This window comes from Ranitomeya imitator, chromosome 2 (genome assembly GCF_032444005.1).
Source record: "Ranitomeya imitator isolate aRanImi1 chromosome 2, aRanImi1.pri, whole genome shotgun sequence".
NCBI lineage: Eukaryota > Metazoa > Chordata > Amphibia > Anura > Dendrobatidae > Ranitomeya > Ranitomeya imitator.
Genome location: NC_091283.1, coordinates 366147170 through 366219258, shown reverse-complemented (window position 1 = coordinate 366219258; position 72089 = coordinate 366147170). Strand labels below are relative to the sequence as shown.

Below are 72089 nucleotides of genomic sequence, written 5' to 3'. Positions count from 1 at the left end.
GAATCTATCCAGGTACTCTCGAAAGATGTCATGCATAAAGGACTGAAACACAGATGGAGCATTAGAAAGCCCGAATGGCATAACCAGTTACTCAAAATGGCCCTCGGGCGTATTAAATGCTGTTTTCCATTCATCGCCCTGTTGAATTCGCACAACATTATACGCCCCTCGAAGATCTATCTTGGTGAACCAACTAGCCCCCTTAATCCGACCAAACAAATCAGACAGCAGCGGCAAAGGATACTGAAATTTGACTGTGATCTTATTAAGAAGGCGGTAATCAATACAAGGTCTCAAAGAACCATCCTTCTTGGCCACAAAAAAGAACCCTGCTCCCAATGGTGACGACGACGGGCGAATATGACCCTTCTCCAAGGATTCCTTTATATAACTCCGCATAGCGGCGTGCTCTGGCACAGATAAATTAAACAGACGGCCCTTAGGAAACTTACTACCAGGAATCAAATTAATAGCACAATCGCAATCCCTATGAGGAGGTAGGGCACCGGATTTGGGCTCTTCAAATACATCCCGGTAATCTGATAAAAACTTAGGGACTTCAGAAGGAGTGGAAGGCGAAATTGACAACAATGGAACATCACCATGTACCCCCTGACAACCCCAGCCGGACACAGACATAGATTTCCAATCTAACACTGGATTATGGACCTGTAGCCATGGCAATCCCAAAACGACCACATCATGCAGATTATGCAACACCAAAAAACGAATATCCTCCTGATGTGCAGGAGCCATGCACATGGTCAATTGAGTCCAGTACTGAGGCTTATTCTTGGCCAAAGGCGTAGCATCAATTCCTCTCAATGGAATAGGATACTGCAAGGGCTCCAAGAAACAACCACAGCGCCTGGCAAACTCCAAGTCCATCAAATTCAGGGCAGCGCCTGAATCCACAAATGCCATAACAGAATAGGACGACAGAGAGCAAATCAGAGTAACGGACAAAAGAAATTTAGACTGTACAGTACCAATGGTGGCAGACCTAGCGAACCGCTTAGTGCGCTTAGGACAATCGGAGATAGCATGAGTGGATTCACCACAGTAAAAACACAGCCCATTCCGACGTCTGTGTTCTTGCCGTTCAGCTCTGGTCAAAGTCCTATCACACTGCATAGGCTCAGGCCTATGATCAGAGAATACCGTCAGATGGTGCACAGCTTTGCACTCACGCAAGCGCCGATCGATCTGAATGGCCAAGGACATAGACTCATTCAGACCAGCAGGCGTGGGAAATCCCACCATTACATCCTTAAGGGCTTCAGAAAGACCCTTTCTGAAAATTGCCGCCAGGGCACACTCATTCCACTGAGTAAGCACAGACCACTTTCTAAACTTCTGACAGTACACCTCCGCTTCATCCTGACCCTGACACAAAGCCAGCAAGATTTTCTCTGCCTGATCCACTGAATTTGGTTCATCATAAAGTAATCCAAGCGCCAGAAAAAACGCATCAACATCACGCAATGCAGGATCTCCTGGCGCAAGGGAAAATGCCCAGTCTTGAGGGTCATCACGTAACAAAGAAATAATGATTTTTACTTGTTGAACGGGGTCACCAGAGGAGCGGGGTTTCAAAGCTAGAAACAGTTTACAATTATTCTTGAAATTCAGAAACTCAGATCTATCCCCAGAAAATAAATCCGGATAGGAATTCTAGGCTCTAACATAGGATTCTGAACCACAAAATCTTGAATGTTTTGTACCCTTGCAGTGAGATGATCCACACAAGAGGACAGACCTTGAATGTCCATAACTACACCTGTGTCCTGAACCACCCAAAGGTTTAGGGGAAAAGAAAGACAAAACACAGTGCAAAGAAAAAAAAATGGTCTCAGAACTTCTCTTATCCCTCTATTGAGATGCATTAATACTTTGGGCCAGCTGTACTGTTATGACCTGGTGGTTAGGAGCACCCGACACGACCTGATAGTTAAACTCACACAGGACAAGCTCTGGGATGTGGGAGCTCTGCTGACCGCAGGCCCTAATCCTATCACAACAACTAGAAATAGCCGTGGAGCGTTCCTGACTCTCCCTAGACGCCTCTTCACAGCCTAAGAGCTAGCTAGCCCTAGAGATAGAAAATAAAGCCTACCTTGCCTCAGAGAAATTCCCCAAAGGAAAAGGCAGCCCCCCACATATATTGACTGTGAGTAAAGATGAAAGTCACAAACGCAGAAATGAAACAGGTTTCAGCAAAGGGAGGCCAGACTTACTAAACAGACAGAGGATAGGAAAGGTATCTTTGCGGTCAGCACAAAAAACTACAAAAGACCACGCAGAGTGTGCAAAAAGACCTCCGCACCGACTAACGGTGCGGAGATGCCACTCTGCATCCCAGAGCTTCCAGCTAGCAAGACAAAATCATGATAACCAGCTGGACAAGGAAACAATGAACAAATAATAACTATCAGGAACTTAGCTTCTGCTGGAGAAGACAGGTCACCAGAAAGATCCAAGAGCGAACTGAACCAATGCAGGAACATTGACAGCTGGCATGGAGTAACGATCTGAGTGGAGTTAAATAGAGCAGCCAACCAAAGGATAAACCACGTCACCTGTGTAAGGAACCTCAGAAGCAGCAGCTTCACTCACAGCCACCAGAGGGAGTCCATGGACAGAACTCGCCGAAGTACCATCCACGACCACAGGAGGGAGCTTGACAACAGAATTCACAACAGTCGACCAGGAGTAGAAAAACGAGAGGAGTTGCCACCTTTATTAAAAATAGCTTTCCATTTCAGCTCGTTGGCTCATGCTCTGACCCTGAAGGCAGGTTCGTTATCATTCTTGGAACATCACGAGGTCTGAATATTTGTATTGTTAATAGCTATCTCCCTGCAGCCTCCCAGATGCCGGCCTTTCAATTAATTCTATCAAAGCTCACCCCACTTGCATACGATCACCTCATCTGGTGCGGTAACTTTAACTTCACCATCAATTCTAAGTGGGATAGCAGCGTACAGAAGCGCCCAGATATAGCAAACGCTGATGGGAAAAAAATCCTACACTTAATGAAGAAAAATTGTTTGGTAGATGTGTGGAGGGAGCTAAACGGTCCCGTAAAAGGCTACACATACTTTTCCCCTGCACACCGATCTTATTCAAGAATAGATCTACATTTAGCCGCAGCAAATACACTCCCCTCGGCCCTGTTCTCCCGTCACATCCCATCATCGTGGTCTGACCACGAAGTGGTCCTCTCTGCATTTAAATTCAATGTCACCACCTCTAAATTATTTAAATGGAGACTGAATGAATCCCTACTCACCGACCCTTCTGTCCTTTCTAAAATTAAAGATGAATTGGGATTGTATTTCCAGGCTAACGCTACTGACGACGCTTCCCCTGGATTTGTTTGGATGGCACACAAAAAATTTATTACCGGCTCAATAATTAAAATTGCCTCCAATAAAAAAAAGCAAAGATCCGAACTCCAAACACGCCTGGAAAATAAACTTATAAAACTCGCTAACCAGACTTCCACTTCCCTCTACCTAATCAAACAGATTAGAGACACTAAATTACAACTAAATGTTATTCTCACAAATAAAACAGAGAGGGCGTTAACATGGACTAAATCAACCTTCTATAGGTATGCCAATAAGCCGACTTGTATGCTGGTGCATAAACTCAGATGTAAAGATCTCCCAAATAATGTTACCTCTATTAAAGACTCCAGGGGTCGAATCTCAGCCCACCCGGACGTTGTCTTTGACACGTGCCGAGACTACTATCAGAAACTATATTCTGCCCCGCAACCTTCCCCACCACAACTCTTATCTTCCTGGACGAACTGACAATCCACAAAATCCCCAACCCTGCTGTTGATCAACTCCAATCACCTATTTCTACAGATGAAATATCTACAATAATTAAAAATCTCAAAAAAAATAAAGCTCCCGGACCCGATGGCCTCACGGCACTCTGCTACAAGAAGTTTGTAGACAACCTTACACCCCATATTAAAAACTACTGCAATGCTCTACTAAACGGCTCCCAGATACCACCTGAGTTCTACTAAGCCCATGTGATAGTGATCCCAAAACCAAAAAGAGACCACCTGTATCCTAAAAATTACAGACCCATATCATTGCTAAATGCTGATCTAAAATATTTTACATCTATTATCACCGCCAGACTCAACAAACTCTTACCCACTCTCATTCACCATGACCAAGTTGGGTTCATACCTAAAAGGCAGGGTCCTGACAATATCAGAAGAAATTTAAACATCATACACTCAGTAAACTATCATAAACAACCACTATTACTATTAGCCTTAGACATAGAGAAGGCCTTCGACTCGGTCTCGTGGACTTATCTATTCGAAGTTCTATCTAGATTTGGCATCCCCCATAACCTTGTCTGTTGCCTACAATTATTATACGACAGACCTACAGCCTATCTGAAACTTCCGTCCACTCGACCTACCCCCATTATTGTACAAAGAGGGACGAGGCAGGGCTGTCCACTCTCACCAGCTCTATTTGCCATGGCCATGGAGCCATTGGCTGAAGCTATTCGACTTAACCTAAACATACTCGGACCTGCCGGACTTGACACACAATATAAGGCTAGTCTATTTGCTGATGATTTACTACTGACTCTATCCAGCCCACTTACTACTCTCCTAAATTTGTTCTCAGTCCTCCGTAAATTTGAGTCTGTCTCCGGCCTCAAAATCAATGTCGATAAATCCGAAGCTCTATTCCTTAATACCCCAAAGGATATGCAAACAAATATAGTCTCCCAGTTTAAATTTACTCAAAACGAGCATTTTTAACCTATCTTGGAGTCAACCTCACTTCCCATAAATCGACTCTATTTAAATGGAACTACCTCCTACTAATAAGAGGTCTTCGAGCTGACCTGGCTAGATGGTCCTCCATGACGTTATCTTGGTTGGGCAGGTTACACGTAATTAAGATGGTCTCCCTGCCCAGATTCCTATACTTGTTTCGCTCCCTTCCCATACCATTACCCTATAGGACTTTTCATGAAATCCATTCTATGATTTCAAAGTTTATTTGGCAAGAAAAAAAACCAGAATTCGACAAAAAACTATGTTCATATACAGAAAACTGGGGGGGCTCTCCTTACCCAACTTCACACTATACTAGAAGTCCGCTCAATTAGTCCAATTGACTAGTGCTTGCACTACTACCTACAAACCTAGATGGGTTGGCCTGGAATCATCCCTCCTGAACCCATTTTCCTTATCCAGTCTCATGTGGTCCACACAGAAACTCCCGAAAGTCCTACACATTACAGCGCCATTTACAGCTCACTTCCTAATCCTCTGGAGGAAGGAAAGATTCAAGTTTAACCTTCAGTCCAAGTCATCTCCACTACTCCCCCTCTTCCATAACCCCATGTTCACACCTGGGCTTGACCCCCACCCATATGCTTGGTGGGTAACTAATGGAATAACCACCCTAAAGCAACTCTGCACGCCCTTCAATATAATTTTAACCAGACAGGAATTCCTGCAAAAATATGAACCACCCGCTAAGGAGACACTGTGTATTTGCCAGGTATTTAATTTTGCGGAACGGATTCTACAACATAAGATCCCATTCCGTGCGACCAGTTTCGAGCAGAGATGCCTAGATGATCCCCTGGGTAGGGGAACTATTTCCCTGTTATTCGTCTTTAAACATTTCACATGGAGTCGACAAATTAAAATACATGAAGCAGTGGGAGGAGGATCTGGGTATTGACTTGTCTTTAGAGAATAGGCGGCGATGTTGCGACACAGTCTCCAGGAGCAGCCATCAGACCTCCCTGGTGGAGACATCCATTAAAATCCTCCATAGAACGGTATCAAGTCCCAAGTAGACTTCACGCCATATACCCAAACATAACAGATAAATGCTTCAGATGATGCGGCTCTGTAGGAGACATGAAGCACATTTGGTGGGAGTGCCCAGTTGTTTCGGCTCTATGGCAAGAAGTTAAATTTACAACAGAACAAATGTATGGCAAAGCAATACAACTTGAGCCGGCTGCCTTCCTTCTGGGAGCCAAATACCCAGGCTTCTCTAACAGGTTTCACAAATTGATAGGCCAACTGTGTATGGCCGCTAAACTTCACATTGCTGCCAACTGGAAGTCACCTTCACCTTCTATGCAGTCAGTTAGAAATAAGATGAATGCAATTCTTATATATGAACGTATACAAGCAACAAGAAATGACTTGTGGGATACTTTTTACCAAGTCTGGACCTAAACACGAACCTAAACCTCAGCAGTGCGGATGTGTGTTTTCTCTACTATTGGACTTTGTATTTTGACTCAGTCAGACTTTAACCTTATCTATATAAAGCCACCAGTAAACAACAACCCGAGAAAGATTCTGATAATTAAAGGAGTGGGTTTTGTATCTGTTGGGGCGTGGAGGGGGGAGGGGACCCATAAAACAGAATAAATCATCGCCTCGACCTGCGACTACGTCGCTGATTGCTGTAGAGCATTGTATAGAATCTCTTTTCCTGCCCCATTTCTCCTCATGTATGTGTCCCTTTGTACTTGTCTTGTCATATTCAGATTTGTGAAGTTGTGTTTATGTATGTATATTCTCTTTTATCTAAGTTTATTGCACTCCCTTGTGCGGGAGCCTGTTGTAAATTGCTATGTTAATGAAAATAAAATTCATTGAAACTAAAATTACGCTGGAGCCCACGCAATATTTTTTTTTCTCTTTAAAATTAATAGTTGCTGTCTAGTTACAGCCTATGTACGTTTGTTCTGTTAATGCTATTACATGGGCTGGTGACAATGCGTGCATAGGTTTGTGTTTTTGTGTTAACTTAGTAAGCGAGAGTGAGAGCGTGAGCATAAGAGAGTGTAAGAGCATGCGTGTGAGCGTCAGCATATGAGTGTGAGTGTCGGTGTGTGAGTGTCAGTGTGTGAGCGTGATACAGCGAGCAGCACCAACTAAAAGAGTCCGTGCTGCCTGCCATCTTCAGTGACCGTCTACTTGTCCGTATAACTTTGCAGTCACCAACAAAATGGCTCTGCACTGTGTTCCTAAATGTCATAATCTCTTATCCCTTAGAAAACACCCAGAAGGGGAGGAGAGGAGTGACATCACACCCATGTCAGCAGATTCAGCCCATATTTACTGCAGTGCAGTAATGTGAGCTAGTTGAACACTAGGTTTTTGTGTCAAATTTCAGTAGCTGCTCCCTTGGTGTTTAAAAGTGGAAACACCAAAACTTTTAAAATTTATTTTTCATGTTTTACTAAATTATAAACAAATGATAATATTTTTAAAGAAAATTTAAACATTAATTATTTACATTTTTTCAATCCCTTTAAGCGATTTCTTGATTGAGAACCGGTGTGGCAGTAATCAGGCCTGGGTGTGGTTAGGGAAATTGAACTCCGCTTCCCGAAGATGATATAATATACAGTGGGGCAAAAAAGTATTTAGTCAGTCAGCAATAGTGCAAGTTCAACCACTTAAAAAGATGAGAGGCGTCTGTAATTTACATCATAGGTAGACCTCAACTATGGGAGACAAACTGAGAAAAAAAAATCCAGAAAATCACATTGTCTGTTTTTTATCATTTTTTTTTGCATTTTATGGTGGAAAATAAGTATTTGGTCAGAAACAAACAATCAAGATTTCTGGCTCTCACAGACCTGTAACTTCTTCTTTAAGAGTCTCCTCTTTCCTCCACTCGTTACCTGTAGTAATGGCACCTGTTTAAACTTGTTATCAGTATAAAAAGACACCTGTGCACACCCTCAAACAGTCTGACTCCAAACTCCACTATGGTGAAGACCAAAGAGCTGTCAAAGGACACCAGAAACAAAATTGTAGCCCTGCACCAGGCTGGGAAGACTGAATCTGCAATAGCCAACCAGCTTGGAGTGAAGAAATCAACAGTGGGAGCAATAATTAGAAAATGGAAGACATACAAGACCACTGATAATCTCCCTCGATCTGGGGCTCCACGCAAAATCCCACCCCGTGGGGTCAGAATGATCACAAGAACGGTGAGCAAAAATCCCAGAACCACGCGGGGGGACCTAGTGAATGAACTGCAGAGAGCTGGGACCAATGTAACAAGGCCTACCATAAGTAATACACTACGCCACCATGGACTCAGATCCTGCAGTTCCAGACATGTCCCACTGCTTAAGCCAGTACATGTCCGGGCCCGTCTGAAGTTTGCTAGAGAGCATTTGGATGATCCAGAGGAGTTTTGGGAGAATGTCCTATGGTCTGATGAAACCAAACTGGAACTGTTTGGTAGAAACACAACTTGTCGTGTTTGGAGGAAAAAGAATACTGAGTTGCATCCATCAAACACCATACCTACTGTAAAGCATGGTGGTGGAAACATCATGCTTTGGGGCTGTTTCTCTGCAAAGGGGCCAGGACGACTGATCCGGGTACATGAAAGAATGAATGGGGCCATGTATCGTGAGATTTTGAGTGCAAACCTCCTTCCATCAGCAAGGGCATTGAAGATGAAACGTGGCTGGGTCTTTCAACATGACAATGATCCAAAGCACAACGCCAGGGCAACGAAGGAGTGGCTTCGTAAGAAGCATTTCAAGGTCCTGGAGTGGCCTAGCCAGTCTCCAGATCTCAACCCTATAGAAAACCTTTGGAGGGAGTTGAAAGTCCGTGTTGCCAAGCGAAAAGCCAAAAACATCACTGCTCTAGAGGAGATCTGCAGGGAGGAATGGGCCAACATACCAACAACAGTGTGTGGCAACCTTGTGAAGACTTACAGAAAACGTTTGACCTCTGTCATTGCCAACAAAGGATATATTACAAAGTATTGAGATGAAATTTTGTTTCTGACCAAATACTTATTTTCCACCATAATATGCAAATAAAACGTTAAGAAAACAGACAATGTGATTTTCTGGATTTTTTTTTCTCAGTTTGTCTCCCATAGTTGAGGTCTACCTATGATGTAAATTACAGACGCCTCTCATCTTTTTAAGTGGTGGAACTTGCACTATTGCTGACTGACTAAATACTTTTTTGCCCCACTGTATATATTTTAAGATTGAGGTTGGGCAATCCCTTTTTCGCACAGGGCCCTGTAGGTTTGGATTTCTTTTTCCTTCAATAATAAATACCTTCATTTAGAAACTGCATTTTGTGTTTACTTGCTTTATAATTGGCTAATATTTAAATTTGGTGATCTGAAACATTCAAGTGTGACAAACATGCAAAAGAATAAAAATCTTGAAGGGGGCAAACACTGTTTCACACAACTGTATTAGGCCGGCGTCACACTAGAGAGTTTTACGGACATATGAGAGGCGCAAAAACAACGCATTTCACACGGACCAATGATTCTCTATGGGGCAGCTCCTATCTGGCGTGTATTTCGCAGCCATATTTTATGGGCGTAGAAAATCGCAGCATGCAGCGTTTGTCAGCGTACTGAGCAAAAAATCCGCTAATGAAAGTCTATGGGGGCGAGAAAAATACTGATTGCACACAGAACATCAGTGTGACTTGCGAAAAATACGCAAGAGTATTGCAGGTGACAGGAAATGTGCCAAGCCCTCAATCAGGAAGCTTAGGCATGCTAATTAGCTGAAAAAGCAAGCCAGACATCCCGGAAGTCTGCCGCACGCCTCCACGGAGTCCTAACCAGCATGGCATCATCATTAACGTGGATATGCTCCTGATTCTGGTCCAAGAGAGGCCAGATATCTGGGACCAACGGGATGCCAATTACTCAAACCGGGCCAAAAAAGAGGCTGCTTGGAAGAGCATTTGTGGGATCCTTTTCCCTGATTATGAGCAGCGGCCACGTGAGGGCCAGAGGCAACTATGTAAGTACACTCATGTTTCTCAATCTTGTAAACTGCAGTAATTACAATATATTCACACTATTATTATTTTAAGTATTCTTATTATTTATGTATATAGCACCATAAATTTCATGGTGCTGGACATGAGAGGGGTTACATACAGAGTTATAGATGTCGCTTACAGTAAGCAAATTTACAATGACAGACTGGTTCAGAGGGGAGAGGACCCTGTCCTTGTGTACTTGCATTCTATGGGGTTCCCCTTATATCGTATTGTGCTATTTGTGTTTTTAATTTTATTACTGAAGATATTTAGTAAGAAATGCAGCTTACTATGGCACATTAAAATATGTTAAATCACTGACACCTTGTCTTACCACTGTGCACAATGGCATTATACATTATTTTCTTCTCTGTCATTGAAGTGGAAGATGTTATGAGATGATGGCACAGCATAAGGGACCAATACAGGAGGGAAAGGCAGCAGCGGGCCAGGAGTGGGTCAGCAGCGCCTTCCAAAAAAAAGGAAATACATCTATTTTGATTGTCTCTCCTTTTTGGATCTGAGACCGTAAGTGCAAACCTCACAACACATTACACATATGTTTGCAATGGTCATATATTAAATTTTATTATAATATTCTCTCTCTTTCCTAACAGAACACAGTCCTCACTGAGAGGGAGACCGGTGTAACAGGCCAGATTAACCCCCCTCCCCCCCCGGCCAGAATATACCCGGGGTTAAAGTGGCCTAGACCAGATTATACCCCGGGTATATTCTGGCGTAGCCCAAACTATACCCTGGGGTATAAATTGGACTAGTACAGTTTATACCCCTCTGGGCCAGAATATACCCCGGGTATATTCTGGCCTAGCCCAAACTATCCCCCGGGGTACAAATTGGACTAGTCCAGATTGTACCCCTCCAGGTCAGAATATACCCCAGCTCCTGTAGATCAGATTTTTTAGCCTTTTGAGAACCATTGAGTGATATAATCAATAACGGAGCCCCAGGCAGCGCACAGGCGCCCCAGGCAGCGCCCCGGGCCCCAGGCAGCGCACCGGGCCCCAGGCAGCGCACGGGGCCCCAGGCAGTGCACGGGGCCCCAGGCAGCGCACAGGGGCCCCAGGCAGCGCACCGTGCCCCAGGCAGCCCACAGGGGCCCCTGGCAGAACACAGGGCCCCAGGCAGCGCACAGGGGCCCCAGGCAGCACAAAGGGCCCCAGGCAGCACAGAGAGGCCCCAGGCAGAGCACAGGGGCCACAGGAAGAGCACAGGACCCCAGGCAGCGCACAGGGACCCCAGGCAGCCCACAGAGACCCCAGGCAGCCCATAGGGCCCCAGGCATCACACAGGGCTCCAGGCAGCCCACAGGAGCCCCAGGCAGCACACAGGGGGTCCCAGATAGCGCACAGGGGGCAGAGACAGTGAGCAAGGGGGTAAGAGCGCGCAAGGGGGGAAAATAGAGCGCATTTCCCCTGTGCGCTATCTGGGACCCACTGTACGCTGTCTGGGACCCCCTGTGCGATGTCTGGGGCCCTGCTCTTGAGTATAGCACTCAATCCTGTAAGGCTAGTTTCACATTTGCGTACAGCCGTGCACATGCGTACGCTCTCAGTGAAGCCTTGAACACTGCTGTGCCCCACTGGTTAAGCTCCGCCCATGTTCTTTTGACAGTGCTGCAACCCGCAACAAAGGCAACAAGTTGGATTTTCTTGCGTTCACCGAATCGTCAAAATAACGCATGCGGACGCAAACGCAAACATCCGCAGGGCCTGGGTACCCAATGATAAAGATAGGGTACGCAGGCTGCATGCGTACCTGGGCGGAGCTTAACTGGCGGGTGCGGCAGTGGGTTGGGCTTCACTAGAGCGTACACAGCCGTGCGCAAATGTGAAACTAGCCTAAGATGTCTGGGGCCCCTGTGCGATGTCTGGGGCCCCGTTGAGTACATCACTCAATGGTTCTCATAAGCGTGAAAAATCTGATCTGCAGCAGCAGGGGTATATTCTGGCCCAGAGGAGTATAATCTGGCCTAGGTATAATATACCCATGGTCTATACTCCTCTAGGGCAGAATATTAGTGTGTCTTTTCATGCAGTCTGCAGCAGATTTCCCTCTTCCATGTGACACGGAGAAATCTGCTGTGCTTCTGCACAAAAAAATTCACATCGTTAGGATGCGTATTTTGATGCAGATTGACTACTGATTTTTTCCCTGTTGAAAATCAGCAGCAAATCTAGTGCAAGGGAACGGGTGGACTAGACTTATAGCATGTGTTGGAGGCATTACATTGAACTGACAGTAGATGGTGCAGTTCCATCAGTGCATAGTTAATGTTACGTGTTGTAACTTGTTATGTATGTTTCTCCCTGCTCTCTATGATATGCACCTTAAGCTCTCCAGTGTGAGTTCCTATTCTATCCTGATAAGGTATATAAAGTGAACTTGGAACACCTCTAACAAAAAAAAGTTTTCCAATTTTGACAACAATGGAAGACCAACTATATGATCAGCTTTTGAGATTCTACACTGCAACAGAACAAGTCCCAGTTTAGACAAACATCTAAGCCATGTCGAGCAAAGAAAGAAAGGGATAACTTACTATAGAAAAAAGGAGGTTCTCACTAAAAGCCGACTGCCAAATATCCTGAAGGCCTGTCACGACAACCCAACTTCTGGTGGCCATTTTGGCAGAGATAAAACATTTGCCAAAATTTCTGACAGTTATTACTGGAAAGGAATGAAGAATGATGGTTACCAACATGTCAAAGCCTGTCAAAAATGTTTTGTCACATGTCCCAAAATCAGCAAAGAAGCTCCACCACTCAACAGTATACCAGTGCCTGGAAAGTATGGAGCTTAGTTGGGATTGATATGATCGGTCCTCTTCAGGAAACATCAAACGGCAAAAAATATATAGTTGCTGTTACTGATCATTTCTCGAAGTGGACTGAAGCAACACCTGTTCCAGACAAGAATGCCATGTCAGTTGCAACATTTTTGTACACCATTATTTGCCGCTTAGGCTGTATGGACACTCTGATTAGCGACCAGGGAAGAGAGTTTGTGAACTCGATCATCTACATCCTGATGGATCATTTTAAAACAGATCACCGCATTTCATCTGCCTACCACCCACAACAAAATGGCCAGCGGGAGCGTGACAATTGAACACTCAAAGAATCTATTTGCAGGCTTGTCAATGACCAAGGAACCAACTGGGATCAGTTCATCCCTGGTGTTTTGTTTGCCTACCACACATCTGTGCATGCCTCAACCAAGTGCACTCCATTTGAGGTCATCTAAGGACGAAAGGCTAAGCTTCCTATTGACCTCAATCCATCAGCAAATGACACTGTGGATGTCATGTCTCTATCAGATGATGCCAACCCTGATGTGCTAAATACACTCACAACCATTCATAACAGGATCCTCTCAACTGTAAGTACCAACATCTATTCTGCTCAGGAACACCAAAAGTGTGCCTTTGTTCGCCGACACAAGAGCAACAAAGAAATAACTGCTGGCAGCATTGTTTATATCAAGAATCATTGTCGTATTCATCGCATGGGTTCAAAGATGGCACCACGCTGGGTTGGACCCTACTTAGTTGTGGAATCCTAAACCAAGGGACGAGTAAAACTTAAGAACAATAAGACTGGCAATATACTAAGCAACACCTAGCATGCCAGCAACCTTAACCCCTTAGCGACCGCCGATACGCCTTTTAACGGCGGCCGCTAAGGGTACTTAAACCACAGCGCCGTTAATTAACGGCGCTGTGGAAAAAGTAAATAGCGCCCCCCAGAGTCGGATTTTCTCCGGGGTCTCGGCTGCCGGGGGTAGCCGAGACCCCAGAGAACATGATTCGGGGGGTTTTTTACCCACCCCGCATTTGCGATCGCCGGTAATTAACCGTTTACCGGCGATCGCAAAAAAAACAAAAACGCAATCTCTTTTTAATTTCTCTGTCCTCCGATGTGATCGCACATCGGAGGACAGAGAAAAGGGGTCCCAGGTAGCCCCCCCCAATACTTACCTATCTCCCCCGGTGCTCCTCGTGGGTCCCGGTGGGCGCCGCCATCTTCAAAATGGCGGGCGCATGCGCAGTGCGCACGCCGGCCGGCCCCGTGAGAGTCTTTGGGGTCTCGGCTGCCGGGGGTAATTAACTGTTTACCGGCGACCGCAAAAAAAAAAAGTAAAGTGTAATTCTCTGTCCTCTTATGTGATCGCACATTAGAGGACAGAGAAATAGGGGGATTCGGGGACCCTATCATACTCTAAATTTAGGGTTAGGGTTGGGGCTAAATTTAGGGTTAGGCTTCTTTCACACTTACGGCGGTACGGAGCCATCGCAATGCGTCGGCCCGACATACCGACGCACGTTGTGAAAATTGTGCACAACGTGGGCAGCGGCTGTAGTTTTTCAATGCATCCGCTGCCCAATCTATGTCCTGGGGAGGAGGGGGCGGAGTTACGGCCACGCATGTGCGGTCAGAAATGGCGGATGCGACGTACAAAAAAACGTTTCATTGAACTTTTTTTGTGCCGACGGTCCGCCAAAACACAACTGATCCAGTGAACGACGGACGCGACGTGTGGCCATCCGTCACGATCCGTCGGCAATACAAGTCTATGGGCAAAAAACGCATCCTGCGGGCACATGTGCAGGATCCGTTTCTTGTCCAAAATGACGGATTGCGACGGATGCCAAACGATGCAAGTGTGAAAGTAGCCTTAGGGCTAGGGTTAGGGTTGGGGCTAAAGTTAGGGCTAGGGTTGGGGCTAAAGTTAGGGTTAGAGTTGGGATTAGGGTTAGGGTTTGGGTTAGGATTGGCATTAGGGTTACGCTTGGGATTAGGGTTAGGTTTGGGATTAGGGTTAAGGTTAGGGTTGTGATTAGGGGTGTATTGGGATTAGGGTTAGGTTTGAGGTTAGGGTTGAGATTAGGATTAGGGGTGTGTTGGATTTAGGGTTTTGATTAGGGTTATGGTTAGGGTTGACATTAGGGTTGTTTTGGGGTAAGGGTTGTGATTATGGTTAGGGTTAGTGATTAGGATTATGGATCAGGTTGGCTTTAGGGTTAGGGGTGTGTTGGGTTAGGGTTGGAGCTAGAATTGGGGGGTTTCCACTGTTTAGGTACATCAGGGGGTCTCCAAACACGACAGCCAATTTTGCGCTCAAAAAGTCAAATGGTGCTCCCTCCCTTCTGAGCTCTGCCGTGCGCCCAAACAGTGGGTTACCCCCACATATGGGGCATCAGCGTACTCGGGATAAATTGGACAACAACTTCTGGGGTCCAATTTCTCTTGTTACCCTTGTGAAAATAAAAACTTGGGGGCTACAAAATCTTTTTTGTGGAAAAATATATATATATTTTTTTTATGACTCTGCATTATAAACTTCTGTGAAGCACTTGGGCATTCAAAGTTCTCACCACACATCTAGATAAGTTCCTTGGGGGGTCTAGTTTCCTAAATGGGTCACTTGTGGAGGGTTTCTACTGGTTAGGTACATCAGGGGCTCTGCAAACGCAACATAATGCCCGCAGACCATTCTATCAAAGTCTGCATTCCAAAACGGCGCTCCTTCCTTCCGAGCTCTGCCGTGCGCCCAAACAGTGGTTTACCCCCACATATGGGGTACCAGCATACTCAGGACAAATTGGACAACAACTTTTGGGGTCCAATTTCTCTTGTTACCCTTGTGAAAATAAAAACTTGGGGGCTAAAAAATCTTTTTTGTGGAAAAAAAAAAATATTTTTTATTTTCACGACTCTGCATTATAAACTTCTGTGAAGCACTTGGGCATTCAAAGTTCTCACCACACATCTAGATAAGTTCCATGGGGGGTCTAGTTTCCAAAATGGGGTCACTTGTGGGGGATTTCTACTGTTTAGGCACATCAGGGGCTCTCCAAACACGACATGGCGTCCGATCTCAATTCCAGCCAATTCTACATTGAAAAATTAAAACGGCGCTCCTTCACTTCCAAGCTCTGCGGTGCGCCCAAACAGTGGTTTACCCTCACATATGGGGTATCAACGTATTCAGGAGAAATCGCACAACAACTTTTGTGGTCTAATTTTTCCTGTTACCCTTGTGAAAATAAGAATTTGTGGGCGAAAAGATCATTTTTGTGTAAACAAAAGCGATTTTTTATTTTCACGGCTCTACGTTATAAACTTCTGTGAAGCACTTGGGGGTTCAAAGTGCTCACCACACATCTAGATAAGTTCCTTAAGGGGTCTAGTTTCCAAAATGGTGTCACTTGTGGGGAGTTTCCACTGTTTAGTGGGGCTCTCTAAACGTGATATGGCGTCCGATCTCAATTCCAGCCAATTCTGCATTGAAAAAGTCAAACGGCGCTCCTTCACTTCTAAGTTCTGCGGTGCGCCCAAAAAGTGGTTTACCCCCACATATGGGGTATTGGCGTATTCAGGAGAAATTGCATAACAACATTTATGGTTGCATTTCTGTTTTTACACTTGTGAAAATAAAAAAAATGGTTCTGAATTAAGATGTTTGCAAAAAAAAGTTAAATGTTCATTTTTTCCTTCCACATTGTTTCAGTTCCTGTGAAGCACGTAAAGGGTTAATGAACTTCTTGAATGTGGTTTTGAGAACCTTGAGGGGTGTAGTTTTTAGAATGTTGTCACACTTCATTATTTTCTATCATATAGACCCCTCAAAATGACTTGAAATGTGATGTGGTCCCTAAAAAAAATGGTGTTGTAAAAATGAGAAATTGCTGGTCAACTTTTAACCCTTATAACTCCCTAACAAAAAAAAAATTTGTTTACAAAATTGTGCTGATGTAAAGTAGACATGTGGGAAATTTTATTTATTAACTATTTTTCGTGACATATCTCTCTGATTTAAGGGCATAAAAATACAAAGTTTGAAAATTGCAAAATTTTAAAAATTTTCACCATATTTCCGTTTTTTTCATAAATAATCGCAAGTAATATCGAAGAAATGTTACCATTAACATGAAGTACAATATGTCACGAAAAAACAATCTCAGAATCAGCAGGATCCGTTGAAGCGTTCCAGAGTTATAACCTCATAAAGTGACAGTGGTCAGAATTGCAAAAATTGGCTCGGTCATTAAGTACCAAATTGGCTCTTTCACTAAGGGGTTAAGATTTACCAGGATGAAGAGACTTCTCTACCACCCCAGTCCCCTGATGACTGTCCCAGTGACTCTGCCACACAGAAACACCAGCAAACCAAGACTTTAAACCCACTATCAAGTTCAGGAAAACATCAATACCCCCCCCAGGACGTCCTAGTATATCTGGTAGGGGGAATTATGTGGAGAACGTCAGTCGGTGGATTGATTCTGTCCTGCAGCCGTTGGTCTGTAATTTACCATCATATCTAAAGGACACTAGTGAGTTCCTCCGGAAAACTGATGGACTGTCCATTGAACCCGATTCACAATTTGTGACAATTGATGTTGAATCGTTACACACGAACATCAAGCATAAGGATGGCCTCCGGGCTGTTCGTTACTTTTTTTATTATTTTTATTATTATACATTTTTATAGCGCCATTTATTCCATGGCGCTTTACATGTGAATACGGGGCAAATATAGACAAATACATTAAACATGAGCAGATAACAAGGCACACGAGTACATAAGGAGGGAGGACCCTGCCTGCGAGGGCTCACAGTCTGCAGGGGGTGGGTGAGGATACACTAGGAGAGGGAAGAGCTGGCTGTGCGGCTGTACTTCTTGGACATGTCTACCTTTTCCGAAGGTATGAAGACCTTTATAGTGGAACTCCTAGAATTCTCATTAACGCATAATTTTTTCACTTTTAAGGGGTCCTTTTTCCTACAGCTCCAGGGAACAGCCATGGGAGCGGCCTTCACGCCGTCCTATGCTAACCTGTTCCTTGGGCTGTGGGAAAGGGACCTCTGTTGTGAATTCTGTGGCTGAATTCACTCCTGTGGTCACAAGTGGTACTGCAGCTTCTGAGCTTCCTCCCTCAGGTGTTCTGGTGAGCTCGTTAACTGCTTCATTACTTAACTCCGCCTGATGCTGCTATCCTTGCTCCTTGTCAATGTTTCAGTGTTGGATCTGAGCTTCTCTTGATTGTTCCTGTGACCTGCTGCTCTGTATAGCTAAGTGCTTTTTGCTTTTTTGTTGCTTTTTTTCTGTCCAGCTTGTCTTTTGTTTTGCTGGAAGCTCTGAGACGCAAAGGGTGTACCGCCGTGCCGTTAGTTCGGCACGGTGGGTTTTTTTTGCCCCCTTTGCGTGGTTTTGCTTTAGGGTTTTTTGTAGACTGCAAAGTTCGCTTTACTGTCCTCGCTCTGTCCTAGAATATCGGGCCCCACTTTGCTGAATCTATTTCATCCCTACGTTTTGTCTTTTCATCTTACTCACAGTCATTATATGTGGGGGGCTGCCTTTTCCTTTGGGGAATTTCTCTGGGGCAAGTCAGGCCTATTTTTCTATCTTCAGGCTAGCTAGTTTCTTAGGCTGTGCCGAGTTGCCTAGGTAGTTGTTAGGCGCAATCCACAGCCGCTTTTAGTTGTGTTTAGGATAGGATCAGGTGTGCAGTCTACAGAGTTTCCACGTCTCAGAGCTCGTTCTTGTATTTTTGGGTATTTGTCAGATCACTGTGTGCGCTCTGATCGCTAAGCACACTGTGTTTCTGGATTGCCTTCATAACACCTGTCATTAGCATACATAACAGACCTCTTTCTGTCAGATCAGCAGGCATCGATGGACCACTTCTCAATATGGACGCGGTACATCAACAATATTTTTCTGATCTGGCAGGGTTCTGATGAATTAAACATCTTTCTGGCATATCTAAACGGTAATGATCTCAATATTCGTTTAACTCATACATCCAATTTTGACTCTGTTGATTTTTTGGATGTAACTATTAAAAGAGGCCCCACCGGAGAAACACACTCAGATGTCTATAGGAAGCCTACTTCTACGAACCTGTTGCTACATGCTTCCTCCTCTCATCCACAGCACATGATTAAGTCAGTCCCCGTTGGACAATTTCTTTGCCTCCGCCGAATCTGCTCTTCTAATGCAGATTTTGAGAGACAAGCGGAAGATTTAAAAACTTGGTTCCTCGAGCGGGGGTACAGTCGCCGGACTTTGAAAAGGGCCTACAATAGGGCCAGGCATTCTTCCCGTAATAGCCTATTATATAGACATTCTGATAACACTAATTACTCTGATAACAAAAGTAGGTTTATCACCAACGATAATTCTCATTCCTCATTGATGAGATCTGCTCTTCAAAGGTCCTGGCATATTTTACAAGCTGACTCTACTCTGGCTAAAGGCCCCTTCACATTTAGCGACGCTGCAGCGATACCGACAACGATCCGAATCGCTGCAGCGTCGCTGTTTGGTCGCTGGAGAGCTGTCACACAGACCGCTCTCCAGCGACCAACGATGCCGGTAACCAGGGTAAACATCGGGTAACTAAGCGCAGGGCCGCACTTAGTAACCCGATGTTTACCCTGGTTACCATGCTAAAAGTAAAAAAAAACAAACACCACATACTTACCTACAGCCGTCTGTCCTCCAGCGCTGCGCTCTGCTTCTCTGCTCTCCTCCTGTACTGTCTGTGAGCCGGAAAGCAGAGCGGTGACGTCACCGCTCTGCTTTCCTGCTCACAGCCAGTACAGGAGGAGAGCAGAGCGCAGCGCTGGAGGACAGACAGCTGTAGGTAAGTATGTGGTGTTTGTTTTTTTTTACTTTTAGCATGGTAACCAGGGTAAACATCGGGTTACTAAGTGCGGCCCTGCGCTTAGTTACCCGATGTTTACCCTGGTTACCAGTGAAGACATCGCTGGATCGGTGTCACACACGCCGATCCAGCGATGTCTCCAGGGAGTCCAGCGACGAAATAAAGTTCTGGACTTTATTCAGCGACCAACGATCTCCCAGCAGGGGCCTGATCGTTGGTCGCTGTCACACATAACGATTTCATTAACGATATCGTTGCTACGTCACAAATAGCAACGATATCGTTAACAATATCGTTATGTGTGAAGGTACCTTAAGTTTCTACCTAACAGACCGGCAATAACGTTTAGGAGATCTAAAAATCTTCAAGCTCTCCTCACTAATAGTCATTATGAGGAGGAACCTAGGATCACATTCTTAAATCAGGCTAGCCAAAGGAGTGGATGCATTCCGTGTGGCCACTGCATGGCATGCTGCAATATTGATAGAAGTTACACATTTGTAAATTCCAGTGGGTCCAAATCCTACAAAATCAAGAAATTTATCACATGTATAATGAGATATGTGATTTATTATGCGGTATGCCCTTGCGGCCTTATTTATATGGGACTCACTACACGTCAATTCAAAATACGTGTACGTGAACACGTACTTGGTATACAGGCCGCAGTTGGCCACACGGATGTTTCCACTCTTAAAACTATACCCCGTCATTTTAAGGAGTTTCACCAATGTAACAGTGATCTCCTGAGGGTGCGGGGTATAGACACTCTGGATATCAACATTAGAGGTGGTAATCCCTGGATCCCTGGATCAACGCCCTATCAAGGAATCTAGTGTATATACCCTGTAACATTATACTTTTCCAGAAAGGTATCCAGTCCCCTCTTAAATTTAAGTAATGAATCACTCATTACAACATCATACGGCAGAGAGTTCCATAGTCTCACTGCTCTTACAGTAAAGAATCCGTGTCTGTTATTATGCTTAAACCTTTTTTCCTCCAAACGCAGAGGATGCCCCCTTGTCCCTGTTTCAGGTCTATGATTAAAAAGATCATCAGAAAGGTCTTTGTACTTTCCCCTCATATATTTATACATTAGAATAAGATCACCCCTTAGTCTTCGTTTTTCCAAACTAAATAGCCCCAAGTGTAATAACCTATCTTGGTATTGCAGACCCCCCAGTCCTCTAATAACCTTGGTCGCTCTTCTCTGCACCCGCTCTAGTTCAGCTATGTCTTTCTTATACACCGGAGACCAGCCAGAACTGTGCACAGTATTCTAAGTGTGGTCGAACTAGTGACTTGTATAGAGGTAAAATTATGTTCTTCTCATGAGCATCTATGCCTCTTTTAATGCATCCCATTATTTTATTTGCCTTTGTAGCAGCTGCCTGACACTGGCCACTGAATATGAGTTTGTCATCCACCCATACACCCAGGTCTTTTTCATTGACGGTTTTGCCCAGAGTTTTAGAATTAAGCACATAATTATACATCTTATTACTTCTACCCAAGTGCATGACCTTACATTTATCCCCATTAAAGCTCATTTGCCATTTATCAGCCCAAGCTTCTAGTTTACATAAATCATCCTGTAATATAAAATTGTCCTCCTCTGTATTAATTACCCTGCAGAGTTTAGTGTAATCTGCAAATATTGAAATTCTACTCTGAATGCCCCCTACAAGGTCATTAATAAATATGTTAAAAAGAAGAGGGCCCAATACTGACCCCTGTGGTACCCCACTGCTAACCGCTACCCAGTCCGAGTGCTCCATTAATAACCACCCTTTGTTTCCTATCCCTGAGCCAGCTCTCAACCCACTTGCACATATTTTCCCCTATCCCCATTATTCTCATTTTATGTATCAACCTTTTGTGTGGCACCGTATCAAAAGCTTTTGAAAAGTCCATATACACTACATCCACTGGGTTCCCTTGGTCCAATCCGGAACTTACCTCTTCATAGAAACTGATCAAATTAGTCTGACATGAACGGTCCCTAGTAAACCTGTGCTGATACTGGGTCATAAGGTTATTCCTCTTCAGATACTCCAGTATAGCATCCCTTAGAATGCCCTCCAGGATTTTACCCACAGTAGAGGTTAAGCTTACTGGCCGATAATTTCCGAGTTCAGTTTTTGTCCCCTTTTTGAATATTGGCACCACATTTGCTATACGCCAGTCCTGTGGTACAGACCCTGTTAGTATGGAGTATCTAAAGATTAAAAATGATGGTCTATCAATGACTGTACTTAATTCCTGCAGTACTCGGGGGTGTATCCCATCCGGGCCCGGAGATTTGTCAATTTTAGTGATTTTTAGACGCCGCCGCACTTCCTGCTGGGTTAAGCCGGTGACATTTAATTGGGAATTTTTATCACTAGTCATTTTGTCTGCCATGGGATTTTCTTGTGTAAATACTGATGAAAAAAGTCATTTAGCATATTGGCTTTTTCCTCATCCTCATCCACCATTTCACCCAGACTATTTTTAAGGGGGCCAACACTATCATTTTTTAGTTTCTTACTATTTATGTAGTTAAAGAATATTTTAGGATTATTTTTACTCTCTCTGGCAATGAGTCTCTCTGTCTCAATCTTTGCTGCCTTGATTTGCTTTTTACAGAATTTATTTAATTTTTTGTATTTATTTAATGCCTCCTCACTACCTACTTCCTTTAATTCTCTAAATGCTTTCTTTTTGTCCCTTATTGCGCCCCTTACAGCTCTATTTAGCCATATTGGTTTCCTCCTATTTCTAGTATGTTTATTCCCATACAGTATATACTGTGCACAGGTCCTATCCAGGATGCTTATAAACGTCTCCCATTTTCTTTGTGTATTTTTATGTCTCAGGATATCGTCCCAGTTAATTGCACCAAGATCCTCTCTCATCCGTTGGAAATTTGCCCTCCTGAAATTTAGTGTCCTTTTAAGCCCTCTACTACAAATCTTATTAAAGGATACATGAAAACTTATTATTTTGTGATCACTATTCCCCAAGTGACTCCCAACCCTTATATTTGATATGCGGTCTGGCCTGTTGGTTAATATTAGGTCTAGCAGTGCCCCCCTTCTTGTTGGGTCCTGAACCAGTTGTGAAAGGTAATTGTCTCTCATAGTTGTCAAAAACCGATTACCTTTGCTGGAACTGCAGGTTTCTGTTCCCCAATCTATTTCAGGGTAGTTGAAGTCCCCCATAATAATGACTTCTCCTTGAGTCGCAGCTTCATCTATTTGCTTTACGAGGATATTCTCCATTGCTTCCATTATTTTTGGAGATTTATAACAAACCCCTATCAGTAATTTATTATTTTTTCCCCTCCCCTTATCTCCACCCACAGGGATTCTACATTTTCATTAAATTCACCTATATTATCACGCAGGATGGGTTTTAAGGACGATTTTACATACAGACACACCCCTCCCCCTCGCTTATCTGTACAGTCATTTCTGAACAGGCTATAGCCCTGCAAGTTAACAGCCCAGTCATGGCTCTCATCCAGCCACGTTTCAGATATCCCCACCATGTCATAATTATGCTCCAACAACATTAGTTCTAATTCGTCCATTTTGTTGGCGAGGCTTCTGGCATTAGTATACATGCACTTGATGTTCCTCTCTGTACCTCTATTCTTTCTTAAATTATTAACTGTTCTAACCCCACCCCCCATGACACCGCCACCCCCAACTTCCTTATTTGTGCCCAGGTCTCTGTCTGCACTATCTTCCCCTGATATAAAATGAATACCCTCCCCCCCAATTCCTAGTTTAAACAGTCCTCCAACCTTCTAGCCATTTTCTCCCCCAACACAGCTGCACCCTCCCCATTGAGGTGCAGCCCGTCCCTAGCGTAGAGCCTGTAGCCAACTGAGAAGTCGGCCCAGTTCTGCAGGAACCCAAACCCCTCCTTCCTACACCAATTCTTGAGCCACTTATTAACCTCCCTAATCTCCCGTTGCCTCTCTGGCGTGGCACGTGGTACAGGCAGTATTTCGGAAAATACCACGTTGGAGGTCCTTGCTTTCAGCTTGCGGCCTAAATCCCTTAAATCATCTTTAAGGACCTTCCACCTACCTCTAACTTTGTCATTTGTGCCAATGTGCACCATGACTGCTGGGTCCTCACCAGCCCCTCCCAATAATCTGTCCACCCTATCAGCGATGTGTCGGACTCGAGCGCCAGGTAGGCAGCACACCATTCGACGATCCCTGTCTTTGTGACAGATTGCCCTATCTGTTCCCCTAATAATTGAGTCTCCCACTACCAGCACCTGTCTGGCCTGCCCTGCTCTCCTATTTCCCTCCTTACTGGAGCAGTCACTCCTCCGGCTTTCAGAGGACATGCCTGGCTGCAGCAGTGCTACCCCTGTACTGTCACCCCCCTCATCTGCCAACTTAGCAAACTTATTGGGGCGTTCCAGATCAGGACTAGCCTCCCTAGCACTCTTCCCTCTACCCCGCTTCCTAACTGTCACCCAGCTTGCTACTTCACCATCCTGCAGCTCCATCCTACCATCCCCCCCTCATCTGTCCCATTGAGCGTCTGCTCCGTGAGCAGAAGACTCCTCTCCATATTGTCAATGGATCTCAGTGTTGCCAGCTGCACATTTAGAGTCAGAATCTGGGTTTCCAAATGGACAACGTGCTCACATCTCGCACAGCAGTATGCACCCTCGACCGGCTGCTCAAGGACTGCAGACATGTGGCAAGATGTGCACTGGATGGCATTAACAAGAGTGGAGCACATTTCCTAATGGGGATTGCACCAGACAGAAAAGTTAAATATAAAAAATAAATACAAAGTATTAATAAGAAACAGACAGCAATTCAGTAATTCCTCCCCTGGAAACTCCCTGAATCCAAAGTCACTGAATCACAAGTCACACTTACCGCCGTCCACACTTACACTCAGGCCACACTCCGCTCGCTCACACTCGCTATGCTGAAGATTTATAGATTTTTTTTTTCTTTCTTTCTCTAGTTCCCTTAACAGCAATCCACCTTGCTGTTCAAATGCACTTCCAAAAAGGACTGGCGCCCCAAACAGCTGCCCCTTATAAACCCTTAATTATGAGCCCCCACCCTTAGTTAACCCCTTATGAATATAGCTACTCCCAATTCAGCAACTCACACCAATTCACACAGGTATCTGTTAAAGGCTTTCCAAATACCTCTTCACTGAATCACAAGTCACACTTACCGCCGTCCACACTTACGCTCAGGCCACACTCCGCTCGCTCAAACTCGCTATGCTGAAGATTTATAGATTTTTTTTTCTTTCTCTATTTCCCTTAACAGCAATCAACCTTGCTGTTCAAATGCACTTCCAAAAAAGGGTCTCAATGAAAGCCTTTCCTTCTCCCCATTCCTGTGATATATTTGTATAATTTGATATACCTTGTGGTAACCTACTTGCTGCTGTGAAAATGTATACTGGTTGTTTTATTATTTTAACTTCTCATATATTCTCAATTTTGTTAGGTGTTGATGTTTGGCATTTTGTTTGCTGGGCTCTATCTTACAATATCTATCTACTGTGGTGGAATACCGGTTGCCATTCGGGATGAAAGTCTTAGATGCCAAGATATGAACACAGGGAATGTTCTTATCCACATTTGGATTACCCATTCTATAATAATTAATGGTATGTGTCTTCATGGTTTATTTCTGCTTAGTATTCGGTATGCATCTATGCTGCAACTGTTATAAGTACTATTTTTGTTCCTATATGTAGCTTGATAATATTGGCATCCCCCTTATGTACATTTGTCCTTATTTTCTGCGGTAATAGATCAAATTAGGCCATGTCCTGTTTACCTCGAGCTCTATGCGTGAATTTTTAGCTTATTTTTCGCTATAACATCTGTGACTCTGCTGCGGTCAGTACGCATGCGCGCCTCGTCCCCGCTGTGCCTGCCGGCCTCCTGTATCTTTGTGTCTTCAGGCATCGCGTCACATGGAGTATACGTGCTTCCTGATGCCTGTGGCCTAAAGATGCGGGCGCCGGCCGACGTCGACGTTGCCAAGGTGACGGATGTTTCACTTCTGGTCCGTGGCAGGATCACTTCCGGGATGCGTTGTTATAAAAAGCACGGCTTTCTGGTATAATACATGCCCCCTGACGAAGGTGCCATCTGAAACGCGCGTTGGGGCAGTCAGGCGGATCCCCTGGGCCACCACTGAAACATCCCTTACAGGTAATAGTGCATATCTTATTTTAATACAGCATTCACTTTAGCACTTTTACCTTCTCAGCTGGAGTGAGGATTATTTGGTCCCTACTTATTTGATCTCCTTGCTGTGATTATACTTGCTACATGCCGGACTAATTTACTTTCCTTGCATGTTTTGTATATCTTCCGGTATGTATTCATTAATAAAATTTACAATTTTACTATGAATTTTGGACTTTTTTGATCGTGAGGCTCTCTTAGCTTTTGTTCTGCAAGTTCAGGAAGGAAGTATCTTACCACCACTCTTGACCTTACGTTTAATAGGGTTGTGTACTTTGGAGGCACAAGAGATCTTGGACAACCACGGCGTACATATAAAACCAAAGGTGATGGGAACTGCTATTTTCATGCCATCAGCTATTTCCTGAAAGGAACAGAGGACAAATACTCCCTTCTCAGAGCTAAAGTCATCCACCACATGAAAACTGACTTGTCCAAACAACTACAGGGCTACTGTAATCAAGATGTGAATGAATCTGAGCAACTGATGCTGAATTCATGGCCACAATAAATCTTTTGAGTTGTGACATCGTCATCCACACCAAATTTGGTGACACCATGGATTGGTTGACATATCCCGCAAGCTTCAATCTGCAGTCAAAAAAAAGAACATGCACTTTATCTTGAAAACAATCATGATCATTTTAATGTTGTTATCAGTGTTTACTAATTTTAATGTTGTTATCAGTGATTACCTTTGAACGTTTATATTGTAGTGTCCTGTCACCAGCCATGTGTACGATTATCAGCCGAAAGCCTCTCTGGAACCAATAATCGCCCCATGTAAAAGTACCTTTATAAGTTGAAGTTTCAGAATGTTATAACTTTTATTATATCCTGAACAGTTTTTTTTATGAACAGTCAAGGTTTTCAGGTTGAAGTAAAAAAAAGTCTGTGTGTTTAGAGTTCTAAACAATAAAATGTTGAAAAATGATGTAATTCTTGAGTATATCACTCAATGGTGCTCATAAACGTGAAAAATCTGATCTTTAATATGCTTTAATCTTTAACATACTCAAGAACGGGGCCAGACATCACACAGGGGGTCCCAAACAGCGCACATGGGATCTCAGAGAGCGCACAGGGGGCAGAGACAGCACACAGGGGCCATGCATGCTGTTTCTTCCCCCCTTGCACAGTGTCACTTCCCCCTCCCTTGTACACTCTCTCTGCCCCCTGTGCTCTGCCTGGGGCCCCATGTGCTGCCTGGGGCCCCTGTGCGCTCCCTGGAGTCCATGTGCTGCCTGGGGCCCTGTGCGCTCCCTGGGGCTCCTATGCTCTGCCTGGGGCCCTGTGTGCTGCCTGTGGCCCTGCGCGCTGCCTGGGGCTTCATGTGCTGCTTGGGGCCCCGTATGCTGCCTGGGACCCTGTGCACTGCCTGGGGCCCCTGTGCTCTGCCTGGGGCCCTTTGTCCTGCCTGTGGCCCCGTGTGCTGCCTGGGGCCCCTGTACGCTGTCTGGGTCCCCTGTGTGCTGCCTGGAACCTCGTGTGCTGCATGGGTCCCTGTGCGCTGCCTGGGGCCCCTGTGTGCTGCATGGGGCCCTGTGTTTTGTCTGGGGCCCTGTGCACTGCCTGGGGCCCTGTACGTTGCCTGGGGCCCTTGTGCGCTGCCTTGGGCCCCTTTGCACTGCCTGGAGCCATGTGTGCTGCCTGGGGCCCCTGTGCGCTGCCTGGGGCCCGTGTGCTGCCTGGGGTCCCGTTATTAAGAATGTCACTCAATGGTTCTCAAAAGCCTGAAAAATCTGATCTACAGTAGCTGGGGTATATTCTGACCTGGAGGGGTATAAACTGGACTAGTCCAATTTGTACCCTGGGTGTTGTGAATTCCGCTCTTGGGCTCCCTCCAGTGGTTGTAAGTGGCACTTTTGTGAGTTCTGCTCTTGGGCTCCCTCCGGTGGTTTTAAGTGGAATGGCTGCTCCTTGAATTTAGCAGTCAGCAGCTGCTTCCACTAATTGTCTTTCTGCTCAGCTATTTAGCCTGGCTCTTCCCTTCAGCTTGTGCCACTTGTCAATGGTTCCTGGTTGGATTCACATCTCTGCTTGGATTTCCCTGATATCCTGACCAGTTCAGCAAAGATAAGTCCTTGCTTTGCTCTTCTCTGTCCACATGTTGTGGACTTCATTGTTCGGTACATTCTATGTTTTTGTCCAGCTTGTCAGTATGGATTAATTCAGTTAAGCTGGAAGCTCTGGGAAGCAGATTTACGATTTACCCTCCACACCTTTAGTCAGGTGTGGAGATTTTTGTAAACTCTGTGGTGGATTTTTCTAGTTTTTAATACTGACCGCACAGTATTCCGTCCTGTTCTTTCTATCTATCTAGACTGGCCTCCTTTGCTACATCCTGGTTTCATTCTACGTATGTCTTTTCCCTCTCCACTCACAGTCATTATTTGTGGGGGGCTATCTATTCTTTGGGGATTTTCTCTGAGGCAAGATAGCTTTCCTGTTTCTATCTTTAGGGGTAGTTAATTCTCAGGCTATGACGAGGTGTCTAGGGAGTGACAGGAACATCCCACGGCTGCTTCTAGTGTGGTGTTGAGCTTAGAAACTGCGGTCAGTACAGGTACCACCTCCTTCAGAGCTTGTCCCATGTTGCTCCTAAACCACCAGTTCATAACACCTGGGGTATAGTTTGGGCTAGGCCAGAATATACCCGGGGTATAATCTGGCCCAGAGGGGTATAAACTGGACTAGTCCAATTTATACCCTGGGGTATAGTTTGGGCTAGGCCAGAATATACCCGGGGTATAATCTGGCCCAGAGGGGTATAAACTGGACTAGTCCAATTTATACCCCGGGGTATAGTTTGGGATAGGCCAGAATATACCCGGGGTATAATCTGGCCTAAGCCACTTTAACCCCGGGTATATTCTGGGTGGGGGGGTTAATCTGGCCTGTTACACCGGGTCAGACTCAGAGGTTTTCGTTGATGCGATTGGGGAAGGAGAAGAGGTAGCTGGCCCATCTTCGGATCATTCCAGGTCCATCCCTCCTGTAACCTCTTATGTGCACTGCAAGCTCCGGCAAAAACTGGGCCAGATGCTGAACCACCACCCACAGCACCACCAATTCCAATAAGCCAGGATGATCCTGTAAACAGCAACAGCTCTACTGTTCCACTGGAGGCCTCCCCGCAGCCTGCTGTGACTTCACGCCGTCGCCGCAGAACGAACTTCAGGAAAGTAGGAGGAATGTGGACACTGGGGTCCTTAATTATCTGGCCAGGGCTAATCAGGATGAGGGTGAGGAGGCCTATACGCGGAGCCTGGCCCAGTACCTCCGTCCCCTAGCCCGTGAAGTGAGGGTACGTGTGAGAAGGTGTACTAAAATCCTTCTTGATGCATGCACCCCCCAAATGACCCGTATGAGTTGTTTGAATACATTGAGAGGTGGCAGCTGTCACCCCGTAACCTCATGAGACTTCCAACAACAACAGGTGCATGATCAACAGGGAATTTAATCACCACCTACACGTGTGCCTACACCTCTACCCATTCCCACCCAAAACCCACCAAGGCCAGCACATTACCATATGCTATCCTACCATAAACCTTCCCAATATGGCCACTTGTACAGACCCAGAGTTGGAGGCTGGTTCCAACCTGGGTTTGGACAACTTGGCCATATTGGGGGGGTATGAGTCACGGCAATATTTCCATCCTCATGAGGCCCATAGTCAAAACCCTTATGGCCAATACTTAACTGGCCAATATGAGCAAGCCCAGTATTTTGAGCAAGGCCAGAGATCATCCACACAGGGTGAAGGACAATTGGCCCAAGAAAGGCCACCTTCACCAACTTACAGAAATCTTTTAAAAATTTGTTCTTTTGTTGCATATTTTGGTTACTAACCAGATATTTTTTGTCTGAGGTGATAGCATTTTTTGTTATCTTTAAAAAAAATGTTGTTATGCCAAGTTTAGTTGGCCACAAAAGCCATATGATGGTAATATGGTGTTAAAAAAACAACAACATTTGTCTTTTGCTATAATTAAAATATATAGCAAAAAGCCAATTTAAGTTTGTTGGAACAATCACTATTACATCATACACAATTAGTATGTTCTTAACCACCAGTTAATTAAGTCAATTCAACACACAGAGTTAAGTAATCAACGTAATGTTTTCATTTTAAATGAAAATATATATGTAAAGGAACAAATCACAACATAGAAACAGCATTTTCTTGCCAGGGAGTAGCACCCTGAGGAGAAACAAAATAATTGGTCAAAATATCCCAAACTTTTATTCCAGAAAGGGGACGACGCTGAGGAAGGCCATGTGGTGTATGCCTACCCACATTGGCCAACATGCCTTCACCACTATCAGCTGAGGAGCACTCATGTAGTCGTGTGAAGTTATGTAAAACTACACAAGCTTAAATCACTTCGTTTACATTTGACTCACTCAACTGAATGGCAGACTGGAGGACCCGCCATTTGGCACACAGAATGCCAAAGGTGCACTCCACCAGTCGCCGTGCCCGTGATAGCTGCAAATTAAAGACCCGCCCCTGGTGGTCCAAGTTGCGATGGGGATAAGGCCTCATGACATGCCTTGTCAACTGGAATGCCTCATCTGCCACAAGGACATATGGCACTGCTTCAACATTTGAGCCTGGGATTTGTCGTTGTGGTAGGTCCAACTGGTTCTCACCCAGCCGCCGACCCATAATGGACGAATTGAAGACTCTAGAGTCTCCAGTTCGACCATAGGCCCCAATATTTACAATTATAAACCTGTAGTGACTGTCAACGACAGCTAACAGTACTACAGAGAAAAACTGTTTATAATTGTAGAATTGTGAGCCAGAGTTCGGCAGCTTACGCACCCGGATATATTTCCCATCAAGGGCTCCAATACAGTGGGGGAAATCACAATTGTCCTGAAATCCATGTGCTATTTTCACCCAATCCTCCATTTTTGGCTCAGGCATCACCAGTTTGTGTAGTCTTGCCCACAGTTCAATACACGTAGCCCACACTATGCCGGAAATAGTGGACCTCCCTATTAGACATTCAAGATGGAGTCCAGCATATGATAATCCAGTTGACAGGAAGCTGAAAGCACACAATAATACAATTATTACCAATGTAAGAATGCTTGTGAAAAAGCATAGTAAAAACAAGTAATGTGTGGATCTAAAAAGGCAGGATACCAGTGTACCTTCAAAATAATACACTGGCTACAGAAATTTTACATGATCAACATTTTTCTTTTGAATTTTGTTTAATTTAGCCATATAATTAAAAAAAAATGTAATCAGCAGCTAGAACACAGAAAAAAAACAAAGTTTGATTAGATAAACATCATCAACATACAGTATGTGAGGATGGTGAATACATACCGTAAAGTAAGGAGAAGACGCTCCTCTGCGGATATACATTTCCGCATCCTGGTATTCTGATATGTAATGCCTGGTCGTGCTGTCTCCAACAAAATGTCATAGGTGGCTATGGTCATGCGACAGTACTGATAGAATTTCCCCGGATGTGTCCGCAGAGATGTATACAACCTGTGAAAGTGCCCTTTAGTGAGGCGTTGCCTCAAAAGTGGATGCACCCACATTCTTCTCCTTCGCGGATCCACAATCACGAGATATGGCTGACCAAAGTGACGTGACAACACCCAGTTATATAGCACCTGCTGAGTTGGGGTGATATGCAGTAGGTCACACATGTTCCCAAAGTACCACCAACACAAGCACACCAACAAACTAGCCAGTTTGGAGGCTGCCACCTGTTGTAAAGACCTTAAATAGGGTTGCTGATGATGATTTAAACTAATTTCAGGCCTGAAAACTGTTAAATGTCCATTTTGGAAGGTTGCAAAAAAAAATGAAGTACGGATGCCATACGGATTACATAGGGAGGTTTACATGCACAAAATACGCAGCCGCACCTTGCCTACGGATTACATACGGAACACTGTTTAGGGAACATTTCTGCGTATTACGCCTGTAAAAAGTGTGACCCCGGCCTTATTGTGTTTAAGAGGATTTGATTTTAAAGGCTTCCTCAATTGTCTCAGTAACCTGACCACTAGTGATGAGCGAATAGCATTGTTGCTTTGCTCTCCCCAAGTATGATCAGGTGATCTCCATCACCTGAGTATTTTGTAGTGATCGGACATTTAGTTTGTCCCTCAGCTGCATGATTTATGGCTGCTAGCTAGGAATGCCTGTTTGTTAGGGAATTCCCTCATGTATTCAGGCTGTCCAGCAGCTGTAAATCATGCAGCTGAGGCTACAAAAACTAAATGTCCCAGCACTACAAAATACTCGGAGATCACCCTAGCAAGCTCAGGGAGACCTGAGCAACAGTGCTCTTCGCTCATCACTAATGACCACCCATAATGTACACTTTATAGCAGAACAATAACATACGATGGGTTAATCCAAAGGTGGGCAATTAATTTTCCTGAGGGGCCACATGACACTTGTGGAGGATTGTTGTGAATTAATTAATATTAATTATCACTCAATATTGAGCAGAATTAAGTATGCTGACATTACCCTATATACCGTTTGAACCCGAATACAGCCTCTTCTATATATCGTATGAGGCCCACACAGAATCCTCATGTCAAGCATATGAGGCCCACACAGCCTCCCCATGTCCACAGTAAGACACCAATAAGATACCCTCATGTACAGCCACAAATCCCATATACATAAATAACAAAAAAACATCCACCTCGGTCCTATTCCCTGGCGCTCTGCTTCTGCTCCTGTCTCGGTGTCTCCGGTGCGCTGACTCTCCGCAGTACACAGCTGACGCAATGAAATGAGGTCATCGTATTGGCTGTTTCACATGCTGATTGGTGGAGGAACTGGCTCGAGGCCCCTCCTCCATCAGTGCAATCAGTGTGGATGGAGACAGCAGGCGGGCACGGTGCGGACCGTGAGCCACCTGTTTTCAGCACCTCGGCTTTCTCAGTCCGTGAGCCAGACTGAGACAGCCAGAGGGTTGGATATGGCTCCCGGGCTGCACTTTGCCCAGGTATGTTATAACAAATACCTAACTCTTTCTAAAGAAGCAAGTCAAAGCAGCCACTAAAACAGCATAAACTGAGCAGATAAACCAGCACTTTCATCATGGTATCGGAGTTGGAAGGAAGCAAAAGAGTAATGGAGCATAATATAAAAACAAAAGCTGATTAATAATTACATACAAAATAAACTTTAAATTTGGGTGAGGTGCAAAAAAATATATTGGGGAGGCAATCCCACCTTTGGGACTCAGACATTACCTGACCCCACAAAGACATATAGGCCAAAGTGGACCTATATGTGCATGGTCCTATCCAATTAGATGATTGAGTATTGTGGGGGCACTCAAGACTGTGCGCATGACCACCTTTTTTATCACCTAGATAGGGTCAGCTAGTGGCCATCAGGATTAGTGGGTGTTGAAGTTCCAAGTGGGTTACAGCCCAGTGAAGGACATACCATTGGTGCAACCTGTGCAGTTGCACAGGGGCCCAAGAGGTAATGGGGCCACTACTACACTACTCCAAAAAATAAAGGGAACACTAAAATACCACATCCTAGATATCTCTGAACTAAATATTCCAGTTGCAAATTTTTATTTATTGCATAGTGGAATGTGTTCAGAACAATAAAACATAACAATTATGTAATGTACTGCTGCAGGTGGAGGGTGATTTATTGTCTGGAGGAGGAGAATTGAGGACACAACTCTTAGATTTTTGCTGTTGGATGAAGCTGCTGGAGGTTTTTTTACAGACTGGAGTGAGCAGCATTGGGGACTAATGCAGGTATCGGACGCCTCTGTTGGATCGCACTGGGTATGGACAACTATGCTGACACTTGGAGGACAAAAGTAGTTTGTGGCGAAAGATTTAAAGCAAAAATAAAGTGAAGAGGGAGCTGCCCTTGGGGGGGCAAGCAACAAATCAACACTCAGTCCTCAGCCATGCCTTTCAAGATTAAGCTAAAGCGCACCAAGAGGTACAATGTCCTGAGCAAGAATTGTTTTGTGAGTCGCATTCAGCTGCTCGACTCCACTGAGATTGAGTGCACGCTCAACGTGGACAGCACCGGGCAGGATTGTCTGGACGCCGTGGCCCAAAGACTGGAGCTCAGTGAGACTTGTTATTTCGGACTCTGGTTCATTGCAAAGTCTCACCAAGCGCGATGGGTGGAGCTGGAGAAATCGCTGAAGAAGCAACTGGACAAGTTTTCCATCGAGCCCCTGCTATTTTTTGCCGTCATGTTTTATGTGCCCAGCATATCCTTTCTGAACCAGAGCAACCCCAGTTCTAGGTGCCAGTATTGCCTCCAGTTAAGGAAGGATGTGCTTGATGGTCGTTTGCTATGTACTGTGGATCAGTGCATATGACTGGCAGAACTAGCTGTGCAAGCTGAATCTAAGGCTTATCCATGAGACACATGACTTCCTCACCGAGTTCAAGCTGCACTGATTGAGCTCCTGACCTGATCCCTGTAATAGTGTTCCTGTTTGCCTTTGACTGCCTGCACCCGTTTACGACTTGTTCTGACCTCTGGCCTGTACCCCGACTTCGTCTTACGTCTCACGTTTTGGTTACCACGTTCCAGGTAGGTTCTGACCTCTTGCTTGTCCCCGACGATTCTCTGCTCGCCCCATCTGTACCGTGCTGCTATCTCCGTGTATGACCTTGGCTTGTTTCATGTCCCTTTCATTACCTGTGACACCTGTGTTGTTGTTCAGTGTTGCTGCGCTGTGTGTGCAACCTCCTTTCCTTAGCCAGCACCCCCTGGTGGAGGTTGCTCTATACTGCACTGCAGCAGCACATTACAAATTATCAATGTAAATCAAAATGAATATACCATGGAGGTTTGGATTTGGAATGATACTCAAAATCAAAGTGTAAAATCAAATTACATGCTGATCCAACTTCAGTGGAAATGCCTGTATGACCTCCCAACTGTACAACGCCTTGGCATGATCTTGATGAGGTGACAGATGGGCTTCTGGGGGATCTCCTCCCAGACCTGGACTAAAGCATCCGCCAACTCTTGGACAGTCGGTGGTGCAACGTGATGGTGGATGGAGCGAGACATGATGTCCCAGATGTGCTCAATCGTATTCAGGTCTGGGGAACGGGTGGGCCAGTCCATAGCTTCAATCCCTTCATCTTGCAGGAACTGCTGACACTCCAGCCACATGAGGTCTGGCATTGTCCTGCATTAGGAGGAACCCAGGGCCAAGCGCACCAGCATATGATCTCACAAGGGGTCTGGGGATCTCATATCGGTACCTAATGGCAGTCAGGCTACATTTGGCGAGCACATGGAGGGCTGTGCAGCCCTCCTAAGAAATGCCACCCCACACCATTACTGACCCACTGCCAAACCAGTCATGCTGAAGGATGTTGTAGGCAGCAGATCGCTCTCCATGACATCTCCAGACTCTGTCACGTCTGTCATGTGCTCAGTGTGAACCTGCTTTCATCTGTGAAGAGCACAGTGCGCCAATGGCGAATTGGCCAATCCTGGTGATCTGTGGCAAATGCCAAGCGTCCTGCACGGTGTTGGGCTGTGAGCACAACCCCCATCTGTGGACGTCGGGCACTCAGACCATCCTCATGGAGTCGGTTTCTAACCGTTTGCGCAGACACATGCACATATGTGGCCTGCTGGAGGACATTTTGCAGGGCTCTGGCAGTGCTTCTCCTGTTCCTCCTTGCACAAAGGCGAAGGTACAGGTCCTGCTGCTGGGTTGTTGCCCTCCTACGGCCCCCTCCATGTCTCCTGGTGTACTAGCCTGTCTTCTGATAGCGCCTCAAGCCTCTGGATACTGCGCTGACAGATACAGCAAACCTTGCCACAGCTCGCATTGATGTGCCATCCTGGATGAGCTGCACTACCTGAGCCATTTGTGTGGGTTGTAGAGTCCATCTCATGCAACCACAAGTGTGAAAGCACAACCAACATTCAAAAGTGCCCAAAACATCAGCCAGAAAGCATTGGTACTGAGATGTGGTCTGTGGTCCCCACCTCCAGAACCACTCCTTTATTGAGGGTGTCTTGATAATTGCCAATAATTTCTATCTATTGTCTATTCCATTTGCCCAACAGCATGTGAAATTGATTGTCAACCAGTGTTGCTTCCTTAGTGGACAGTTTGATTTCACAGAAGTTTGATTTACTTGGAGTTTTATTCTGTTGTTTAAGTGTTCCCTTTATTTTTTTTGAGCAGTGTATTTTCCAAAGCAGCAAGCGGTTTCTGTCACAGACGCAAAATGGGTGCAATGTGATGAGCTATTGGACTGCAAAGGGCCCATATATTTTTCTCACGCAGGGGCCCCTGCGATGGCCTATGTCGCAAGAGTAGGCAATTAATTTTCCCAAGGGGCCATATTAGAGACTGACTGCTGTGGAGGGCTGATCCAATAGGCCGAAATTAATTCTGCTCAATATTAATATTGATATATTTTATTATTGATAATTTTATTAATATTAATTGTATCACTTAATATTGAACAGAATTAAATATGCTGACACCCCCTATATATTGTTTGAACCCGAGTACAGCCCCTTCTGTATCGTATGAGCCACCCAACAGCCCCTTATATGTATTGTGATGCAGCCATAGGACCATACGCAGTGAAACGACAGTGACCCAAGCAAGTTCAAACAAAACGTTCCTTTATTGTGTTACTTCACACAGTCTATTAGCAATACACAGTAAACGGCTACTTCATTCAGGCCAAAGGAAGATATACAGTACACGGCTTCTTAACACAGTCCATCAGAAATACACACTAACCGGCTTTACCTTTGCAGTCCCTACACAGGCTAGACTTTCCTTTGTCCAATTTCCCTGGGGCAACCGCCCGCCAATACCAAGTATACTCGTATTTACTCACGTCGTGCACCTCATGCTATCCTCCGGATTGCAACCTGGCAAACATAAGACAGCCCGTGACACAGGGTGTCAATTCCTTTTGCCCCTGTGTTGCTCCACACACAAAGAGCTCTGCAGACAACTTCTCTGTCTGCTTCCAAACCAACACTTACACACCTCCCCCTCTACTTCAGGGTTTTTAATCAGTCACTGCTTCACTATTTATAATTACAGCCACACATGTGTCTGCAGTACGCCCTCATGGCCTCACTACGCTTCCATGCACATTCTGGAGAGCACATACAGTGCCCCCTAGCTGTAACATTGGTCACTGCCTCACATATCCTCCCCATGTTCATACTTGTGGGTTTGAACATTTGTCACCTCGTAAGGGCGCGAGAAAGGGCATCGGTATGCTCCTGTGACATCCCCGCTCGACACAACACTAAGAAACAAAAGTAGGGACTGGAACCATCGATCGACGCATGCATCCCTCCCCTTTGCGTTTCTCCTCCACACTTCATTATGGGACCACCTCCCTCGTTCTCCATTACAGAAGCCAAGCCCTCTTTTCTGTTTAACCGTAGATTTGGGCCAGTTTTGGGTGGACTCGACCTTTATTTTGGGCACACTAACCCCACGGGTCATCCTGTCACCTAAGTATCGTCTTTTGGGCCCCTGGTACCGTTTCCTCTGTACCCTTACCCGTGCCTCAGTAACTATATCACGCCGAAACGCCGCGGAACGCGCTGACAACTCCAAGCATATATCTGTACTACGCCGCACCCTAACCTGAGCCTCCCGACACTGCTGTCTAGCGAGCGCTCTATCTAATTTACCCTGACCCCTGGCCCCATCCTTGACCGGTGCCACATCCCCAGTCGCCTCTGCAATCATACACTCCCGGCTCTTCTCATACCTGCGTCTTTTATATCTGCATCTCCGTGTGGGACCCTGGATCTGAGCTGTTCCGACCTTACCAGGGAACACCTCCAGCTCAGGGTTCAATGGGGTCCCCACAACCTCTACTGCCACAACCTCTAGAGGGAGCCTAATGGGATTACACCCTAACCCTAAATGGGCAACCCTTGTGGCATACATCTTATGATCTTCGGGTTTTACGCCCGAAACAACATCTTTAGTTTCTCCTGCCAATACCTCTAGGGGGAGCCTACCAGGAATACACTCTGTCCCTAGGTTGGCAACCCCTATGGCAGGTATCTCAATATCTTTGGTGTTGTGAATTCTGTGGCTGAATTCACTCCTGTGGTCACAAGTGGTACTGCAGCTTCTGAGCTTCCTTCCTCAGGTGTTCTGGTGAGCTCATTAGCTGCTTCGTTACTTAACTCCACCTGATGCTGCTATCCTTGCTCCTAGTCAATGTTCCAGTGTTGGATCTGAGCTTCTCCTGATTGTTCCTTTGACCTGCTGCTCTGTATAGCTAAGTGCTTTTTTGCTATTTTGTTGCCTTTTTTCTGTCCAGCTTGTCTTTTGTTTTGCTGGAAGCTCTGAGACGCAAAGGGTGTACCGCCGTGCCGTTAGTCCGGCACGGTGGGTCTTTTTTGCCCCCTTTGCGTGGGTTTTGCTTTAGGGTTTTTTGTAGACTGCAAAGTTCGCTTTACTGTCCTCGCTCTGTCTAAGAATATCGGGCCCCACTTTGCTGAATCTATTTCATCCCTACGTTTTGTCTTTTTATCTTACTCACAGTCATTATATGTGGGGGGCTGCCTTTTCCTTTGGGATATTTCTCTGGGGGCAAGTCAGGCCTATTTTTCTATCTTCAGGCTAGCTAGTTTCTTAGGCTGTGCCGAGTTGCATAGGTAGTGGTTAGGCGCAATCCACAGCCACTTTTAGTTGTGTTTAGGATAGGATCAGGTGTGCAGTCTACAGAGTTTCCACGTCTCAGAGCTCGTTCTTTTGTTTTTGGGTATTTGTCAGATCACTGTGTGCGCTCTGATCGCTAGGCACACTGTGTCTCTGGATTGCCTTCATTACACCTTTCATTAGCAGACATAACAGTACTAGGAGCCAACTAATGATTCTCAATAGAGGGAAAGAAAAAGTTCTGACATCATTTTTTTTTTTTTCTCTGCTCTGTGTTCACTTTTTTTTTTTTTTTTTTCCCCCTAGACATTTGGGTGTTTCTGGACACAGGTGTGGACATGGATTTTCAGGGTCTGTGCTCTTCAATGGATAATCTCGTTATAAATGTACAAAAGATTCAAGATACTATTGATCAGAAATCTATGTTAGAACCAAGAATTCCTATTCCTGATTTGTTTTTTTGAGATAGAACTAAGTTTCCAAGTTTCAAAAATAATTGTAAGCTATTTCTGGCCTTGAAACCTCATTCTTCTGGTAATCCTATTCAACAGGTTTTGATTATTATTTTCTCTTGCGCCAGGAGACCCTGCATTGAGTAGTGTCGATGCGTTTTTCCTGGCACTCGGATTACTGTACGATGAGCCTAATTCAGTGGATCAGGCTGAGAAAAATTTGCTGGCTTTGTGCCAGGGTCAGGATGATATAGAAGTATATTGTCAGAAATTTAGGAAATGGTCAGTACTCACTCAGTGGAATGAATCTGCGCTGGCAGCTTTGTTCAGAAAGGGTCTCTCTGAGGCTCTTAAGGATGTCATGGTGGGATTTCCTATGCCTGCTGGTTTGAATGAGTCTTTGTCTTTAGCCATTCAGATCGGTAGACGCTTGCGCGAGCGTAAATCTGTGCACCATTTGGCGGTATTGCCTGAGGTTAAACCTGAGCCTATGCAGTGCGATAGGACTATGACCAGAGTGGAACGGCAGGAATACAGACGTCTGAATGGGCTATGTTTCTACTGTGGTGATTCCACTCATGCTATTTCTGATTGTCCTAAGCGCACTAAGCGGTCCGCTAGGTCTGCCGTCATTGGTACTGTACAGTCCAAATTCCTTCTGTCCATTACCTTGATATGCTCTTTGTCGTCGTTTTCTGTCATGGCGTTTGTGGATTCAGGCGCTGCCCTAAATCTGATGGATTTGGATTATGCTAAACGTTGTGGGTTTTTCTTGGAGCCTTTGCGGTGTCCTATTCCATTGAGAGGAATTGATGCTACACCTTTGGCCAAGAATAAACCTCAGTACTGGGCCCAGCTGACCATGTGCATGGCTCCTGCACATCAGGAAGTTATTCGCTTTCTGGTGTTGCATAATCTGCATGATGTGGTCGTGTTGGGGTTGCCATGGCTACAAACCCATAATCCAGTATTGGATTGGAATTCCATGTCGGTATCCAGCTGGGGTTGTCAGGGGGTACATGGTGATGTTCCATTTTTGTCGATTTCGTCATCCACCCCTTCTGAGGTCCCAGAGTTCTTGTCTGATTATCAGGATGTATTTGAAGAGCCCAAGTCCGATGCCCTACCTCCGCATAGGGATTGTGATTGTGCTATCAATTTGATTCCTGGTAGTAAATTCCCTAAAGGTCGATTATTTAATTTATCCGTGCCCGAACACGCCGCTATGCGCAGTTATGTGAAGGAATCCCTAGAGAAGGGACATATTCGCCCATCGTCATCACCACTGGGAGCAGGGTTCTTCTTTGTAGCTAAGAAGGATGGTTCACTGAGACCGTGTATTGATTACCGCCTTCTTAATAAGATCACTGTTAAATTTCAGTATCCCTTGCCATTGTTATCTGACTTGTTTGCTCGGATTAAGGGGGCTAGTTGGTTCACTAAGATAGATCTTCGTGGTGCGTATAATCTGGTGAGAATCAGGCAAGGAGATGAATGGAAAACTGCATTCAATACGCCCGAGGGTCATTTTGAGTATCTAGTGATGCCGTTCGGACTTGCCAATGCTCCATCAGTGTTTCAATCCTTTATGCATGACATCTTCCGTGAGTACCTGGATAAATTCCTGATTGTTTACTTGGATGACATTTTGATCTTCTCAGATGATTGGGAGTCTCATGTGAAGCAGGTCAGAATGGTTTTTCAGGTCCTGCGTGCTAACTCTTTGTTTGTGAAGGGATCAAAGTGTCTCTTCGGTGTGCAGAAAGTTTCATTTTTGGGATTCATCTTTTCCCCTTCTACTATCGAGATGGATCCAGTTAAGGTCCAAGCCATCCAGGATTGGATTCAGCCGACATCTCTGAAAAGTCTGCAAAAGTTCCTGGGCTTTGCTAATTTTTATCGTCGCTTCATCTGTAATTTTTCTAGCATTGCCAAACCATTGACCGATTTGACCAAGAAGGGTGCTGATTTGGTCAATTGGTCTTCTGCTGCTGTGGAAGCTTTTCTGGAGTTGAAGCGTCGTTTTTGTTCTGCCCCTGTGTTGTGTCAGCCAGATGTTTCTCTTCCGTTCCAGGTCGAGGTTGATGCTTCTGAGATTGGAGCAGGGGCGGTTTTGTCACAGAGAGGTTCTGATTGCTCAGTGATGAAACCATGTGCTTTCTTTTCCAGGAAGTTTTCGCCTGCTGAGCATAATTATGATGTGGGCAACCGAGAGTTGCTGGCCATGAAGTGGGCATTCGAGGAGTGGCGTCATTGGCTTGAAGGAGCTAAGCATCGCGTGGTGGTATTGACTGATCATAAGAACTTGACTTATCTCGAGTCTGCCAAGCGCTTGAATCCTAGACAGGCCCGTTGGTCGTTATTTTTTGCCCGCTTCGACTTTGTGATTTCGTACCTTCCGGGCTCTAAAAATGTGAAGGCGGATGCTCTGTCTAGGAGTTTTGTGCCCGACTCTCCGGGTTTATCTGAGCCAGCGGGTATCCTCAAGGAAGGAGTCATTGTGTCTGCCATCTCCCCTGATTTGCGGCGGGTGCTGCAAAAATTTCAGGCGAATAAACCTGATCGTTGTCCAGCGGAGAAACTGTTCGTCCCTGATAGGTGGACTAATAAACTTATCTCTGAACTTCATTGTTCGGTGTTGGCTGGTCATCCTGGAATCTTTGGTACCAGAGAGTTAGTGGCTAGATCCTTCTGGTGGCCATCTCTGTCACGGGATGTACGTACTTTTGTGCAGTCCTGTGGGATTTGTGCTAGGGCTAAGCCCTCCTGTTCTCGTGCCAGTGGGTTGCTTTTGCCCTTGCCGGTCCCAAAGAGGCCTTGGACACATATTTCGATGGATTTCATTTCTGACCTTCCCGTTTCTCAAAAGATGTCAGTCATTTGGGTGGTCTGTGATCGCTTTTCTAAAATGGTCCATCTGGTGCCCTTGGCTAAATTGCCTTCCTCCTCTGATTTGGTACCTTTGTTCTTTCAGCATGTGGTTCGGTTGCATGGCATTCCTGAGAATATTGTTTCTGACAGAGGTTCCCAGTTTGTTTCAAGGTTCTGGCGAGCCTTTTGTGGTAGGATGGGCATTGACCTATCCTTTTCCTCGGCTTTCCATCCTCAGACTAATGGCCAGACCGAACGAACCAATCAGACCTTGGAAACATATCTGAGATGTTTTGTTTCTGCAGACCAGGATGATTGGGTGTCCTTTTTGCCGTTGGCTGAGTTCGCCCTTAATAATCGGGCCAGCTCGGCTACCTTGGTTTCTCCATTTTTCTGCAATTCTGGGTTCCATCCTCGTTTCTCTTCAGGACAGGTTGAGTCTTCGGACTGTCCTGGTGTGGATTCTGTGGTGGACAGGTTGCAGCAGATCTGGACTCAGGTAGTGGACAATTTGACCTTGTCCCAGGAGAAGGCTCAACTTTTCGCTAATCGCAGACGCCGTGTGGGTCCCCGACTTCGTGTTGGGGATCTGGTTTGGTTATCTTCTCGTCATATTCCTATGAAGGTTTCCTCTCCTAAATTTAAACCTCGTTTTATTGGTCCGTATAGGATTTCTGAGGTTCTCAATCCTGTGTCTTTTCGTCTGACCCTCCCAGACTCCTTTTCCATACATAATGTATTCCATAGGTCATTGTTGCGGAGATACGTGGCACCTATGGTTCCATCTGTTGAGCCTCCTGCCCCGGTTTTAGTGGAGGGGGAATTGGAGTATATTGTGGAGAAGATTTTGGATTCTCGTGTTTCTAGACGGAAACTCCAGTATCTGGTTAAATGGAAGGGTTATGCTCAGGAAGATAATTCCTGGGTTTTTGCCTCTGATGTTCATGCTCCCGATCTTGTTCGTGCCTTTCATGCGGCTCATCCTGGTAGGCCTGGGGGCTCTGGTGAGGGTTCGGTGACCCCTCCTCAAGGGGGGGGTACTGTTGTGAATTCTGTGGCTGAATTCACTCCTGTGGTCACAAGTGGTACTGCAGCTTCTGAGCTTCCTTCCTCAGGTGTTCTGGTGAGCTCATTAGCTGCTTCGTTACTTAACTCCACCTGATGCTGCTATCCTTGCTCCTAGTCAATGTTCCAGTGTTGGATCTGAGCTTCTCCTGATTGTTCCTGTGACCTGCTGCTCTGTATAGCTAAGTGCTTTTTTGCTATTTTGTTGCCTTTTTTCTGTCCAGCTTGTCTTTTGTTTTGCTGGAAGCTCTGAGACGCAAAGGGTGTACCGCCGTGCCGTTAGTCCGGCACGGTGGGTCTTTTTTGCCCCCTTTGCGTGGGTTTTGCTTTAGGGTTTTTTGTAGACTGCAAAGTTCGCTTTACTGTCCTCGCTCTGTCTAAGAATATCGGGCCCCACTTTGCTGAATCTATTTCATCCCTACGTTTTGTCTTTTCATCTTACTCACAGTCATTATATGTGGGGGGCTGCCTTTTCCTTTGGGATATTTCTCTGGGGGCAAGTCAGGCCTATTTTTCTATCTTCAGGCTAGCTAGTTTCTTAGGCTGTGCCGAGTTGCATAGGTAGTGGTTAGGCACAATCCACAGCCACTTTTAGTTGTGTTTAGGATAGGATCAGGTGTGCAGTCTACAGAGTTTCCACGTCTCAGAGCTCGTTCTTTTGTTTTTGGGTATTTGTCAGATCACTGTGTGCGCTCTGATCGCTAGGCACACTGTGTCTCTGGATTGCCTTCATTACACCTTTCATTAGCAGACATAACACTTTGGGTTCTTCACCTGGTATGACACTTTCCTTGAGAGGGTTGACCCTGGTCTCCCACAGGGACCAAAACAGGGGCAAATCTCTCCCCAACACAGCCCCATTTGGAAGGGTCTTTGCCACTCCCACCACATGCTTAATGTCCCCACATAGTGTGGAAAAATTAACCTCCACGGTCTGGTACTCCCGGATTTCCCCGTGGATACCCATCACCTCAACTTTAGGTCGTTTGGGGTTGTCCTCGGCAACAAGGGACCAATGGACCAGAGTCATTTTACTCCCCGTGTCCAGGAGAGCCTCTGTTCGGCACCCATTCACAAGTACCTGGCACAATTCTGGTTCGCTGCCGGCTGTGCCAGTAGTGGTGATACAGACAGGCTGGGCACACATAGAGTTCAGTGTTCCTACAGTCCATGGGCTTAGATGTCACCGAACAGTTACTAGGCCCATGCCCAGGCTCTGGGGCAACATCCTGAGTGGATTTATACCGCTCAATCAATTCTATCAGCAGTTCCAGGTGGCCTAAGTCCCTCAGCCTGACCCAACGCTGCATGGCAGCCGGCAGAGCCCTCGTCATCCGGTCAGCCATGATTCTCTCCATCATCTCATACGGAGAACTGAACTCAGGCTGGAGCCACTCCTCCACCAATTGCAATAAGTCATTTGTTTGAGACCTAGCAGACCGAGTCTCTACATAGGACCACTGGTACACCCAGTGATTGCCCCTTACCTTTGGGGTCTCTTCAGGACTCTGCTGTTCACCCCTCACTTTAGGGGTTTCCATTTTAACATGCTGAAGCTCTGCTTCACTGTAGCACCTTTTGCTGTTGCTGACACTGCAGCTCCTGCTGCTGCAGACCTTCTTGCTGCGAACGCTGAAACTGCAGTGACTCTTGATGAAGCCTTTGCTGATTGAGCACAACCTGCTCCAAAAGCTCCTCCATTTCTCCAGCAGACTTGCACAATGATCTACAGCACTCTCTGGGTATGCCTTAGTTCAAATGGCACGCATTCTTTCCACCATATGTGGTGCACCGGTAGGACCATGCGCAGTGAAACGGCAGTGACCCAAGCAAGTTCATTCAAAACTTTATTGTGTTATTTCACACAGTCTATTAGCAATACACAGTAAATGGCTTCTTCATTCAGGCCAAAGGAAAATATACAGTACACGGCTTCTTGTTATAGTAGACAATATGAAATACATGAAGTGGGAATAGCAAAATGGCTTTTGAAATTTAGGAAAAAATAGAATTAGTCTCACCGGTAATTCGGTTTCAAGGAACCTTCGACGACAGCAGTATCGGAGGATGTCTCCCCGCCCTAATAGGGGAAAGGAAACAAAGAGATTAAATACCTCTCCCCTTCCTGCAACCGCCAGAGTTTTTTCTGGACACCGTAGCATGTATAGTTACCACTTACAGTTGTGGCCAAAGGTATTGACATCCCTGCAATTCTGTCAGATAATACTCAGTTTCTTCCTGAAAATGATTGCAATCACAAATTCTTTGGTATTATTATCTTCATTTAATTTGTCTTAAATGAAAAAACACAAAAGAGAATGAAGCAAAAAGCAAAACATTGATCATTTCACACAAAACTCCAAAAATGGGCCAGACAAAAGTATTGGCACCCTCAGCCTAATACTTGGTTGCACAACCTTTTGCCAAAATAACTGCGACCAACCGCTTCCGGTAACCATCAATGAGTTTCTTACAATGCTCTGCTGGAATTTTAGACCATTCTTCTTTGGCAAACTGCTCCAGGTCCCTGATATTTGAAGGGTGCCTTCTCCAAACTGCCATTTTTAGATCTCTCCACAGGCGTTCTATGGGATTCAGGTCTGGACTCATTGCTGGCCACTTTAGAAGTCTCCAGTGCTTTCTCTCAAACCATTTTCTAGTGCCTTTTGAAGTGTGTTTTGGGTCATTGTCCTGCTGGAAGACCCATGACCTCTGAGGGAGACCCAGCTTTCTCACACTGGGCCCTACATTATGCTGCAAAAGTTGTTGGTAGTCTTCAGACTTCATAATGCCATGCACACGGTCAAGCAGTCCAGTGCCAGAGGCAGCAAAGCAGCCCCAAAACATCAGGGAACCTCCGCCATGTTTGACTGTAGGGACCGTGTTCTTTTCTTTGAATGCCTCTTTTTTCTCTCCTGTAAACTCTGTGTTGATGCCTTTGCCCAAAAAGCTCTACTTTTGTCTCATCTGACCAGAGAACATTCTTCCAAAACGTTTTAGGCTTTTTCAGGTAAGTTTCAGCAAACTCCAGCCTGGCTTTATGTCTCATGGTAAGAAGTGGGGTCTTCCTGGGTCTCCTACCATACAGTCCGTCGGATAGTACGGGTTGACACTGTTGTACCCTCGGACTTCAGGGCAGCTTGAACTTGTTTGGATGTTAGTCGAGGTTCTTTATCCAACATCCGCACAATCTTGCGTTGAAATCTCTTGTAAATTTTTCTTTTCCGTCCACATCTAGGGAGGTTAGCCACAGTGCCATGGGCTTTAAACTTCTTGATGACACTGCGCACGGTAGACACAGGAACATTCAGGTCTTTGGAGATGGACTTGTAGCCATGACATTGCTCATGCTTCCTCACAATTTGGTTTCTCAATCCTCAGACAGTTCTTTGGTCTTCTTTCTTTTCTCCATGCTCAATGTGGTACACACAAGGACACAGGACAGAGGTTGAGTCAACTTTAATCCATGTCAACTGGCTGCAAGTGTGATTTAGTTATTGCCAACACCTGTTAGGTGCCACAGGTAAGTTACAGGTGCTGTTAATTACACAAATTAGAGAAGCATCACATGATTTTTCGAACAGTGCCAATACTTTTGTCCACCCCTTTTTTTATGTTTGGTGTGGAATTATATCCAATTTGGCTTTAGGACAATTCTTTCTGTGTTTTTTCATTTAAGACAAATTGAATGAAGATAATAATAACAAAGAATTTGTGTTTGCAATCATTTTCAGGAAGAAACTGAGTATTATCTGACAGAATTGCGGGGGTGTCAATACTTTTGGCCACAACTGTAAGTGCAGGAATCATCCAATAAAAATATCAGATAGGGAGGGAAAATAGTGCTGTCTTTGATGTTAAGGACATTCTTGCCATGAATAAACTTAGAGGAAGAACTATGTTTTTGGTTTACTGGAAGGGTTTTGGTCCTGAGGAGAGGTCCTGGGAGCCTCGGGAAAAATTTCAGACTCCTCGAGTTTTAGCTAGGTTTCTTTCTAGCCTAAAACAAGGGGGGCATAAAGACGAGGGTACTGTCAAGTCGCTGCCGCTCCCCGAGTCCTGCCATACTCACGTGCCCTCAGCGTCCCGGCGGGCCTCCACAGCTGCTGATCTTCACCGGGTGTCCTCTCTTCAGCGCTCGCCTCTGGCTTCTGCCTCTCGTCGGGCATGCGTTCATGCTAGATTCAGCGCTGCGCGCGCACATTTCTGAACTCCATCCTGGCTTCTCCTTTCTGTCCTCTCTATCACCTAGGAAGACTTCTACCCGGAAGTACTGCGCAGCGCTGGCCTTATTACCCTGCCCCTTCCTCCCTGCCGTGCTTTATGCTCATTTGTGTATACAAGTGTATTTGGCCGCACGCCTTTTCTGCGTACCTTGTTACCTGACTTTGATCTACCTTTGCTTCCCTTAGATCCTGTCCTTGTTCTCCATCCTGTGAGTCCTCCGGTGTCCTGCCAGCCAGCTCGTGTCCTTCCTCCACCCTGCCCCGTGGTTCCATCCAGTCCTTGATCCTCGTCCTGTTTTGGTTCTCCGGTAGCCTGCCCACCTGCTCGCGTCTTCTCCTAGCCCGTGATCCTATCTTCAGCCTGTCAGTTCCCTCCACCGTCCAGTCCGTGTCTCCTTGAGTCGCTCTCCTGTCCATCCCTGTCTCCCAGCTGCCGTGGCGATAGTCTCCCGCGGGTCTGCCCATAACGCTCCCTGTATACGAGGTGGTCCATCTGGCCAGCTCGCCCGTGGGAGGATCGTTGTCACGGTCCAGTGGGTCCACTCCTTTGTGTTCTCAGTAGTGCCCTCTCAGTCCTCCATAGAGTTCTCACATCCACTAATGCTTGGCTGCGTCGTTATCTCTACAGGGACCACCGTTTCAGCAGTACATTCGGAGCTGTCTTCTAAAATGTCAGTAGAATCAAATGATGTACTTGCACCACTGCCGCTTGACTGCTGCTGCGATTGGTCGGACACAACAGGAAGCCTTTCTTAAGTTCTGCAAATGAGAACAGACAATTATAGAAGCTAGACAACAAACATCAACATGGAGGATATATATATAATGTATACTTACTCATGCACCCCAAGGACAGGAAGCAGAAATTGAAGCTGCTTGGTGAATCTGTAGGGCTTCTTCTCTTTTCCAACTGCCTCTCCAGATCTCTCTTTCTCTGCTTTTGCCCTTAGTTCCCTCTAAAATTGGTCCCTTGCAGATCCCCTCTTTGTTTTTATGCTTTTTACTGTATTGGAAGAAAAAACATCGAACTCAATTTCACACGTTTTAATTTAAAAAAAAAAAATATCATGTCATGTGCTGATTACTTACATAGTGATTCTTGTTCTTTAAATGGGATCTGTCACCCCAAAATTGGCCTATAAACTAAGGCCACCAGCATCAGGGGCTTATCTACAGCATTCTGTATGCTGCAGATAAGCCCCCGATGTATCCTGAAAGATAAGAAAAACAGGTTATATTATGCTCACCCAGGGGTGGTCCCGGTTCGGTCTGGTCCGATGGGCATCGCGGTCCGGGTCCATCGCCTCCCATCTTCATACGATGACGTCCTCTTCTTGTCTTCCTGTCGTGGCTCCTGCGCAGGCATACTGATTTGCCCTGTTGAGGGCAGAGCAAAGTACTGCAGTGCACAGGCGCTGGGCCTCTCTGACCTTTCCCGACACCTGTGCTCTGCAGTACTTTGCTCTGCCCTCAACAGGGCAAATCAGTACGCCTACGCAGGAGCCATGACAGGAAGACAAGAAGAGGACATCATCATATGAAGATGGGAGGCGATGGACCCGGACCGCGACGCCCATCGGCCCATTTTCGCGGCCCCATTCAAATCTATTGGGGCCGCTAAAACAGGCCACAAAAACACAGCAAATGTAAAAGCAGCCTTAATAATGAAATCGATGTTTATATGTTGTTGTGAATGTTTTTAACCCCTTAGTGACAGAGCCAATTTGGTACTTAATGACCGAGTCAATTTTTGCAATTCTAACCACTCTCATTTTATGAGGTTATAACTCTGGAACGCTTTAACGGATCCCGCTGATTCTGAGATCATTTTTTCATGACATATGGTCCTTCATGTTAGTGGTAACATTTCTTCGCTATTACTTGTGATTATTTATTAAAAAAAATGGAAATATGGTGAAAATGTTTTAAATTTAGCAATTTTCAAACTTTAAATTTTTATGCCCTTAAATCAGAGAGATATATCACACAAAATAGTTAATAAATAACATTTCCCACATGTCTACTTTACACCAGCACAATTTTGGAAACACATTTTCTTTCTTAGGAAGTTATAAGGGTTAAAAGTTGACCAGCGATTTCTCATTTTTACAACAAAATTTTCAAAACCATTATTTTAGGGACCATCTCACATTTAAAGTCACTTTGAGGGGTGTGCATGACAGAAAATACTCAAACTTGACACTATTCTAAAATCTACACCCCTCAAGGTGCTCAAAACCACATTTAAGAAGTTTATTAACCCTTGACGTGCTTCACAGCAACTGAAACAATGTGGAAGGAAAAAATGAACATTTAACTTTTTTATTCAAACATTTTACTTCAGAACCATTTTTTTTTATTTTCACAAGCGTAAAAAGAGAAAATGAACCAAAAAATTTGTTGCACAATTTCTCCTGAATACGCCGATACCCCATATGTGGAGGTAAACCACTGTTTGGGCGCACGGCAGGGCTTGGAAGAGAAGGAGCGCCGTTTGACTTTTTCAGTGCAGAATTGGTTGGAATTGAGATCGTATGCCATGTCGTGTTTGGAGAACCCCTGATGTACCTAAACAGTGGAAACCCCCCACAAGTGACACCATTTTAGAAACCAGACCCCTTAAGGAACCTATCTAGATGTGTGGTGAGCACTTTGAAGCCCCAAGTGCTTCACAGACGTTTATAACGTAGCGCCGTGAAAATAAAAAAATCGCATTTTTAACACAAAAATGATCTTTTCGCCCACAAATTCTTATTTTCACAAGGGTAACAGGAGGAATTAGACCACAAAAGTTGTTGTGCAATTTCTCTTGAGTACGTCGATACCCCATATGTGGGGGTAAACCGCTGTTTGGGCGCACAGTACGCGCTTGGAAGAGAAGGAGCATTGTTTGACTTTTTCAATGCAGAATTGGCTTGAATTGAGATCGGATGCCATGTAGCGTTTGGAGAGCCCCTGATGTGCCTAAACAGTAGAAACCCCCCAACAAATGAAACCATTTTGGAAACTAGACCCTTTATGGTACTTGTCTAGATGTGTGGTGAGCACTTTAAACCCCCAGGTGCTTCACAGAAGTTTATAATGTAGAGCCGTGAAAATAAAAAAATCACATTTTTTCTACAAAAATGATCTTTTCGCCCCCAAGTTTTTATTTTCATAAGGGTAACAGAAGACATTAGACCCGAAAAGTTGTTGTGCAATTTGTCCTTAGTACGCTGATACCTCATATGTGGGGGTAAACCACAGTTTGGGCGCATGGCAAGGCTTGTAAGAGAAGGAGTTCCGTTTGACTTTTTCAATGCAGAATTGGCTGGAATTGAGATCGGACGCCATGTCGCGTTTGGAGAGCCCCTGATGTGCCTAAACAATGGAAACCCCCCACAAGTGACCCCATTTTGGAAACTAAACCCATTAAGGAACTTATCTAGATGTGTGGTGAGCACTTTGAAACCCCAAGTGCTTCACAGAAATTTATAACGTAGAGCCGTGAAAATAAAAAATCCTTTTTTTTTCCTAAAAAATGATTTTTTTAGCTCACAATTTTTTATTTTTTCAAGGGTTAACAGGAGAAATTGGACCAAAAAATTTGTTGTCCAGTTTGTCCTGAGTATGCTGATTCCCCATATGTGGGGGGACCACTGTTTGGGCACACATCGGGGCTCGGAAGGGAAGTAATGACGTTTTAAAATCCAGACTTTGATGGAATGATTTGCGGGCATCATGTTGCATTTGCAGAGCTCCTGATGTACCTAAACAGTAGAAACCCCCCACAAGTGACCCCATTTTGGAAACTAGACCCCACAAAGAACACTATGAACCCCCAACTACTTCTCAGAAGTTTATAGTGTAGAGCCATGAAAATTTTACTTTCACAAGGGTAACAAGAGAAACTGGACCCCAAAATTTATTGTGCCAATTATGCTCAGTACGTTGATACCCCATATGTGGGGGGGACCACTGTTTGGGCGCATGACAGAGCTCAGAAGGGATGGCGCACGGTTTTGGAATGCAGACTTTGATAGAATGGTCTGCGGGTGTTATGTTGCGTTTGCAGAGACCCTGATGTACCTAAACAGCAGAAATCCCCCACAGGTGACCCCATTTTGGAAACTAGACCCCCCCAAAGAACTTATCTGGATGTGTGGCGAGCACTTTGAACGCCCAAGTGCTTCACAGAAGTTTATAATGCAGTCGTGAAAATAAATTTTCCCCATAAATTATTTTTTTTATTTTCCCAAGGGTAACAGGAGAAATTGGACCCCAACATTTGTTGTCCAATTTGTTCTGAGTACTCTGATACCTCATGTGTGGGGGGGACTACTGTTTGAGCACACATCAGGGCTCGGAAGGAAAGTATTGACATTTTAAAATGCAGACTTTGATGGAATGGTCTGCGAGTGTCATGTTGCATTTTCAGAGCCCGTGATGTACATAAACAGTAGAAACCCCCCACAAGTGACCATATTTTGGAAACTAGACCCCCAAGGAACTTATCTAGATATAGGTGAGCATTTTGAACGCCCAAGTGCTTCACAGAAGTTTGACGCACAGCCATGAAAATAAAAAATCATTTTTTCCGACAAAAATGATTTTTTAGCCCCCAATTGTTTTTTTCAAAAGGGTAACAGGAGAAACTGGACCCCAAAAGTTGTTGTCCAATCAGTCCTGAGTGCGATGATACCCCATATGTGGGGGTAAACCACTGTTTGGGCGCATGGCAGAGCTCAGAAGGGAGGGAGCACCATTTGACTTTTTGAGAGCATAATAGGCTGTAGCGTTTGGAGACCACCTGATGTACCTAACCAGTGGAAATCCCCCAATTCTAACTCCAACCATAACACCAACACACCCCTAACGCTAATGTTACCATCGCCACTGCCCCGCGCTGTCGTTCCGTCGCTACTGCCCTGCGCCGTCGTTCCTCTGCTCCACGTCGCCGCTCCACCATTGCTACGCCCGGGTTCCGCTGTCCTCTCATCTCTGGCCCGGGCTCTGCTTCCGGTCTTGCGCTCTCCGGCCATCCTGCCTCTGGGCCTGAGAGCGCCGGCGATCCACTTCCGGGTCCGGGCACGTCTGTGCTTCTCCAGCACTTCCGGTGTCCTGCTCCTCTGCAGGTATGTGGTGTTTGCACAGGCGCTCTGGGCGCCCCAAGGGGCGCAGGTGTACTTTCCCTGTTACCTCTTCCTGGGATCATCTAGGTCAGTCTTCCAGGTAACCAATCCCTTCCCTGCCTCTACTATAAGAGGTGGGCTCTTCTGCTTCCTGGTGCCTGATTGTTTTAGCCTTTACTATTGCATCCGGTCCTCCTGTTCCCTGTACAGCGTACTCCCTCCGTTAGCGTCTTCGCTCTGTTTTCCCGTCCTATCCGTCTCTTGGTTTCCTTTCCAGTTCTTCTGGTTTCCCAGTTCCCGTTGCTAACTTTTACCTTTTGTTTCTTCCCTCAGCATTACTCCGTTCCGGTCTTCCAGCCCTCCTGACAGCTCTCTGTATACCCGTTCCATCCGCCAGTATCCACTCTCCAGCATCTGCAGTATCTTCGCTTCCCTTCCTTCCTGGAGCCGTCCCTCTCGGTATCTACACTGTGGGTAAGTGACCTCTGGGCCTGCTCCTTACGGTCCCTGTATAGGGGTCGGTTCCACCCTAGGTCCACTCGCCCAGGGGTAGGTCTTCCCACGGTCCAGAGGGTCCACTCTAGTTCTATTCTGTTTGCTATAGTACAATCAGGCCATGGACCCCGCAGGTACCCCTTTTTCGGCCCAGAAGGAGTTGGCCCATTTGCGTGATAATCAGCAGCACATAATGGCCTTTATGAAGTCTATGGAGTCACGCCTAACCTCTTTACAAACCGCTGACCCTGTGAACGCCGCCCAACTGGCTAGCCTCGATCAAGAGCTCACTCAGCAGCGGGATACTCAGTCCCGCATGCTGAGTTATATGGCGTCTATAGATGATCGACTGTTTAACTTACAGTCCGCTCCTGCTGCTACTGCGCAAGCATCCTCTCTAGATTCTACTCCTTTGCCTACCGCTCATCCTCCTCCTCGTTTGGGCAAACCTCCCAGATACTCCGGTGATCCAGAGGCGTAGCTAGAGCTTTTGCCGCCCGGGGCTGTTCCCGAGTTTGGCGCCTTCCCAGACCCCCCCCCCCCCTCCCCGGCTCAATACACACAAATGTTACCAAAAATAGTCAGGACAACACGCACAGAAACAAAACTCTTTATTGTTTAACTGAAACTTTAAATTATCACTTTGGGAGTAAAGTTGATTTCAAATGTTTTAGAATTTTACTTTTCTTGCCTTTCTGTTTGCAAAATCGTTGACAACATCATCAAAATCTATTTCTTCACTCAGCTGATGTTCAATAGACAGAATGGCCATATTTCCTAAACGCATGGCGCTCATTGTGGATCTTAGGTAATTTTTAATCAGCTTTAACTTGGAAAAACTCCTCTCACAAGTAGCAACACTTACAGCAATAGTAAGAAAAATGTGAAGGAGTATGACAATATTTGGAACTGAGTTCTCTAGACTGTATTTTACAATAAACTGCAACAGTTCAAGCGGACTGTCCTCCTTCTATGTCTCTTTTTTGTCTTGTGTAACAGCAACACAAAGAAAACTTTTAAGCCTTTTTCTCTCAATGAGGAACTCTTCCTTATTAATATCATCGTGATCTTGATTTAGCTGACACTCATACTTCCCGTCCAAAAGGTGTGATGGAGTAAGGAAGGCATATTTTTCAGCAAGAGCATGAAGCTGTTGAAATCTTGTTGTGATTTCCTGGATCACTCTGTCCAACGAAAGGTACATTTCTCTCATCAACTCCGTTTCATATGGCAATTCAGCGTCTTGCGATTCTTCACCTGCCATCTTTTTCTTCTTTCTAGAGCGGCGATCCATATCTATTCCCAAATCTTCACAAATTTCTTTTGCATAAGCTACTGAATGCTTAACTAATTCCTCTCTGTTTTCTGTTAAAAATGCTTTTAATGCTCCAAGTTTTGTGTCACATTGTTGGATATTTAATCCTTTGGTCTGTAGGTAGACCTGTGTGTCATTAATTTCTTTAAGCACAGATTCCCACAGGCCAAGAAAGCACAGGAAGGAAAAAGATTATAATGCAACAAGCAACACGCCAGCATCTGACCTGGTAACTCTATTTTCTTCTTCACCAGTTAAATGTTCTACAGCCTGTAAAATTTTGGAGTACTTTTTTTCACTGCACTCACAGCATCTCCCCGTGCACTCCACCGAGTTTCTAATACACGCTTGACACTTTGACCAGTGACTAAAATCAGAACATCCCAGCGATGTGTAGAAGAAGAAAAAAATGTGAACAAACGCTCCACAGTTCCAAAAAATGTAACCGAACTCAGTGCAACAGAAGCTGCATGTACACCTGCCAAATTCAGAGAGTGATTTGTACATGCAACAAATTCAGCTTTTTTGTTTATTTCCTTAATGCGTCTCTGAACGCCAGTATGTTGACCAGCCATTACAGCAGCATTATCATATGCTTGTCCTCTACAATTTTGGATGTCAATTCCGTATGTTTCTAATTGTTGCAAAATCACAGTTGAAATACTCTCTGAAGTTTTACCTTTTATTTCAATAAAATCAACAAATGATTCCACAACCTTAACTTCATTTCCATTGATCATAACGTAGCGTAAAACTTGGCATATTTGATCCTTATGAGAAATGTCAGGGGTGCTGTCAAATATCATAGAAAAATACTTTGCTATTTTTACTTGCTCCACAACTTTGCTTCTTACTTTCCCTCCCAAAATTTCCATAAACTCATTCTGAATTTTAGGAGATAAATATGATGTAGCAAACTTTTTTCCCAACTTGATTCTTAGAATATGTTCACGTAGCACTGGATCATATTTCGCCAACAAATGAACTAATTCTAAAAAATTTCCCTTATTTCCAGTTGATTCAGGTTCGTAATCAGTCTCATGATGGATTACTTCTCTGTGACCCCGTAAAGCCAAATTTTGTTTAGCCAGGAATCTAATGATATCCAACAATCTTGAAAGTATTTCCCTCCACTTCTTCACATTATTTTCTACATCTTACTGTACTTTTTTATCAATTGTTACGCCACGTTGGAGTCTAATTTCTAACTCCTTCCATTTTGTGAAACATTCTACATGGGCCACACTAGATTCATGGTTGTATACTTTAGGATTAAGTTTCCACCATGTGTTGAATCCATTCACTGAATCAAAATTAGACTGACTTGTTTCTGCATCTGCAAATAGTCTGCAACAAAAGCAGTAAAGGGCTTTTTTGGAAGGAGAGTACAGCAACCATGACCTCAACATTTTTTCATTATTTGGCAGAGTTTTAAAAAACCAGTTGCGTGTAAGTTTTGTTTTGTCCTTTGATTGATGCACCCTCACAAACCACTTCAGCAAAGTCTGAGTCTAGATGCTGAACCACTGATGCACTTTGACGTACCAGTAAGATCCTTGTATCATCATTAATTTTACTTGGCCAAAGACCAACATCCTTTAAATCAATAGCAGGAATATTTTGATCATCATACTCCTCATTGCTTCTTGAAGTTGAAGGAGCACATGAGTCAATGTCTTGGTCATCACACTGCTCATTGGTTCCTGAAGTTGAAGGAGCACTTGGGTCAATGTCTTGGTCATCACACTGCTCATTGGTTCCTGAAGTTGAAGGAGCACTTGGGTCAATGTTTTGGTCATCACACTGCTCATTGGTTCCTGAAGTTGAAGGAGCACTTGGGTCAATGTCTTGGTCATCACACTGCTCACTGGTTCCTGAAGTTGAAGGAGCACTTGGGTCAATGTCTTGGTCATCACACTGCTCATTGGCTCCTGAAGTTGAAGGAGCACTTGGGTCAATGTCTTGGTCATCACACTGCTCATTGGTTCCTGAAGTTGAAGGAGCACTTGTGTCTGATGCTGTGAATTTAGGAATCTCCTCAGCAACAGGAGTAGTAGTATCGCGGCTGAGATATTTTAGTAGTGCACCTTCATTTTTTTTTCAATTCTTCCTCCTTAGCCTTTTTCTTTTTTCTAAACATTGCACCACTTTCTTTTCTTCGCTTCATTTTATCTAAGCCTAACAAAATAACAAAAAAATAAAGTTAGGCCAGACCAGGGCCCGGGCCACCAGGAAGGCACTACTGTAGCCGGCAAAAGAGCGGGACTGGTTGCAGACACTCCAGCATTCCCAGAATGACGTCACTTTCTGCCTACGTCTGGGTGCTGCAACACACAGTACCGCCCTCCCACCAAATGACCAATCGGCCCGGCAGCGGAGTAAGTTGGTAAAGCCTGTACGCTGAATTTGAATTCTCTATGATGCATTTTTTAGAATAATCTCTTATCTTTATTTTTTTATATAGCGCTAACATATTCCACAGCGCTTTACACTCATTATCATGGCTGTCCCCAATGGGGCTCACAATCTAAATTCCCTATCAGTTTGTCTTTGGAATGTGGAGGAAACCGGAGTGCCCGGAGGAAACCCACGCAAACACGGAGAGAACATACAAACTCTTTGCAGATGCTGTCCTTGGTGGGATTCGAACCCAGGACTCAAGCGCTGCAAGGCTGCAGTGCTAACCACTGCGCCACCGTGCTGCCCCGCATAAAAAACAATGCAGCAGGAATAAGACCTCAGATGGCCAAGTTAAATTCTTTCGCCGGTGAATGTTACCATCACATGATCGGGACTGCAAAAAAAAAAACAAGTTCTGCTTACCACCAATGTGACCGCTGGAACCACCAAGACCTCTGGGACCACCAATGTGACTGCTAAGACCTACAAAGCTTTTTTTACTCAACTCTTATAAATGATGAAATGAATACATCTGACATTGCCACAACGGCTAATAATCTAATATATAAAGCTGAATGTGTGTGTGTATGTGTGTATGTCCAGGATTGGCATCTGCACCGTCGCAGCTACAGCCACAAAATTTTGCACGGTCACACAACTGGACCCCGAGAGCGTCATAGGCTATGTTGTGAGGCGAAATTTTAACCCCGCGCGTTCCAATTCACCAAACAATTTTGCCCCTATCTGCAAAATGGGGAAAAAAGTGAAAGGAAAAGTGTTGGAGGCGTCGCAGCTACAGACACAAAATTTTGCACAGTCACACGTCTGGACCCTGAGAGCATCATAGGCTATGTTGTGAGGTGAAATTTTAACCCCGCGCTTTCCAATTCACCAAACAATTTTGCTCCTATCTAGATAATGGGGAAAAAGTGAAAGGAAAAGTGTTGGAGGCGTCGCAGCTACAGCCACAAAATTTTGCACAGTCACACGTCTGGACCCCGATAGCGTCATAGCCTATGTTGTGAGGTGAAATTTTAACCCCGCGCTTACCAATTCACCAAACAATTTTGGCCCTATCTACATAATGGGGAAAAGTGAAAGGAAAAGTGTTGGAGGCAAATTGACAGCTGCCAGATGTGAACAAGGGGGACTTAAAGAATGAGAGCGATGGCGCCAAAGAGTATATACCGTACAGTTGATAAGGTGGGGCCCCGACATGGGATACTCACCACACACGGGGATATGAACACACACAAAATGCGCCACACACTACCACGTGCATAAACACATATTACCCTCAGCACACATTTCACCACACATACACCAACCTCGCCACATAAAAATCGAAACACAAAAGTCGGCGCTCAAAACTCGCCACGCGCAGAACTCGCCACATGCAAAAACTAGGCTCACGCAAAACTCGCCACAAGTGCAAAACTCACCTCATGGAAAACTCGCCACACGCAAAACTTGCACACGCGGAAAAATTGCCACATGCACAAAAGTTGCAACACATGCAAAAGTTGCCTCACACAAAACTTGCACATACTCAAAAGGCACCACACATAAAACTCGCCACGCGCAAAACTCGCCATGCGCAAAACTTGCTGCACACAACTTGCTACACTAACCTGTCACATGCAATTTGACACACAAAAAGTTGCTACACGCATGTTGCCACATGCAACTCAACACACACAACTTGACAAACGAAACTCACCCTAAAACACACACAAGTCTGGTATCCTTCAAAAATAAAAATCTGATTAATAAGCAGACAAACTATAAGAACAACAAATGTACCATATAGGAAATTCGGCAGCTGTCAGTCATATGACCTGTCTATTATGTGTATGTGTGAGCTAATATATACTGCCAGGGGGAGGGCTTCCTATTGGCTGGGGATTTATCAGGCTGCCAATTTAGCTTACAAATACTGAGGTAAAAATACTGAGCAAATAACGTGTGAACGAGGTCTAATACAGGAGGAGATGACACACAGGTATATACTATATACAGGGGAGATGACACACAGATATATACTATATACAGGAGAGATGACACACAGGTATATACTATATAGAGGAGGAGATGACATACAGGTACATATATATACAGGAGGAGATGACATACAGGTATATACTATATACAAGAGGAGATGACACACAGGTATATACTATATACAGGAGCAGATGACCTACAGGTATATACTATATACAGGAGGAGATGACATACAGGTATATGCTATATATAGAAGATGACATACAGGTATATACTATATACAGGAGGAGATGACACACAGATATATACTATATACAGGGGAGATGACACACAGGTATATACTATATACAGGAGGAGATGACATACAGGTATATACTATATATAGAAGGAGATGACATACAGGTATATACTATATATAAGAGGAGATGACATACAGGTATATACTATATACAGGGGAGATGACACACAGCAGGTATATACTATATACAGGGGAGATGACATACAGGTATATACTATATACAGGAGATGACATACAGGTGTATAATATATATAAGGGAGATGACAAACATGTATATACTGAGGTGAAAATGAGAGGTGTGAGTACAAAATGAGAGGAGTGAGGGAAAATAGTGGAGTGATCAGAAAATGACAGATGTGAGGTCGAAATGACAAGTGTTAGGGGGGAATGAGAGGTGTGAGTGAGAAAATGAAAGATGTGAGGGGGAAAATGAAAGATGCGATTGGGAAAATGAGAGGCGTGATGGGAAAATAAGAGAAGTGAGGTGCTATAACTAACCACAGATATTTACTATGCCCAGGCAACGCCGGGCTCTTCTATATATATAATTGTCTAAGGGGTACTTCCGTCTGTCTGTCTGTCCTTCTGTCACGGTTATTCGTTCGCTGATTGGTCTCGGCAGCTGCCTGTCATGGCTGCCGCGACCAATCAGCGACGCGCACAGTCCGGAAGAAAATGGCCGCTCCTTACTCCCCGCACTGACTGCCCGGTACCTGCATACACCCCTCTGCTCACCACTCACACAGGGTTAATGCCGGCGGTAACGGACCGCGTTATGCCGTGGGTAACGCACTCTGTTACCGCTGCTATTAACCTTGTGTGACCAAGTTTTTTACTATTGACGCGGCCTATGCAGCGCCAATAGTAAAAACATCTAATGTTAAAAATAATAAAAAAATAAACGATTATATACTCACCTACGCCGCCTTTCCCGCTCCTCGCGATACAACCGCCACGTTCCATTGGCACAGATCGTCTGGCAGAAGGACCTGCCGTAACGTCACGGTCATGTGACCGCGCCGTCATCACAGGCCCTGTGCGACCAGGACCTGCCATGACGTCACGGTCATGTGACCGCGATGTCATCATAGGCCCTGCGCGCCTACGCGAGCAGGCTGAGTCCGGAAGCTGCTGCCTGTACCTCGCACAGGTGACAGAACTACAAGTATGGTGAGTATGTTAGAACTACAAGGGGCTCTCGGATCGGAAGGTGAGTATGTTTATTTTTTATTTTTTAACCTGTGACATACGTAGCTAGGCAATATACTATGTAGCTGGGCAATACAATATACTACGTGGCTCTGTGCTGAATACTATGTCGCTGGCCAATATACCATGTGGCTGGCCAATATACTACGTGGCTGGGCAATATACTACGTGGCTGGGCAATATACTACATAATATACTACGTGTCTGACCAATATACTACGCGGACATGCATATTCTAGAATACCCGATGCGTTAGAATCGGGCCACCATCTAGTAAAGTATAATGGGGAACACCTTACCTCCCCCCCCCAAAAAAAAAAATGGTAGTATAAAGAGATAGGAAAGTCTGAAGGACCCTAAAAGTGGTGTAAAGAAAAACTGCAAATACATAAAGTGCATAAATGTGGCCTCAGGCTCCCCCGTATCACCACACCGGGCGGCTGCTGTCTGGCGGTCGCTCACCTCAGCCCGCTGCGATCCTCTCTGCCTCAGTCTGATCCGATGTGATCTGCTGCTGTGCGGACGCTCAGAAATCCCCGGCGCTTCCCGGAATCGCTGCAGTGACAGGAGATCGAAAGTGAAAGTTACGGCCAGGTAATATTTGTGGTGAGATTATGCGAGATGCGAACTCGGCTTCAGGAAAATGGCCGCCGCGATCTCCATTTGCGCACGCACGGCATCTCGCGGCCATTTTCCTGAAGCCCTGGGAAGCCGAGCACTACCATCTGCGCACGCGCGGCCTCCGGAAGATGGCCGCCGCCAGCGATAATCCATGGTATAGTGCAGATCGCGCTCTGTTTCTTCAGCCAGCGCCGGCCGCGGCCTGGTGACCTACACCCCGTCCCCGCATTGTGCTGCCCGGGGCGGCCCGCTCCCCCTTCCTATGCCACTGCTGGGCAATATACTACGTGACTGGGCAATATACTACGTGGCTGGGCAATATACTATGTGGCTGGGCAATATACTACGTGGCTGGGCAATATACTACGTGGCTGGGCAATATACTACGTGACTGGGCAATATACTACGTGGCTGAACAATATACTACGTGACTGGGCAATATACTACGTGACTGGGCAATATACTACGTGGCTGGGCAATATACTACGTGGCTGGGCAATATACTACGTAGCTGGGCAATATACTATGTGGCTGGGCAATATACTACGTGGCTGGGCTATATACTACGTGACTGGACAATATATTACGTGGCTGGGCAATATACTACGTGGCTGGGCAATATACTACGTGACTGGGCAATATACTACGTGGCTGGGCAATATACTACGTGACTGGGCAATATACTACGTGACTGGGCAATATACTACGTGGCTGGGCAATATACTACGTGACTGGGCAATATACTACGTGACTGGGCAATATATTACGTGGCTGGGCAATATACTACGTGACTGGGCAATATACTACGTGGCTGGGCAATATACTACGTGGCTGGGCAATATACTATGTGGATGGACATGCATATTCTAGAATACCCGTCACCCGATGGGTTAGAATCGGGCCACATCTAGTGAAGTATAATGGGGAACACCTCGCCCCTCCCCCCAAAAAAAAATGGTATAAAGAGATAGGAAAGTCTGAAGGACCCTAAAAGTGGTGTAAAGAAAAACTGCAAATACATAAATAAAGTGCATAAATGCATCATCAGGCTCCCCCGTATCATCACACTGGGCGGCTGCTGTCCGGCGGTCGCTCACCTCAGCCCGGTGCGATCCTCTCTGCCTCAGTCTGATCCAATGTGATCTGCTGCTGTGCGGACGCTCAGAAGTCCGCGGCGCTTCCCGGAATCGCTGCAGTGACACTGACAGGAGATCGAAAGTGAAAGTTACGGCCAGTCGGATAATATTTGTGGTGAGATTATGCGAGATGTGAACTCGGCTTCTCCTTCAGGAAAATAGCTGCCGCGATCTCCATCTGCGCATGCGCGGCATCCCGCGGCCATTTTCCTGAAGCCCCGGGAAGCCAAGCACTACCATCTGCGCACGCGCGGCCTCCGGAAGATGGCCGCCGCCAGGCTCCAGCGATAATCTATGGTATATCTTCAGCCAGCGCCGGCCACGGCCCGGTGACCCACCCCCTGCCCCCGCATTGTGCCGCCCGGGGCGGCCCCCCCGCACACCCCTTCCTACGCCACTGCGGCGATCCCAAGCTCTGTCGAGGGTTTTTGAACCAATGCCGTCTCCATTTCGAGCTTCTGCCTCAGCAGTACCCCTCGGATCGTGCTAGAGTGGCATTTATTGTGTCTCATTCAGAGGGGGAAACTTTAGCTTGGGTCAATCCCTTGAGGGAGCGTGACGATCCTGTAGTCTGCCACTTAGAGGATTTTCTTGAGACCTTTTGTAAGGTTTTTGATGAGCCCAGACGTTTAGCCTCTACAACTGAGTCTCTCTTTAATTTACGTCAGGGATCTTCTTCTGTCGGACAATATGCCATCCGTTTCCGTACTCTGGCTTCGGAGCTTGGGTGGAGCAATGAGGCCCTTGTGGGCGCTTTCTGGCCGGATTAAGGACGAGCTTGCTGGTCGTGACACCCCAACTACTCTAGAGGATCTTATCTCCCTCGCTACTCGGATAGACCTCCGCTTTCAAGAGCGATCCCGTGAGTCTGCTCGGGAGAGGAAACCTAATCCTTCCACATCTAATTTCCGTCAGTCCAGCAGTCCTCGTGTCCCGGTCTCTGCTTCTTCTATCTTGCCTACACCTAAACCCATGCAAGTGGATCGAGTAAGAATGGCCGAACAGCATCATAAAGAGAGGCGTACTCAGGGTCTCTGCTTTTATTATGGTAGTGCTGCCCACTTGCTTCGCAGTTGTCCAGATAGACCGGAAAACTTCTCCGCCTAGGACAGGTAAGAGAGGCCTCCCTAGGTGTCCCTGTTTCCTCTCAACCTTTGACTCTTTCTGTTCTTCTTGTTTTCAACCAGAGTCGTTCTTCCGAGGTTGCGTATGTGGATTCGGGTGCGGCAGGTAATTTTATCAGTCTTGAAGCGGCTCGGAGACTTCGCATTCCAGTATTCTCTTTGGACTCTCCTCGCCCTATTGCATCTGTGGATGGAAGACCTTTACATGAGACAATTTCTTTAGTTACTGAGGAGGTGGAGTTACAAATCGGGGCTCTTCATCATGAGTAGATCGCTTTTTATGTTTTACCTAATCTTTCTCACGCCTTTTTGCTTGGTCTTCCCTGGCTTCGACTTCATGAGCCTACTCTACATTGGCGTTCTGGAGATGTGCTTCGGTGGGGCCCTTCTTGTCATGATCGTTGTCTATGGTCTGTTTGTCCAGTGTTATCTCCTCAATCCACTGGTGTTCCTCTTGGTTTGCCTTCTCCCTACTGGTCGTATGCAGACGTCTTCGACAAGAAGGAGGATGAAAATCTTCCTCCCCATCGTTCCTACGATTGTCCGGTGGATCTCCTTCCCGGTTGTTCTCCACCCAGAGGAAGAAGTTATCCGCTCTCGGCAGCTGAGACCAAGTCTATGTCTGAGTATATACAAGAGAATCTTGCTAAATGATTCATCCGAAAGTCTTCCTCTCCTGCTGGAGCAGGATTTTTCTTTGTGAAAAAGAAGGACGGTTCTTTAAGACCATGTATTGATTATCGTGGATTGAACAGCATCACGGTAAGAATAGATATCCTCTGCCTCTTATTCCGGAGCTCTTCGACCGTCTTCGAATTTTTACTAAGCTTGACTTGCGAGGCACCTACAATTTAGTCCGAATCCGCTCCGGCGACGAGTGGAAAACCGCCTTTAACACCCGGGATGGACATTATGAGTATTTGGTTATGCCCTTCGGCCTTTGCAATGCTCCCGCGGTTTTCCAAGAGCTCGTCAACGACATTTTCCGAGATCTCCTCTACTCTTGTGTTTTGGTTTATTTGGATGACATCCTTGTCTTTTCTTCTGATCTCCCATCGCATCGAAGGAGTGTTCGCAAAGTCTTGCAATGCCTAAGAGACAACCACCTGTATGCCAAGTATGAGAAATGTGTGTTCGAACAAACCTCCTTGCCATTCCTTGGATACATTATCTCGGACTCCAGTCTTAAAATGGATCCCGAAAAGGTGAATGCCATCATTAACTGGCCACGGCCCTGCGGAGTGAAAGCCATCCAATGGTTTATCGGGTTTACCAATTACTACAGGCAGTTCATTCCGCATTTTTCTTCCGTGATCCATCCTCTTTCTTCTCTCACCCGTAAAAGTTCCTGCTCCAAGGTATGGACCCCGGAGGCTGAGGAGTCCTTTGCTCAGCTCAAGAAGTCTTTTTCCACCGCTCCTGTCTTGCATCACCCGGAGGTGAACAAGCCATTTATTATGGAGGTAGATGCCTCTTCTACGGGTGCTGGACCTGTGCTCTCACAAAAGACTCCTGAAGGTCATACGGCTCCCTGCGGCTTCTTCTCTAAAGCCTTTTCGACTTCAGAACGGAACTATACCATTGGTGATCGAGAGTGGTTGGCCATCAAATTGGCTTTGGAGGAATGGAGGTATCTGCTAGAGGGATCTGTTCATCCTTTTGTAATCTTCTCCGATCATAAGAATCTTATGTACCTGCAGACTGCGCAAAGATTAAACTCATGACAAGCCAGATGGTCTCTATTCTTTGCACGCTTTGAATTTGAGCTACGCTTTCGGCCAGGCAATAAAACATTAAAGCAGACGCTCTGTCTAGGTCTTTCCAATCGTCGTATGCTGTGGAGGAGCCTGCATACATCATTGACCCTACTAAAATCATCACCGTCGCTCCCTTACAGATGTTCCGTCCTCCACCGGGTAAGACTCTTGTCTCAGACTGCGACACTAGGAGGGTGTTATCTTGGGGACATTCCTCCAAATTGGCTGGTCATGCAGGGACCAAGAAGACCTTTCTTCTCATCTCTTGGTACTATTGGTGGCCTACATTACGTCAAGATGTAAAAGAATTTGTCGCATCTTGCCCCTCTTGTGCCAGAAACAAAGTACCAAGACAATTACCATCTGGAAACCTGCTTCCTCTTCCAGTTCCATCTGCGCCTTGGCAACATATCGCCATGGATTTCATTACCGACCTACCCAGCTCTTCCGGATGTACAGTCATCCTCGTTGTGGTGGACAGATTCTCGAAGATGGCTCACTTTATTTCGCTACCAGGTTTACCTTCTGCTCCTGAGTTGGCGAACATTTTTATCCAAAACATCTTCAGACTCCATGGCTTTCTTCTGCACATCGTGTCGGACAGAGGGGTACAGTTTACTTCCCGTTTTTGGAGAGCTCTGTGTAAACTCTTAAAAGTATCCCTGGACTTTTCTTCCGCATATCACCCTCAAACTAACGGTCAAGCGGAACTAACCAACCAGACTTTGGCTGTCTATTTACGACACTTCACTAATGCTCACCATAATGACTGGGTCAATTTGCTTCCATGGGCGGAGTTTGCCTACAACAATCATTCCAGTGAAGCCTCTGCAAGAGCTCCTTTCTTCGTTGTTTTTGGACAGCATCCTGGTTTGCCTCTACCAGTTTCTCCTGCCTCTGGTGTTCCAGCAGCCGACTATTTAGCTCTCAAGTTTTCCACGATCTGGGGCAAAGTCAAAGAAACGCTTGACCAAGCGTCTTCAAGAATGAAAAAGCAAGCTGACAAGAGGCGTTTAGATTCTCCTCTTTTCTCACCTGGTGATAAAGTCTGGCTTTCTTCAAGATTCATCAGACTTAAAATTCCATCCTACAAACTTGGTCCACGTTTCATAGGTCTTTTCGAGATTCTGCATCGAGTTAACGATGTCGCTTACAAGCTGAGATTGCCTGCCTTGCTCCATATGCCCAATACCTTTCATGTCTCTCTTCTCAAACCGGCTGTCTTTAACCGCTTTCATCCCTCATCTAGTACCTCTTCTCAACCTGTCAGCGCTGACAACGTCTTTGAGGTGAGGGATATTTTGGCTGTTAAGAAAAATTTTTGGGGGTTGATTGAAAGGGTTTTGGTCCTGAGAAGAGGTCTTGGGAGCCTTTGGAGAACATTGATGCTCCTCGTATTCTTAACAAATTTTTTGCTGCTTTACGTAGGGGGACTTGTAAGGAGGGGGGTACTGTTACCATCGCCGCTGCCGCGCGCTGTTGTTCTGTCGCTGCTGCCCCGCGCCGTCGTTCCTCTGCTCCACGTCGCCGCTCCACCACTGCTGTGCCCGGGTTCCGCTGTCCTCTCATCTCTGGCCCGGGCTCTGCTTCCGGTCTTGCGCTCTCCGACCGTCCTGCCTCTGGGCCCGAGAGCACCGGCTCTTCCCCTGCTGCTGCGCGTTCCCGGCGATCCCCTTCCAGGTCCGGGCACGTCTGTGCTTCTCCAGCACTTCCGGTGTCCTGCTCCTCTGCAGGTATGCGGTGTTTGTGCAGGCGCTCTGGGTGCCCCAAGGGGTGCAGGCGTACCTTCCCTGTTACCTCTTCCTGGGATCATCTAAGTCAGTCTTCCAGGTAACCAATCCCTTCCCTGCCTCTATTATAAGAGGTGGACTCTTCTGCTTCCTGGTGCCTGATTGTTTTAGCCTTTGCTATTGCATCCGGTCCGCCTGTTCCCTGTACAGCATACTCCCTCCGTTAGCGTCTTCGCTCTGTTTTCCCGTCCTATCCGTCTCTTGGTTTCCTTTCCAGTTCTTCTGGTTTCCCAGTTCCCGTTGCTAACTTTTACCTTTTGTTTCTTCCCTCAGCATTACTCCGTTCCGGTCTTCCAGCCCTCCTGACAGCTCTCTGTATACCCGTTCCATCCGCCAGTATCCACTCTCCAGCATCTGCAGTATCTTTGCTTCCCTTCCTTCCTGGAGCCGTCCCTCTCGGTATCTACACCGTGGGTAAGTGACCTCTGGGCCTGCTCCTTACGGTCCCTGTATAGGGGTCGGTTCCACCCTAGGTCCGCTCGCCCAGGGGTAGGTCTTCCCACGGTCCAGAGGGTCCACTCTAGTTCTATTCTGTTCGCTATAGCTAATCCCAACCCAATCCATAACCCTAATCAAAACCCTAACCCCAAAACACCCCTAACCCTAATCCCAACCCTAAACATAACCCTAATCACAACCCTAACGCCAAACACCCCTAACCCTAATCCAAACCCTAATCCCAACCATAACCCTACTCCCAACTCTAACCCTAACTTTAGCCCCAACCGTAACCCTAACGTTAGCCCCAACCCTAACCCTAACATTAGCCCTAACCCTAGCCCTAACCCGAACTTTAGCACCAACCCTAACCCTAACTTTAGCACCAACCCTAACCCTAGCCCTAACTTTAGACCCAAACCCTAGCCCTAGCACCAACCCTAACTCTAGCCCTAACCCTAACTTTAGCCCCAACTCTAGCCCTAACGCTAACTTTAGCCCCAACCCTAACCCTAACTTTAGCCCCAATTCTAACCCTAACACTAACTTTAGCCCCAACCCTAACCTTAGCCCCAACCTTAACCCTAACTTTAGCCCCAACCCTAATCCTAGCCCTAACTCTAGCCCTACCAATAACCCAAACCCTGACCCTAACCCTAATTGGAAAATAGAAATTCATACTTTTTTTATTTTATTATTTTTTCCTAACTAAGGGGGGGTTATTTACAATTTTTTTATTTTCATCACTGTGATAGGATCTCACAGTGACCAAAATAAAACAAGAGGAAGAATCTTCCTCTGCCGGGTGGCATATCACGGCCGGCGCACTGCGCATGCGCCCCCCATTTTCTTCCCGGAGGAAGAAGCCAGCGGCCAGGATGGGACGCAGGAGGACCCAGGGACACCGGTAAGTATGATAGGGTCCCCGAATCCCCCTATTTCTTTGTCCTCTTATGTGCGATCACATCAGAGGACAGAGAATGACACGCCGCTTTTTTTTTTCTTTTTGCGGTCGCCGGTAAACGGTTAATTACCGGTGATCGCAAAACAGGGGTCGGTAAAAACCAACCCCGATCATGTTCTTTGGTGTCTCGGCTACCCCTGGCAGCCGAGACCCCAAAGATCTGCCGGGTGCCGGCCGGCGGGCGCACTGCGCCAGCCATTTTTTTGCCGGAAAAAGATGGCGGCGCCCATCGGGAGCAACGAGGAGCATTGGGGGAGATTGGTGAGTATCGGGGTCTATCGGGGACCCCATTTCTCTGTCCTCTGCTGTGCGATCACATCGGAGGACAGAGAAATTAAATGGGAAATTGTGTTTTTTTATTTTTTTGCGACCGCCGGTAAACGGTTATTTATTGGCGATTGCAACCCGGGGGTGTCACGATTCACACCGTGACTGTCACCCCTACGTCACAGATCGTGGTGACTTTAGGCCAACAAACGGCTATCACATGTACAGGGGGGCTTATCTTAGTTATCCCTTCACTGCTACAATGTGATGAAAACACACACAAAGCTATTGACCTCTTAGTTTACCGCAGGGGCTTATTTTAGTTATCCCACTGCTCTTACAATATACCACGAACTGCAAGGATTTATGTATATCCCGCTTTACAGTTCCACTTGAGAACTTGCAGCTGTCTGGCGCCCCCTTACCCTCAGGTCAGACTAGGTACTGCACCTAGGGTAATTAGTCGCCAAAAAGGCTGCCTGCTTTGTACTGGCTATTGGGCATGCTGCGGCAAGGCGATATAACTACTCCCACTCAGGCAGGAACAATAATTATCAATGCGGCTGTCGCTACAACGACTCCCAAAGGCACAGAACAAGGTATGCTGCCACCAGCTTCGATTAACGGGTCCGAAGCTAACCCAAAACAGTAGCGTAATTCCGTTCAGAAGACTTAGGGTACGTTTTAGAGCAGGAAAAACGAAACTAGTAATTTAAATATTTTACTCCGAAAGATAAGGCAGTGTTTATCAAAATATTACAAGGATGTTACAAGAAGAGACAATTGAAAGTATGTACAAAGTAATTATAAAATAACGGGATTAAATGAGAAAAGGTAAAATTCACATGTTCTCAGATCATTTCAGGCAAAACCAGGCTAGTGGACGGAGCCCCAAATGTCCCAGTGCATCAGGAGGTCTGGATAGGAACAGCTCCTCAGGCAAGACTGAAGACTGGGTGAAGTGCAGGAACTTAAAAACTGCAGCCTCGTGACATCACTAAAGGGATTGAGTTAACATCGCCCTCCCCTCTCCTCAGCTTACAGTTTTCTCCAACAATTCTTATAATTTTTGTATTTTCACTCTCGAACGTGTCAGAATCATAACACACCCAGCATTCATCTTATTTTAAAATTGGCTTCTAATGAGACCAAATTTGTCCTGGTTGGGACACACAGTTCCGGAGAAATCCGTACTTCGTACCTGTTGGAATTCGAGGCTCGCGCTTACAGTGGCCGACAGATCCACCGATGGAGATTCGCAACATGGACTTATTATTTTTCTTAGCCTAAATCGGTGACCCAGTATCTTACAATATTAGAACAAAGAACCTCCTGTCTTAGAGAGAGATCAGACCAGTTTCAGCTAGAGGGAGATTTGAGCCTACACAAGCGCCATCAAAATTCTTCTGGGAGGGGCATGAGGGGTTTGGGATCTACACATACACATCTCAGCAAACAGAAACACACAGAGAAGGGGTTTTTTTAGCCCACAGTGTGGGTGCTAACAGGCAAAGCTACAAAATCATATTGCATTTCATACAATATCGTGACACCTCCCCCTTTTGTTCTCTGGGGTCTCAGCTAACCCCAGCAACCGAGACCCCAGAGAAAATCTGACTCTATACACTTTTTCCACAGCGCCGTTACTTAACGGCGCTGTGGTTTAATTACTGTTAACTGCCGCCGTTGAAAGGCGTATCGGTGGTCGTTAAGGGCTCCTTCTCACTTGCGAGAAATACGTGCGAGTCTCGCATGCTAAAACCAAGCTCTGGCGCCGGCACTGTAGAGCGGAGCGTGCAGCTCAATGTGTTGCTATGCAGCTGCACGCTCCGCTCTAAAGTGCTGGCGCCAGAGGAGGGTTTTAAGATGTTGTGAGTCAAAAGACGTGAGCACAGCTACTAGGGTGCACGGGTAGGTTCCCAAACCATATGCATATAGATATAAAGAACCCGGCACTCAACTTGAATTAAACTTGAGGTTTTTTATTCCGTAGTACGAAAAAACGTTTCGGCCTAGTGTGGCCTTCGTCAGTTACTACAATATTGCAAAAACAATAGATACATCTGTAAGTACATATAATGTGAAACGAAAAATAATAAAGGAAAAAGAAAATCAGGAAAACAAAGGTATATACAAAGAATCATAAGGTCATGATATATCAGTAATAGAAACACCAATAAGGAGCCACTTAGTATACCTAGACCCCCCTGATAGTGAATAGAGTACAGAGAGAGAAGTAGCGCTGTTCATACCGTACTGAAGGATGACTGAGAATAACCTCAGTATGTGTGATAGATCCGTGGGTTATCACTAAAAGAGAGAGATAGACCCGCTATGTAAACTATATTAACTATATAGTGTAAGGATATAATGGTGCACATAGTGCAAGTGTCCCCAGATGCTAGCCAATACCTTAATGGTGGTCCGCTTAAATAGATATAGCGCAGCTGTGAGCTGTAGAGAAAAGAGGGCTTTTGTCAGAGCTGATGCAAGGCATGTGGCATACCGATCCCGCGCTGTGGTGACTAAGGGCAGTGGTGGCATTGTTACCTGAGAGTGGCCGGGTCCTGACGCGGTGTACACCGCTGTCGGCGTGAAAGCCCGGGTGAGAGGACGCCAGATCTGCACTCCTTATGTGTGCTGGCAGAGCAGGAAGTGGTATACCGGAAGTGACCTCACGCTATGCACGAGATTGACAGATGCTGTGTCAGCCAATGGTGAGACACTGGAGGCGGGGGGCGGGACTACAGGGGATGTGCACTGTGTGTGGAGCAGGCAGGAGACTCCCAGATGGTATGATAAAGGTGATAACTGAGCTGAAGAATGTGGAGGTGGTGATTTCTCCCATTCTATCCGTTGTGACCCGGAGATAAGTGGAAGAGTCCTGGCGTTTCAGTAAAGTCGGCTCTAGGAAGACAGATATATATGTTAGAGACTTGACCGGTTCACATATACAGTTACATATTTGGCAATATTTTTTAGGTAATTAAGAGTCCGAAAATACCTGACAAATACAGGACTATATTACAATCAAAGGACTATATTGCAGTGTCCATAGGTGGCGGTCAGAAGAAGGCACATGTTATCATGTAAAAGAGACAAGGTCATAATCCCTATTGAGCCCTTTGGGATGTAGTGTGTCGAGGTTATGGATCCAGAACGCCTCCCTTCGTTTAAGGGAGGTTAGTCTGTCTCCTCCTCGTCTGGGTGCTGGGACCTGCTCGATTACTTGGAACAACAACTGAGAGATGTTATGGCCATTTGATATGAAATGTTGTGGGATGGGTAAAAGCATATTGCCACATCTTATCGTGGACTTGTGCTTGGAGATTCGTTCCCGGATGGGCCGGGTGGTCTCTCCCACATAGAGCATACCGCAGGGGCACTTGATGAGGTAGACCACGTATGCCGAATCACAAGTGAAGTAATTTTTAATAGGAAAGGATCTACCCGAGCGTGGATAGTGGAATGAGTTGCCCTTTAGGACATTACTGCATTGAGTGCAGTGGAGACACGGGAAAGTCCGAAGCCAAGGGTTCTGGAGGAACCGTTGTGTGGGTGGTCTTTTGTCCGATCCTACGTCGGCTCTTACCAGTGAATCTCTGAGATTGAGGGGTCTCCTAAAGCACGGTAGGAATGGTTCCCTAAATTCTGGGATGTTGAGGTGAGCAGTCGTGAGTAAATGCCAGTGTTGGCGTATATTTATATGGAGAATATATGCGAACGGGTGGAAGGAGTGAATGAATGGGATGCGGTTATGTGATTTACGTCTGTTGTTATGGCCTGAAGTGTGGGCCTCTTGGAGGACAGATTCTGGATAACCCCTTGCTTGGAACTTTGCTTTCATTTCAGACACTCTTTGTACTCATAGTTCATTATCTCAAACTATGCGGGTCACCCGCTGGATTTGAGATTTGGGGATCGCTTTTTTAATAGCACGAGGGTGCAAACTCTGAAAATGCAACAGGCTGTTGCGGTCTGTGCCCTTTATGTGGATATCAGTACTTAGTGTGCCTTAGTGAGGAGGGTTTTAAGACTCGGACTTATTTCTCACAAGTGAAAAGGAGCCCTAATAC

General features: G+C 45.7%; 1 protein-coding gene across 4 annotated transcripts; it reads right to left on the bottom strand.

The window, feature by feature from the left end:
• Positions 1 to 29900: 29900 nt before the first annotated feature.
• On the bottom strand, positions 29901 to 70679 carry LOC138663895 (uncharacterized). Of its 4 annotated transcripts, none has more exons than XM_069750266.1 (6): positions 70564 to 70679; positions 60379 to 60471; positions 47925 to 48090; positions 47259 to 47846; positions 44883 to 44941; positions 29901 to 30856 (listed from the first exon to the last, which is right to left on the bottom strand). In XM_069750266.1, the coding sequence occupies exons 4-6, from the start codon at positions 47550 to 47552 to the stop codon at positions 30175 to 30177; spliced, it is 1035 nt and encodes a 344-aa protein (XP_069606367.1). In that variant the 5' UTR covers positions 47553 to 47846; positions 47925 to 48090; positions 60379 to 60471; positions 70564 to 70679; the 3' UTR covers positions 29901 to 30174. The 4 variants fall into 4 exon arrangements, 3 of the variants coding, with proteins under 3 accessions (XP_069606367.1, XP_069606368.1, XP_069606366.1); XM_069750267.1 differs by lacking the exon at positions 70564 to 70679 and adding an exon at positions 70266 to 70361; XR_011318247.1 differs by lacking the exons at positions 60379 to 60471; positions 70564 to 70679 and adding an exon at positions 48177 to 48383 and having other exon boundaries at positions 47236 to 47846.
• Positions 70680 to 72089: the final 1410 nt, after the last annotated feature.

What these genes read in the sequence shown, in the direction of transcription:
- LOC138663895 (XM_069750266.1), bottom strand. Translation starts at nt 47,552, where the DNA reads ATGGGCAGACCCGCGGGAGACTATCGCCACGGCAGCTGGGAGACAGGG. An exon ending in AGGATCTAAGGGAAGCAAAG is followed by an intron (nt 44,942 to 47,258) that starts GTAGATCAAAGT and finishes TTCCCCTATTAG; the next exon opens with GGCGGGGAGACATCCTCCGA. An exon ending in TCCTTGAAACCGAATTACCG is followed by an intron (nt 30,857 to 44,882) that starts GTGAGACTAATT and finishes GTGTGCTTTCAG; the next exon opens with CTTCCTGTCAACTGGATTAT.